The 72,089-nt window shown below is 36.6% G+C and overlaps 2 protein-coding genes and 2 long non-coding RNA genes across 10 annotated transcripts; 3 read left to right on the forward strand and 1 right to left on the reverse strand.

Moving 5' to 3' along the window:
• Window positions 1–17,327: 17,327 nt before the first annotated feature.
• LOC131606587 (uncharacterized) lies at window positions 17,328–18,024 on the reverse strand. Its single transcript, XR_009284897.1, has 3 exons — window positions 17,937–18,024; window positions 17,681–17,791; window positions 17,328–17,589 (listed from the first exon to the last, which is right to left on the reverse strand). It is a non-coding gene; the product is annotated as an uncharacterized LOC131606587 (long non-coding RNA).
• Window positions 18,025–18,566: 542 nt separating this feature from the next.
• Window positions 18,567–22,288, forward strand: LOC131606588 (uncharacterized). Of its 2 annotated transcripts, none has more exons than XM_058878784.1 (5): window positions 18,567–18,847; window positions 19,120–19,261; window positions 19,371–19,441; window positions 19,545–19,753; window positions 21,971–22,288. In XM_058878784.1, the coding sequence occupies exons 2-5, from the start codon at window positions 19,151–19,153 to the stop codon at window positions 22,141–22,143; spliced, it is 564 nt and encodes a 187-aa protein (XP_058734767.1). In that variant the 5' UTR covers window positions 18,567–18,847; window positions 19,120–19,150; the 3' UTR covers window positions 22,144–22,288. The 2 variants fall into 2 exon arrangements, with proteins under 2 accessions (XP_058734767.1, XP_058734766.1); XM_058878783.1 differs by having other exon boundaries at window positions 19,371–19,439; window positions 19,522–19,753.
• Window positions 22,289–22,993: 705 nt separating this feature from the next.
• On the forward strand, window positions 22,994–23,662 carry LOC131606590 (protein MALE DISCOVERER 2-like). The gene is made up of 3 exons (XM_058878785.1): window positions 22,994–23,084; window positions 23,132–23,211; window positions 23,324–23,662. Exons 1-3 carry the CDS (start codon window positions 23,030–23,032, stop codon window positions 23,507–23,509), a joined length of 321 nt encoding a protein of 106 aa, XP_058734768.1. The 5' UTR covers window positions 22,994–23,029; the 3' UTR covers window positions 23,510–23,662.
• Window positions 23,663–42,521: 18,859 nt separating this feature from the next.
• Window positions 42,522–44,686, forward strand: LOC131606591 (uncharacterized). 6 transcript variants are annotated; one of them, XR_009284903.1, is made up of 5 exons: window positions 42,522–43,109; window positions 43,210–43,311; window positions 43,399–43,597; window positions 43,771–43,826; window positions 44,044–44,684. It is a non-coding gene; the product is annotated as an uncharacterized LOC131606591 (long non-coding RNA). The 6 variants fall into 6 exon arrangements; XR_009284902.1 differs by having other exon boundaries at window positions 43,771–44,686; XR_009284900.1 differs by having other exon boundaries at window positions 43,399–43,946; window positions 44,044–44,682.
• The last annotated feature ends 27,403 nt before the right edge of the window (window positions 44,687–72,089 follow it).

Here is a 72,089-nt window from a genome sequence, read left to right on the forward strand (position 1 = left end):
TCTGTTACACAATGTGCTGTCAATAGGATCTTCTGGACGAAATGTGCAGCACTCAATAAAAAGTTTCCTAAACTGATAAGAAGGATAAATAAGGAAACATAATTAACAAATAATAACAGCTCCTGCTGTCACACATGGATGTCATGACATCGATCATGACATTCCTTACAAAACCTGTATTAGCTCCACACAATATATGCAACCTGCATAAACACAATCAACCAGGTATGTTTTACCAATAATGCAGCCAACCTGCAAAACATCTTCATAGACGATTATTCCAAGATCTAAATTGGTTACCCCACAAGGTACTGAGACGATCAACATTCTGAGATCTAAATTAGTTATTATACATGGTACTAAGACGATCGACGATCCAAGATCTAATTCTATCATCACGAACGGTGTAGACACGATCATCCTTCCAAGGTCTAATTCAGTTACTACGAACGGTGCTGACACAACCAACATTCAAAGGTCTAATTCTATCACCACGAACGGTATAGACACGACCATCTTTCCAAGATCTAATTCAGTTACTACGAACGGTGTTGACACGATCAATCTCCAACAGACACTTCTCAACATACTAACCTCAGATGCAGTCTAACGTATGGCTCATTCTGGTACTTCTCAAAACAAAGGATCCAGTCTAACGTACGACTCATAGTAGGATACAACCTGACGTACGGTGTATTCTGACAACTATCAACACAGGGGACCTGGTCTAACGTACGATCTATCATACAGCCTAACGTATGGCTTTTCCAAACATTTATCAATGCAATCGGACCCAGTCTAACGTATGACTCGTCCTAAAGTTCAGCCTAACGTATAGCTTTCCAGACATTTAACAATGCAAATTGGATCCGGTCTAACGTACGACCCATCCTTCAGCCTAATGTATGGCTCTTCCAGACATTTAACAATGCAAACTGGACCCAGTCTAGCGTATGACTCGTCCTAAAAGTATAGCCTAACGTACGGCTTACCTTGGCACTTATCGATACAGTGGATTCAGTCTAACGTACGACTTGTCCTAAGTATACCCTTCAGATACAGTCTAACGTATGACGTATTCTGACTCTCAAGTCTATCAAGTCAGGTGGCATATTTAAGCCCACTTCATACTCCTAACATCCAAATGGCATCTTTTAAGCCCATCTCAATCAATTCACTTATATGATCCCCCAATTTAATCCTGACACCACAGATACAATCTAACGTACGACTCATTCTAACACACGTCAATACATCAACTGATGGCATCTTTAAGCCCATCTCCAGAAAAGGTCCCTATATCAGCAAGGGCAAATTTCTTGGTATTCTAGTGTTCAATCCTCTTCCACCATCAAATTCCGACAGGCACACAGGCCAATCTACATCTTCAGGCTTAAGAAGATTGAACAGGGGCAGCTGTCATACCCCAAAATTTTCCCATCATATTTCAAAATATTTTGGCTCAAGCACTGAGAAATAAGCCTGACTATCTCTCTCCTAAGCAATCAACCCACAATTAGGGTTTAGCTTCTCTCAAAGATCAAATCAAGTTCTAAAACCTCAAATGGATCCCATGGCCTCTCATATGCTTCAAAGGGTCCTCATGCCAAGTTTCAAGCTCTGATTCATAAGATTGCTCAGTCAACAGTTCAAATGGTCAATAGTCGACCAGTTTGACCTAAAAAGTCAACTATGGTCAAATCACAGTCAAAACTCCTGATTTCTGGTCAACATCAATATCTTGAAGTCATATTCATCATTTGATCAAGGGTTGATCATGATTCATCAAGGAAAGCTCAAAAATCAAAAAAAGTCCAAGTTACTAAATTAGGGTCTTATAGGAGAAAGTCAACTGAACTTTGACCAGCCATAGCTTTCACATGGTTCATCAAAAATTTCCCAACCAAAGCCTATTTTGAAGGAAATTGAATTCTCTACTACTTTGTCTCTCTAAAGCCAAGGCCAAAAATGTTTCATTTGAGAGATATAGATCAAGACATTATAGGTCCTTTTGGAAGTCTACTAAAGGACACTTTTTGTCAAAGCATCTTACACAAAAATAGGAGCTTCAAATGAGAAAACTCAAAACTACAAAGTTAAAGAGGACATTCCAAACTTTCTAATTTGATGAAGAATGCACTCATCTGATCAAGAATGAGCAAGTTATATGGTGTGCAAGCTAGGCGAAATTGACAAAAAAATCCCAAAATAGCCGGTCAATGAATTTTGTCTCTTGGAACAATCTGACCTAATTTATTAGGTTCTAATATGTTCACCACACTCCCAAAGGACCTATAGTTTCCCTTAATACATAGCCATGCAATTTATTTATTTTTGTCTTGATTTTATTTATTTAAAAGCAAAACAAATTATATAGAATGCTATAGATAATGAAACAAGGCGCATGGGTCTGATCCAGCCTCCAAAAATACTTCTAGAATTACCAAATGCATGATTGAAACATGATTGGAGGAGATTGAAACGGGATTGGATCAAAGTGGGAAGATTTGATAAATTTTCAAAACAAATATCCAAGCCCACCAATCAGATGGTATTCAAGCATTCCTTAACCTAATTTCACTCTACATAAATAGAGGAACATAGTCAGACTGGAGAGAGGACGGAGGAGGCAACAAAAGACTAGGGTTTGCATCTAAAAAATTTCAAACAAACTTGCACAATCGAAGTTCAAATTCCAGCCCTTCACAATCAATTCTGAGCGTTCAAACAGCTTCCTGAAGTGTATAGGAATCGATCCATACTCTTACGCGACTCCAAAGCAGCCAAGAGTCATCCTCCCTCGATTGCACCGGCGGGGTAAGTTCTTGAATCTCAAATCTTCCATTCATGGTATATAAATGATTCTAATGCATTTATTTATGTTCATGAGAGAATTTAGAACCGTTTTGAATCGTCGTTCACGAGTTTACGCTCAAGAATGAACATCCACCATGGTTAGGGCATCGAAATGATGTTCTTCGAATGCCAGGTTACAGACATTTTAATGAAAAAATAATGTCACCATCAGATTTGCAGGGTCCTATTTAGTGGAGAGGGGTCTTTTGTTTTGCTCGTTTACGTGAGTTTTGCCGGTTTCTAAAAGCGTCTCGCCGGAGAAGAAGAAGTTCCGACCAGAGAAGGTGGTGGCTCCGGCATGCACAGGCCTGCGTGGCATATCCTGAGTCCCTCATTGGATGGTCAAAACTCTAATCTTCCTCTCCCGCAGCGTATTGGCCAGTCAACTATGGCAGCGCTCTCTCTCCCCTCCTGATTGGTTGATCGTGCACTCGTGGGCCCTGGTTTGACCTTGTTTTTCAATTCCCCAATTAAAACGCTTTTATTCATATAATATATATTCCATGCATTTAATTTATGACTAATGAGTAACAGCACAAGTGGAAAAGGATCCATGTTGGTGACCAAGAGGACCTGGGCTCGATCCCAGCGTCCTGCAAGTTTTTTAACATTTATTTGGTTGTGCATGTCCTCAGATCCAATGCGCAACGTCTACGAGGACTCACGATACACCCTCCATCCATGGCCATCAGATCACTAGCACTCTGGATCCAGCGCACCATGTTGTAGGATCATCTCATGGAACACCAGCCTTGCCATATTCAATCAAAACCCTGGTTCTTCTTCTATTTTATTTTTATTTATATAATTATTTGTTTTTTTTAAAACCCTAAAAAACCTTTTAATAACTTTTAATTTAGTTTTAATTTAAGTTTTGTTTTTGATTAATAATTTTTTAGATTAATCTTTTAATTTAGATTAAATTAGTTATTATTTAATTATTAATTTTAGGATAATTAATTAGGATTAGGTTAATTAATTTTAGATTAATTAATTAGATTAAATTAATTATATTTTAGGTTAAATAATTTTAGGCTAATTAATTTTAGAGTAATTTTAGTTAAACAACTTAGGATTAATTTTAGGTTTTTTTCTTTAGCCTTTAATCAATACCATGTGACTATCAATAATGTAAAGGTTGTCTATTCACTGTAGGTCAAGGTTCTTTTTAGCCATAAGGATTTTCCCTTAGTTTTTTCCCTTAGGCTTTTTAAACCCTGTTTCTATTTTAAATTATTTTTATCAATACCTTTCGTTTGCCTTTTCCCTTGTTATTTTATAATTCCTGATTTATAATGTATCTGCCCCAAAGCCATGTACAAAAAGTTTTCTACCTTTCTTTCTGCCTTTATTTCTGTTACCCTTCAGGGTTTTATCATAATAGTAATTAGGTTTATTTTTTTGCCTTTATTTTCCCGCATTAACAGGTGTTTATTGTAATAGCGTAGGATTTTTAACTGTTTATTATAACTACTGTGGTTAGTAATCCTAGGGAGTGCAACCTTGAATTGAACATAGAATCACTAATTTTACAAGATAAAATATCTGAACTGAATCACTTGATTGTGGCACACACGCACCTTTAGGGTAACCCTTCTTGTTGCCTTGTTGCCTATTGCCTTTATGTGAATTTCCAAATAGTCAAGTCCCTCGATTCTGAGGATAACTAAAGCAAAGGTTGCCTTAATCATTGAAATCATTATGAGATCTAGTCCCTCGATGTTGCCTCGATAAAACATGATGATTGTCCCAATTGCTAAGGTATCCTCGCATGATGCCTAAAAAGATTAAATGACTATTATATCCTTCCCTTAGACTACCTGCCCTCTTTATGGCAGGGACAGTCTTATGGCGAACGATAACTCCGATGACCCTTTAAATCCAATGAAAGGACTTCCTACCCTCTTATGGTATGGATAGCCCTGAAAAGCTAAAAGAACATTTTCTTCTCTAAACTTAAGGGTAATTGCTTTTTAATTGCTTGCTCTTTTTCAAATTCAAAAATTCAAAATCTTTTCCCACTTCTTTTCAAAGAACCTTTCCAAAAAGACTACGCTTATTTACAAGCTAAAGTTTTTATTCAAATATTTTCTATTCACACACTACACTTCAAACATTTTGAAAACAAAAAGTGAGCTAAGATCAAAGTTGTATTGGCTCATATCTCTTATGCGGAAGGGTTTCTTGACCTTGAGCCCAACATCAAAGTTGTAGAGAATGAAATTTCCTTGAGAATAGGCTTTGGTTGAGGAATTTCTGATAAAGTATGAAAGAGATATGATCAGTCAAATTTGGGTTGACTTTCTCCTATGAACCCTAATTAAGTAACTTGGACATTTGTGGATTTTTGAACTTTTCTTGATGAATGATCAGTTGTTTTCACACATATATTTACCGTTGTTTTTAAGTATGTTTAAGTTATGTTATTGAGTGTTTTATTTCTTTATTCGTCATTTTATGCTTTGGTTGTGTGTTTTAATGTTTTCAGGTTCATATGGATAAATCAGACTAAATCAGTGCAAAACTCGGAGTTTTGAGGAAGTTCAGAAAACATATTTCAGGAGGCCTGACACGTGTGGCCGTGTTGCTCAACACGGGCCGTGTCAGGAAGAGAGCTGGGAGCGAAGTTTGAGAGAAAGGAAAAACAGGGGTGCAACACGGGTGCCCGTGTTGCTCAACACGGCCCGTGTTGCTAAGTCTGGGACCAACCAATAAAAATAAATATGACAGGAAGCCAACACGGGTACCCGTGTTGCTCAACACGGCCCGTGTTGGGTTTGACGCTGATTTTAGTGATTTTTGTAATTTTGTTCAGTGGTTTGCCTGCAAGGGTGTTTTTGGGATTTCCAACCAACTTAAGTGAGTCTGCACTATTTAGGAGAGTTTTCAAGATGAATTAGGGATCTTTTTTGCCACACGAAGAATTGGAGGATTGAGAAAAGAAGCCTATGCAATTGGAGAAGAACAGAGAACTCTCATGAGCGGAAGCCATTGAAGATCAAAGTTCATCATCTCTATTGTAATGTCTTTATTTGATATCTTTGTAATTTCTTTGGATGATATGAGTAGCTAAACCCCCCAATGCTAGGGGGTGTCCCTGATTAACATTTGTGATGATTTTGAATTCCGAATTTCAATAACATATTTCTCTTTCATGTTCAATTTAATGGTATAAGGTTTTTAATGCTTTCCTCGTCGGACCAACTGGATTGATTTAAGACTGACAATTAGGATTGACCTCCATTGTTAGGGTTTTTATACCATTATACTATAGTAGATATCACCTAGGACTAGGGATACCCTATAGTAACCAGATTGTTCTTGATTATAATAAAACTTGATTTGATCACTAATTTCGAAGGACTTTGGGATTAGGATTTCAATGTTCAAAGGTTTGCCCACTAAGGACTTAGGAGCAAATACCCTTAAGAACCGGTAATTGATAAGTTGAATTTTGTTAATGAAACAAGGGTTCAGAATTGCTACATGTTAATGCACACACCTACCCTGGCATGTCACTCATATTTGGCCAAATCAACGTTTTTAAGTTTATTTGCAATTTAATTCGTAATCATAAAAACCAAAACCCCCAAGGCTTTTTGTTTAATTGAATTCCTACTAACTCTATAATATCACGCAGTCCTTGAGATCGATATTCGGGGAATTTTCCCTTTATTACTACAGAGGCAAAATAGTACACTTGCTATTTTACCGATCAAGTTTTTGGCGCCGTTGCCGGGGACTGCCGAAAATTATAGAGTTTTTAGATTTATTTCAATTAGAATTTTGTTGCTCTGCGACTAAAATTTTACTTTCTGAAAAAAATAATATTTTTATTTTATTTTTGTTCCTCATTCTAATAATTGTCTAATCTGTTTATGCGAGGTAAGGCCTCAGCATAATTTCTTTTTGACGCAGAAATTGAAAGGACTTTGCACGCAAGGCGCAGACAGGCTCGTCAAACTAAACTGGAATCTGAGGAAGAAGTGATTACAGTTCATTCTGGTTCAGACACTGAAAGTGAAGAAGAGATCATGGGCGAGGTACCACCACCAGAGAGACTTCTCGGAGACTATGGCGCTAGGTCTTCATATTTATGTTCCCGATCAACAAGCCGGGTTGCATATTCATTTTCCGTGTAAGTTCCCATAGGTTGAATGCTTAAGCATGTTTTGACCGGTTGGGTAACACTTAACTCGTACACTTGGCTTTTGTAAGCGTAGTACTTGGAGAATTTTGACTTCTCGGGGAGAAGTATTTAGGTAATGTCCTTAGCTTTTAAGTACTCGAAATTTGTTATCTCCGGGTTCGTAAGTGTGTTGGGACTGTTGCTTCTGCTAGAGCCCTTTAAGGTTACTTTAGCTTTGTTAGAGGCTTCTAATGTACTTGGATTTGGTTAGGCAAGGGGTTGAAGTTTTACCTAGCCTGTCCGATTCGGATTTATGCCAGACGCTTAAAAGTGTGCTTGGGCTTTTGACTTTGGGTGCAGAGCCCCTTGTAAGGTCTTTTTTAAGAGCCTTAACGAGTTTGACCGCATCATGTTTATAGTTCAGAGCCCCTTGCAAGGATTCACCGAGAACGGTTTGTGAGTCTTGGGGAGGTTGAACCGTCTTAGGTGCAGACATAGGCTTGGAGGCGTAACCATCTTAGGTGCGGCCATAGGTCCGACGACTTAACCGTCTTAAGGTACGGCCATATGTCCCACTCACAATATGGACAAGACTGAACAGATGCAAGTATTCGTCAATAGGCTCAGAATGAAAACAAAGCAGTTAATTGATACAGCAGCTGGAGGCTCGACAAATTTCACAACAGCCTCAGGCATCATCAAAATCATTGAAGCAATAGCTGCAAATGAGCATTTGGAATTATATGATAGGTGTGCTAGCAAACCAGAAGGAATCATTGATCTTAAGCTGGAAACTTCGAAAATTCGGGTTGAAGATGGGATAGCCGCAAAAGTTAAAAAGAAATTGAAGGCTATGAATATAGGTAAACAACAGGTGGTTCAAGTTCAACAAGCTCAACCTGTCAGCTGTGAAATCTGTAATGGCCCACACCAAATGGTGTACTGTTTTGCTACTCCCAAGCATATTGAAGAAATCAAATTCCTAAGGCAAAGCCACCCGTACTCGAACACCTATAATCCAGGGTGGAAGAATCATCCAAATTTTTCTTGGAAAGATCAATAACAACAAGGTACCCAGAAGGTAGAGTGGGAAGTGGCAATTGAAAGATTAGCTGGGCAGTGTTCTCAGTTCCAAGAAGAAACAAGAAACAACCACAGAAACACGTCGGCCTCAATTAAAAATCTGGAAGTTCAAGTGGGGCAGATAGCACAACATCTCACTCTACAGGCACAAGGTACCCTTCCGAGCTCAACTGTGAAAAATCCGAAAGACCAAGAGAAGATTAATGCTGTTACTACAAGAAGTAGGAGAGTAGCAGAATTTGAAAAAGAAAAAAAGGAAATAGATGACCCCATGGTAATAGAGGTGGATCTGGAAATAAGAGAGAATCCAAAAGAGCCAGAAGTTGTGGTACCACCGGTTAAACCAATTGAAGAAAAAAATAAGAAAGACGCTGAACCGGTGATAAAACTACCTTTCCCCTCCAGAGTGACAAAGAAGGTTTCAAGAGAGAAAGACTTTGAGAAGTTTACTAAATTGTTCAAAACGTTAGAGGTAAATCTACCATTCTTTCATGCACTTGAGCACATGCCTTTGTATAAGAAATTTATGAAGGAGGTGTTGGCGAAAAATAGATCACTAGGAGGAGAGACAAAAATTGCAACCGAGAAGTGTGGTATAGTCTCGACAGCAAGAAAGATCCCAATAAAGAGGAAAGACCCTGGGGCGGTGGCGATACCATGCACTATCAAGAATATAGCATTTAAAAAGGTACTCCTCGATTCTGGGTCTAGTGTGAGTTTAATGCCTTTGTCCATTTTCAAAAAGCTTGAATTAGAAAAGATTAGTGAAAGTAAGACACAGTTAAGGTTCGCCGATCACACCGTTAAGAAATCCTATGGGGTAGCTGAAGATGTGCTAGTGGAAGTTGATAAGTTTGTATTCCCTGTTGACTTCCACATCATGGATATTCCGGAAGACGAAGAAACTCCTATCCTTCTTGGGAGACCATTTTTGTCGACAGGCCGCTGCAACTTCGACATTGAAAAAGGGACACTAACGCTGAAATCATTTGATGAAGAAGTAACCTTGAAGATGTTAGGAGTCAAGAAAAATAGGGCAGGTGTGAATGAGAAAACTTCAGCTGGTATGACAGAAGGTGAAAAAGAAGACAAAAATCCTAAAAATCTCCAAGAAAAAGTTTCAAGCATAGCCTCTCGGGTGGAACCAACTCATATAGCCATCAAAAATCCTAAGAATGCTAAGGAAGTCAAGAAGAAGGTGGAAAAGAAAGAGCAAGGTGAGAAGAAGAATGTGGGAAGTGAGTTGAAGATAAAAGTAGTCCATTCTTTTCATCTTCATGAGTCCGTGGTTGCGGACGTGACAAGCAACAAGGTGTGGAAAAGGAAATACCCTCCATAATAAAGGGTAATGGACCGTCGAGCCACGCGACGTTAAACGAAGCGCTTCGTGGGAGGCAACCCACGGTTTTAATAATTAATTTCTATTTTTGTTTATTTTATTTTCAGGAAATAAAAGAGGACGTCTCTAGTGAAAGCTCGGAAGTGATCATTGGAGTGCAATACCCTCTGTGAGTCACCTCTCTCGAACTCGTTCTGAAACATTGAGGCCAATGTTTAGTTCAAGTTTGGGGGAGGCTCTTCTCTTTGCATTTTATTTTTTTATGTTATTTTTATGTTACTAGTATGATGTGAAACCATAAAGTGAATTCTGCCCAAATTTTGACCGAAATTTTAATTTCTGTTGAAGAGTTTTGATCTTAAAGAGCGATCGGGAATAGTATATAGAGATGAAGCGAGGATTGTTTGAGGACAGAAAGTTCGGAATAATGTGACAAGAAGAGGTTTGTTTAAACACCCTTGGTTCCCTAAAAGAGATACGAGTCTAACGTGTAGATTTGCACCATAGTACTTGTCTCCTGAGAAGTACTTCTCGAGTAGTTTATTGATACAGTCTGGCATAATTCAGATTCACTTGCATGAGGACTGGTTGAAAAAAAAGAGATATAAAGTTGGCACCAAATGATGAAAAGGCGGTAAAAGGCAATCGGCTCGCTAAGTTGGGTAACCCTCACCCGGTTATTCAGCCCAAAGGAGATTGATCCCCAAACGTCGTCCAAAAGGACAATATATAACTGCAAAGTTTGAAAATTTCATCGGTAATTAAAAGTAGCAAATGCTGCTAGTTTGGTGCCAGAAAAAGAAAATAAAAAGCCTTGATTCGTCTCATGCATGTGATGATTATTAGAAGAAATGTGGTGCCTTCATATGATTGTCCGAATGAAAGAGGAGGAAAATCGGAAAGAGACTTAAGTGCAAAGCATAGTTGGAGAGGTATCCGAAACGGGAGCTTGAGGTTTAATGTGGTAACAGAAACTCGTCGCGTCATGTGAATGCCGAACCAACTGTTTCTTGATCAACATAGACGGATATCTCACGTATGAACACCGTGTGCTTTGAAGGTCATTAACTTTTGTAATTGTCGCTTGAGGTCAAGCAACGGTTTAAGTTTGGGGGAGTTTGATCAGTGGTTTTCACACATATATTTACCGTTGTTTTTAAGAATGTTTAAGTTATGTTATTGAGAGTTTTATTTCTTTATTCGTCATTTTATGCTTTGGTTGTATGTTTTAATGTTTTCAGGTTCATATGGATAAATCGGACTAAATCAGTGCAAAACTCGGAGTTTTGAGGAAGTTCAGAAAACATGTTTCAGGAAGCCTGACACGGGTGGCCGTGTTGCTCAACACGGGCCGTGTCAGGAAGAGAGCTGGGAGCGAAGTTTGAGAGAAAGGAAAAACAGGGGTGCAACACGGGTGCCCGTGTTGCTCAACACGGCCCGTGTTGCTAAGTCTGGGACCAACCAATAAAAATAAATATGACAGGGAGCCAACACGGGTACCCGTGTTGCTCAACACGGCCCGTGTTGGGTTTGACGCTGATTTCAGTGATTTTTGTAATTTTGTTCAGTGGTTTGCCTGCAAGGGTGTTTTTGGGATTTCCAACCAACTTAAGTGAGTCTGCACTATTTAGGAGAGTTTTCAAGATGAATTAGGGATCTTTTTTGCCACACGAAGAATTGGAGGATTGAGAAAAGAAGCCTATGCAATTGGAGAAGAACAGAGAACTCTCATGAGCGGAAGCCATTGAAGATCAAAGTTCATCATCTCTATTGTAATGTCTTTATTTGATATCTTTGTAATTTCTTTGGATGATATGAGTAGCTAAACCCCCCAATGCTAGGGGGTGTCCCTGATTAACATTTGTGATGATTTTGAATTCCGAATTTCAATAACATATTTCTCTTTCATGTTCAATTTAATGGTATAAGGTTTTTAATGCTTTCCTCGTCGGACCAACTGGATTGATTTAAGACTGACAATTAGGATTGACCTCCATTGTTAGGGTTTTTATACCATTATACTATAGTAGATATCACCTAGGACTAGGGATACCCTATAGTAACCAGATTGTTCTTGATTATAATAAAACTTGATTTGATCACTAATTTCGAAGGACTTTGGGATTAGGATTTCAATGTTCAAAGGTTTGCCCACTAAGGACTTAGGAGCAAATACCCTTAAGAACCGGTAATTGATAAGTTGAATTTTGTTAATGAAACAAGGGTTCAGAATTGCTACATGTTAATGCACACACCTACCCTGGCATGTCACTCATATTTGGCCAAATCAACCTTTTTAAGTTTATTTGCAATTTAATTCGTAATCATAAAAACCAAAACCCCCCAGGCTTTTTGTTTAATTGAATTCCTACTAACTCTATAATATCACGCAGTCCTTGAGATCGATATTCGGGGAATTTTCCCTTTATTACTACAGAGGCAAAATAGTACACTTGCTATTTTACCGATCAAGTTTTTGGCGTCGTTGCCGGGGACTGCCGAAAATTATAGAGTTTTTAGATTTATTTCAATTAGAATTTTGTTGCTCTGCGACTAAAATTTTACTTTCTGAAAAAAATAATATTTTTATTTTATTTTTGTTCCTCATTCTAATAATTGTCTAATCTGTTTATGCGAGGTAAGGCCTCAGCATAATTTCTTTTTGACGCAGAAATTGAAAGGACTTTGCACGCAAGGCGCAGACAGGCTCGTCAAACTAAACTGGAATCTGAGGAAGAAGTGATTACAGTTCATTCTGGTTCAGACACTGAAAGTGAAGAAGAGATCATGGGCGAGGTACCACCACCAGAGAGACTTCTCGGAGACTATGGCGCTAGGTCTTCATATTTATGTTCCCGATCAACAAGCCGGGTTGCATATTCATTTTCCGTGTAAGTTCCCATAGGTTGAATGCTTAAGCATGTTTTGACCGGTTGGGTAACACTTAACTCGTACACTTGGCTTTTGTAAGCGTAGTACTTGGAGAATTTTGACTTCTCGGGGAGAAGTATTTAGGTAATGTCCTTAGCTTTTAAGTACTCGAAATTTGTTATCTCCGGGTTCGTAAGTGTGTTGGGACTGTTGCTTCTGCTAGAGCCCTTTAAGGTTACTTTAGCTTTGTTAGAGGCTTCTAATGTACTTGGATTTGGTTAGGCAAGGGGTTGAAGTTTTACCTAGCCTGTCCGATTCGGATTTATGCCAGACGCTTAAAAGTGTGCTTGGGCTTTTGACTTTGGGTGCAGAGCCCCTTGTAAGGTCTTTTTTAAGAGCCTTAACGAGTTTGACCGCATCATGTTTATAGTTCAGAGCCCCTTGCAAGGGCTCACCGAGAACGGTTTGTGAGCCTTGGGGAGGTTGAACCGTCTTAGGTGCGGACATAGGCTTGGAGGCGTAACCATCTTAGGTGCGGCCATAGGTCCGACGACTTAACCATCTTAAGGTGCGGACAGAGCCCCTTGCAAGGATTCACCGGGAGTCGGTTTGAGAGCCTTGGCGAGGTTGAACCGACTTTAGTTGGCGGACAGAGCCTCGCAAGGGTTCACCGAGTACCGGTTTGAGAGTCTTGGCGAGGTTGAACCGGCTTTATTTGGCGGACAGAGCCTCTTGCAAGGGCTCACCGAGTACCGGTTTGAGATCCTTGGCGAGGTTGAACCGACTTTAGTTAGCGGACAGAGACTCTTGCAAGGGTTCACCGAGTACCGGTTTGAGAGCCTTGGCGAGGTTGAACTGGCTTTAGTTGACGGACAAAGCCTTTTGCAAGGATACAACGAGAATCGGTTTGAGAGCCTTGGTGAGGTTGAACCGGCTTAGATGCGGACATAGGCCCGCCGTAACCGTCTTTGGTGGGGACAGAGACCCGGAGGCGTAACCGTCTTCGTGTATCTTGCTTCCTACTATTTATAGTGGTGTTACATAAGTCTTTAGGCCGAGTGTTTATAGTTACACTACCCGGCCACAACCAATTTATAGATTTTTTTTTTCATTCTGTTTGAATCTCACCTATCTTTTAGACTAATATAGTTGGGTGCCTCGTGTCCACGTAGGGGAGAAGGGTGACACCTTTTACTTCCTTTAGAAAATCTAAATGAGATTTTTTACAAATGTAAAGAGACATAATTCGCTTTATACAACAATAGTGATTGATTAAAGCATAAACTTGCGTCTTGGCGCTTTGTGTCAGATTCCTTCTTTGATGAGGTGAGTCGTCTCGTCAACTTGTATTTTTTTCAATTTCTGAGTTGAATTTGACATCTTTAGGATTTTTCACTTTCCTAATTTGGAATACCTGTACCACCCCCGAGCGTGAGGCTTGTGGAACATGCTGAAACGCTTTGGACAAAAGTTATCCGAATTAGATCATGATGTGCGCGTTGTCCTTTCGCATCTCTTATCAAATTCATATTATTGCCGAAGCTATTTTTGATAATATTCAACTCATGTTAAGTTGGATGCCTAAATAACCTGCGACATAATTGGTTAGCAAGATATATAAGGATGTAATCGGCAATTTAAACATTCAATGATAGAATGTAGTGCACAGGTTTATTGTCTGAACTAGTAAAATCACCAGTAACATGTCGTTAATGAGTTTGACATTTGGAAACACCCAAACGAATATTTGATTCTATACATGACACTACACGTGATGACATTTTATCACTGCTCAAAAATCCATGCACCGAGATAACCACAAAATATTCGGATCGTTCATGTGTGATTTTTCAATGCATATATAAATGATGCAGGCTATTAAGTAGTAAACTTTATCACATAAGTGATATTGTAGTACAGTGCATCAGTGATATTTAAGTAATCAATTTTATCACATAAGTGATATTTTAGTAGTAACTTTATCACAATGCATCAGTGATATTTAAATAGTAAACTTGTATAGCTCACTGTAACATAATAATATCTAAACCGAGAAAGGAATCGTTACGCATGTATACCAGAATTTAATTAAGGTGGATTCTTATCTATTCATTGAAAAATGTTGGGTAAAGTTACCCTTCTAAATTGTTAAAAGTTCATTGGTCCATTTGTATCCTATTTGTTAATGTCATTAAAAATTTTAGTTTTTAATATTAGTGATTTATTTTATGTATTTGCAATCCAGTCCCTTTGCATTAATGGTTACATTTAGTACCTTATTTAATTGTAAGTTATTATTTTTTAAATGTCCCATAATACATTCTCTTTCACGTTAGTTCCAATGTACATTGTTTCTCTGCATTTCACCTTGCTTTCTAGTACTTTACATAATACTAGTACTTAGACTCGTGCGAGGCACGGGTAAAATATTTTTTAAGTAAGAAATCTCATTTTAAAAACACTTATAATTTACTTATAGTACTATTGTATATATAAAATGTCATTGTTATTAATAATATAAATAAAAAAATTATTTAACTAAATTTATTTGTAAAATTTTTATTTGTAAAATTCTGAAATATGCGTTTCATATTAATAAATGTCATTGTATTAATTCAAAAAACATGACCTTAAAAAATTAGATATATATGTCATGGGAAATATGAGAATGGGTAAGTTATATGAGAATGTGAGAATAAATCTGAACCATTAGATTTTAAAATAAATGGTGGAGATTATGTGTCGTTATTTAAATAATGGAGGAGAAAGAAAAAAATATTGACACATAATCTCTACCATTTATTTTAAAATCTAATGGTTTAGATTCATTCGCATGTTCTTATATAAAAATGTCATTATCATATGATACATCCTCATATATATCGCATATCATATGAGAATTACATCTCTATATGAGAATGTGAGAATTATTTTAAAATCCAATTGTTCAGATAAAAATGAGCATTATTATAAACGGTAATAAAAAGTTGAATAAATAGCTATAAACGGGGTGACTAAAAATTTAAAATAAATAATTAAAACTATTAATAATGATCAGTTTTTATTTATACATTTCAACTAAATAATTTTTGTGATGAATATACCCAAGCAATTTTTTATTAATATTAAATTCTTAAAAATATTATAATTTAAATATGTCATATATTTGTACCAAGTCTAATTAATTATTTATTTGTTTAAAATAAATAATGAGTAACTTATTACATTATAGTTATAAAAATTTGGTGAAAAAGAATCATTTATTTTATATATAGACCCATACGTTATGAGTAATTTTAAATAAATTTGTATAGTTATAGTATTTTTTAAATAACTAAATTAATAATATCTCGATTATTTTAAGATAATTAATATTAAAAATTAAATAAATATTTATTTTCATTTATTATATTGGAGTTAAATTTTCTTTTTGTTCTTGTATCACTTTATAACGTACGTTTTTGTTTTTAAAATAATTAAATACTTAATTTAAAAATATTTTGATTTTTCCATGAAAAACAAAATTATTCCATATTACTTATTACTCAGTGTCATATTAAAAATTTGTTTCTTCCAAAAATTAATTTTTAGTGAAATTTTATTTTATTATTTAATTTATTCCTCTAAATTTCCAAATATACTTGTCTACATGGATATGTATTAATTAATCATTGTTATTTAATTAATGCATATTAAAAATTTGAAATCTTATTATTCATTATTTGTATATGTATTAATTAATCGTTGTTATTTAATTAATGCATATTAAAAATTTGAAATCTTATTATTCATTATTTGGTATGCCGATTTGTTCGTAGATATAAAGTGATTGATTATACCATTTGCAATTTAAGGGTAAGCAAATTTTGAATAATATTTTTAGTTACCAGAATAGAAGGAAAGGAATAAATTGGTTCTACCATTCAAATTGAAGTCTTAATAGTTTGAAATGAATAAAAAAACATCACATGGTTAAGTGCTAAGTTTGATTATATAAAAACTTTCATGAATTTTTCAGCAAGAGATACAATTTCTCTAAAAAACTAATACAATTGTGATTTTGAATATTTAATATGACTAAATACAAATTTTTGATGGTTTGTAGAAACAGAAAGATTCTTAAATGAAAAGTTGTAGTAGCTATATATTTCTAGAAGTTGAATAATTTTCATAAAATATAATTTAATGTAATTTCGAAAGTATGAAAAAAAATGTAATCATAGAAAATGGCAGAAGATGTGTTATTTATTTGTTAGAAATTACAGTCTGCCAACTAAACTGGTAGAAGACGTGCTATCTGCTACAAATAACATAAAATCAACTAAACAATTTGATATTGATTACTAAATTACCACCTCTAGCTCTAACCGAAATAAATTGCCACAAACATCCACCAATCCCCTAAACACACCAGTAACTTTAGACAGAGCCCCTTCGCCTTACCGTTCCAATGAGAATACCATCCAACGCAACCAAACCTAAGCAATCGATAGGAAGCGCCTCAAGCAGCAAATTTAAGATAACAAAAGCATAAATACATTTAAATGCCAACTGAAAACTCCCCCAAACCCCTAACCAAGAACCGAAACTGGTCAGACCACGCAGCTCCTTAAAACTACCATAGCCGAATGTTGTAGGAAGCACAAGCTGACATGACAGATGAAATTTTGAACTCCACGGCTGGATGAGACGAAAGAAAGATGCCTGCTTCAGGCGCTCTGAAACCGCATATGCACAAAAATTCTACAGCAACAGACAACACAAAAACTAACATATGAAAAACCAATGCGACTTGAATCACCAAGCGTGAATGAACTCGATTTCATGAGGATCCTTTTTAGTGTAGCTTGAAGAATTGATCCCGCTGTTGTTGATAATATGGCTTCAATTATGGAATTTGTCAGGAAATACCCAAAAGAATGCAAGCATTTTTTTATCAATAAAGTGAATAATGCACATTTAAGCATCAAGAAATTCAATCAAGAAAAAAAGAAATAAGCCTTGAAATAAGCCATTGAAGTTTTTGATTAAAGTGATTTTGTAGCTAACTCAAAAATCTGAAAAACGTAATACATTCCATTAACGTTTTTAATGAAACTAAAAACATAATTAGCCCATTTCAGTTCATATAAAAGCATGCAGAGATGGCCAACCTCTGGAAATTCAACTTGAACAGGTGTTTCGTGGTCCTATATCCTCCAGTATTAGCGGCAACCCCAAAATATTGTAAATTATAAACAATACCCTCACGAATCTGATTCTCAAATTGAGACAGCAGAGCCTTACGAATAGAAGCTTGAATCTTGAAACCCTACATACAATAACGAATCAAGATCAGAACAAAACCACATATAATAATATTCATAGAAAAAAATTACAAATCAAACAACAGCAACAACAACCTTCTCATCCATTAGAACCATCTCCCATAGCATAAAACTTATGTTTCGAATTCATGTCCGGCACAAACCAAAATCGAATAACTCGAACAACAACATTCCATGACTCTTTCGCTGGTGTGATTTCAGAAACGAAATTGCGTGTTGCAGCAGCCATAGGAAAATAAAGCAAAATTGTAAGGGTTCAAAGGGGATGATGAATGGAAGATGAAATATGACATATTTATAGGAAGAAATAGAAAAAGTTGAAAGAACTAACCTTCAAACTATCATTGATGATGCAGTGATTGGATATTGGGAGATGAGAAACCAACATTCAATAATTTGCATCGTGAATGGAATACATCACACTACTAGAAATTTGGCCTACGGCCACGCTAAAATTTTCCACAGCTCAAAAACTGTGGCCACATATATGATTTGGCCATGGTTATCAAAGCGTAGACGTATGTTATAGAATATTGATTCTGGAGTGTAAAACTGTGGCCTGTACTTCAATTGCCACGGTTATATAACGGTAGATATTTTAAACCGCAACTAAAAAACCGAGGCCTATAATTTTCAGTTCAAACTGTGGCCAAAACCCCAAAAAAAAACCCTCCAAAAGTTCCCTCTTTTTTTTTTAGTTTCCCTCTATCTTTTAATATTTTCTTTTCCATTATAATTTTCACTTCAAAATGTGACTCAAGCCCAAAAACACATACCCCTCCAAAATTTCCCTCTTTTTTTTGTTTCCCTCTCATTAATTATTTTCTTTTCTAATTTATTTAGCTTCTCTAATTAATTATTTTCTTTTTTAATTTTTTTTTAATTAAAAAAAAGGAGAAAATTTTAAAAACGTAAATACAATATGCTTACATTCTCTTAACTCAAAGTTTGGATTCTGAAAACCTAGAAGGAAAAGAAAAGAGGAGGAGCCTCTCTCTCCCGTCCTCACGCTCTCCGCTCTCTCTTCCGCGACGAACAACAACATCAGCGGCGCTTAATAAAGCTCAACCATGGTAGCTTTTTGTTCTCATCATCATCTCTCTTGCGAGCGACAACAACAACGATGGTCTTCGGTTCTCTCTCTCTTGCGAAAACGACGACTATAACAGAAAAATCTCTCTCTCGGTTTCTCACGGCGGCCATGGAATAAGCTCGAAGAATCTCACATACTCACGAATCCAGGTATGCTTCTTCCGAAAATTTTCATTTTCCTCTCTTGGAGGGAGGTTTTGATCTAATTGTGTGTTATGAGATCTGGTTTTGGTTTGTGTTTGTATTTTTCATTTTCTTTACTTCACATGCTCTTCTTTATTTCTTCGTTGTTTCTCTTGATTCCGTTTCTCAATTCTTTCTATTCATCAATTTTCATTTCATGACTATTTCAGTTCAAGATTTTAGTGTGTTCTTTAGTTTCGCTGATTGCGATTTTGTTGATTTGATTTTAACTTGTGTAGATCTATCTGGAGCATGTGTGGTGAATGCTGAATGGCGAAAGTAGCTACACCAAGTGCCATGCCTCCGAGTTCTCGTGGAATTTCATCGGTACCTCTAAAAGGTGCTTCTATTGCTAAAAGAAAGACGCCTTCAGAACTTAGGGTTAGTTTTCGGGCTCCCAACCCTAGTTTATTTATTCTAGTATTTATAACTGACATTTAATTCTGGTAGAGGAGTTTTTTATTGATGTTTATGCATAAATTCTTGGCAGGGAGAGCAGTTGAAGCGGGATATTTTTGTGGACTATACTGATGAATCTCCGACCTCGGCTGGTTCCTCGAAGTTAGTTTCAATAGCTTCTTACTCAATTCATTATTTTATAGTTTGTTGAGGATTTACTTGATTTGTCACTTTATGTTTGCAAAGCTGCTGAGGTGGGTAATAGATTTAAAAAACCAGGATTGTTTAAGGCCCCGAGATACAATGACACACAGCTTGATGATGTATTTTCTGCCAAGAAGCCGAGGTTTATAGGTGCGTCTGGGAAGGAAAATGTAAAGGTTAACCTTTATTTTCTACCAATTGAAGATGTTGTGATCTGTTCTAGTCAAATGGACTGGCTCAGGCTTACTCAAACTCATCCCGACCTTGCAGGTGCAGTCATTCTGTTGATCCTATTTTTTAATAAAAATATCTCATTACTTAGGAGTTTTGGAAGACAATAGTACATGAATGAATGAATAGCTACTGGTTGATTATTATAGTCGAAACTTGAGTATAAACTGCATGCTGTCAGTTTCTGGACACACTTACTGTCCTAATTTCCAATCTTTATCCTTCCTTTCAACAATAGTACCCCCTCTTTATAGCTGAACCCTTTGCGAGTTTCCTGATATTCTTTCATAGCCTGAATGATGCAAATTAACTTGACATCTCAGTGAACCTCGTCGATAATTTTTTGACTTCCCTCCCAAACTGGTTTGGAATTACTGCAAGTATTTATGCTCTTTATACCTATTTGAATTTAAACGACCACAGTGGTTAGTACACATCTTAATTGATAATTTCATAATATATGAAATGATATTTCAGATTCTGACTCTTAATCTTCCTTTAACACGTTTATCTTTCCTTTGGCCAGTGTGAACCAGTTGGCAGAGTTGCAGATATCATTCAAATTTCAGCATTCTTGTGCTGCCATGTAAATATTTGTCACATTTAATTTCAATACCATAATAGTTGTACCATCACTATCAAATTTAGTAAATGGGCCAACATCATCTGTTTCGTTTATTTGCTTCTAATGACAAACACATTCATTGATTATTCCGATTAAAGTAGCACTCCTAAAATGCCTCGATGTCTTTTCGCCATGGTTGTCGGGATCTAGCTCTAACTCCCAAAATCTTACGATCTTACGCACCAGCAACCGGCCACCGATTTAAGTGGCACAAAGATCTTTAATTTGGCTGGAGCTTTGAACTCCTAGAGAAAGATCTTTAAATCGTGGGATCTTGAGATCCCAACGATCCATTATTTGTTTTTACCCGCTTTAGACCTGTTTCGACCAGGTCATTAAACAATTGGGATCGGCCCATAAACTGACCCATAATTAACCCCGACTATTGTGCACACATAATTTAGGGTTTTGGGACTTGCAATGTTTTAAATGACCTTCTATTATGTTTTTTTTGCATAAAATATTTGCTATTTATGATTAAATGAATGAGAATTTTATTTTAAAGTAATTTTTTCTAGTTATTTCTATAACTTTGTCTATTTGTTGGGATCTTACGATCCGTGTTACGATCCTATGATTTACGCTTTTTCTATACCCTAACGATATTTATCGAGATCCCGATTTTAACAACCATGCTTTTCGCTGCCTCTGTGTGTGGATAATTAACTTTTGGCCTATTGATAAGCTCAAAGTGTATACATTTTCCTTATACAATGCTTGTCTTGCACTAAATTTTCAGTTTTCCTTTGCAGGTTCAAGCAAGGGCATGAAGAGAAATATTTCGACCATCAGCGCCGTAAGTTGAATTCCATCGCTAAATTATGACTTATTGATAAGTTAAAATATTTTCTTCTAATTTCTTGCATAATGTAGGTGCTAATGAACCACTCAAGTCTACCAAAAATGGACATACATGAAAGTGTGTGGAAGTATATACTTATTGTCATAGGAATTGTAGTGATTGTCGTTTTGGTCGTAGTTCTTCTTTGCCTTTGGAAAAAACCAGCAGCTAAAATAATTAAACCTTGGAACACAGACATAAGTGGACAGTTGCAAAAGGCTTTTATTACAAGTACTAGTTCATATGAGTGAATAACACAAACTATAGACCTTAGTGAATGAAATATTGTGTTGATAACAATGTCTTTTTTCATGTTATGAATTAATGTAGGTGTTCCTAAGTTGAATAGAGTAGAATTAGAGACAGCATGTGAAGATTTCAACAATATTGTTAATAGTTTTGAAGCATGCATTATATTCAAAGGAACATTGTCTAGTGGAGTTGAAATTGTTGTTGTTTCGACTTTGGTTGATTCGCGAAAAGAATGGACTAAGAACATGGAATTGAACTATAGAAAAAAGGTTCATGTCCTCTTAAATTCAATATAAAGAAGATGGTTTTAATTGCATTGAACAATCCAAAATTTCTACAGAGTTAATACTACTAGATACACAAATAATTGAGTTATATTGAAAACTCATTGCTTTTATTTTATGTAGAACATTCTGATTATTATAGGATGACATTGAAATGTTTATGAGTTAATGCATCATGTATTATTATAGATTTATCTGATGATTTCATTCTATTGTATGTCTGGAAAAAAACTTAACCCCTGGTTTTGATGTAGGACTAGCTTTGAGTAGATTCATAGAAGAAGAAAGTGATTACGAGGAAGAAGAAAATGCAGGAAAACCTAACGGTATTGTTGTTGATGAAGTTATAGAGAACAAAGATAACAATGAACCGCCAATGATTCAGGTTCCACAGCAGCCACTTCCCGTTGATTTAACAGGAACTTAAGTGAAGGTAGATGGGAGGAAGTTAAGTAAAAAGGAAAAGCCAGAGTTAACATGGCAAAAGAGGGAAAAGCAGCTAGAGAAATTTGTTCATATGATAATGTTACAAGCAAAACACTTTAACCGTAGGACAAAAGATCATGAGAGTGAAATGTTGAGTGAAACTGTTGAGGCCTACAGATAAGGTTCATACAGATAAATCCTTATTCCTATTACTTTTGCAAAAGTTGTAATTGTAGAGTTCTTCATCACAGGTAAAGGGTCTAGCAGCATTCATTGTAGTGTGAGAGTTAACACGTCATTCTACATTTCGAAAATGCTTATTTCTCTTTAATTGTTAATTTTGAGTTTGTTTTCCTGGTGCCTTTGTTTACAGGTATGAAATATGTTCAGACTGCTCCCATGGTTCTGCGGATCATTTCAATTGGTGGAATAAAGTAAGTTCTGCAGCTTCTTTGCCCTTTTGTCAAGGAGAAATAACTCATATTTTCAATTTTAAGTTACAAAAATAACCAGGAGAAGTAGTTTCAGCTGACATATTCTTTATTATTTTTTCAATGTTTCTTAGTACATTGCGAAACCAATTGAAAACTCTCGATCCAATGATGTTCATGGGAAATTGTGAAGGACCTAGTGTTGTTAGACAAGAAAAACATAAGAAAAATAAATCAAATGTTGTGCCAGCCCTACATGCTGTAAAATGGCAGCGGATCATACTGGATGAGGTCAATTTTGACTTGATGTCAGTTTCTTTGTTTTGAAAATGATAAGTTTTCTTTCTTTCATTTTACTGACCATTTTATCTTACATTTATCAAACATCAGGCACACTATATAAAAGATAAGCGTTAATATCACTCAAGCAGTGTTTGCTTTAGAATCTACCTACAAATGGGCATTAAGTGGCACTCCATTTCAGAATCGTCCTGGAGAGTTGTATCCTCTGGTAACTCTGTAATGTACCAGACTTATGCTTTAAAGATATTTTAATAGAAATTTCATGTACCGGACTTTGCAAAGATATTTTTGGGAAATTGCGTCATTCTGAAGAACTAGGAAATCTTGTCAACTGGGTGAGTTTCGCTACTATGGTTTATGATTTAGTCTTAAACGTTGTTTCTGTTAAACATCAAAACATGACAAATTGTAAATCGAAACTAACATAGATACTCGTTAACTTGCTAGGCTTCTGAGTACTTAAATGATAGAAGAAGCATAAGCTATATGATTGATTCAAGTTTACAATCATTCAAAGACAGCGAACTCGACGTGATCTGTGAGGTGATTCAAGGGTGTATTCAACCTGAACCGAAGTTAAGGCCAACAATGAAAGACATAACTTCGAAATTAAGAGAAGTGGTTAATGTGTAACACCAGAGCAAGCTTCTCCAAGGCTTTCTCCATTATGGTGGGCTGAAAAAATGTCATAAAGAGATGTTTGAAATTTGTTATGAACCTACTTGTGTTTGTTCAACATTACTAAAACTCGTTCAAAACAATTGTCAACAATAGATATTTGTATCATTTGATGCAGCTGGTAATAATTATTGGTTTTTGATTATTAATGCATGTACATTTATATATATATATATATATATATATATATATATATATATATATATATATATATATATTTTTGACATATTTATGTAACGATACAGAAATAAACCGTGACAACATTAATGGTTTAGAATGCATAACATATAACCACGATTTTAAATCTGTAGTCATAACCAAACTGTGGCTATATATTGAACCAAAATTGTATGTTAAACGTTATACTGAGACTGTGGCTTTATCATATGGCCACAGTTTTGTAATCATGGCAAATATAAACCGCGGCCTTAATGAAGCTACATAAACCGTGGTTTAAAAAATCCACGGTTGTCAAAAAGGCGTGGTCTATACCAAAAAACCGTGGACTTTACTTTAGGCCACGGCCGCATACTCCACAGTTGGATTTCTGTGGCCAAACCGTGGCCTCAGCGTTACGCCACGGTTATTTTGCATATAGCCTCGGTTTCTTGGGCGTGGCAGGAGACCTTTTTTTTTGTAGTGTCACCAGCCGCCGAAGTTGATTGAACATTCAGGGTTTGATTGCAAAAACCTAATTTGAGAGAAAAGAAGAATATGAAAGAGCGGTACATTGTACGTGTAGAAAAGTTAATTGGGAAAACAGAAATGTATGGAAGGGCGTGCATGTATATGAAAGGGTGTGAGAATTGAAAAAAACAGATATGGTATTAAAACGGCGGTGCATTTGGTATATGGAAAATATGGAAAAAGAATAAATTAAAAACATTGGTCCATGTTGTATATATGGAAAAGCATTAAATTAAAAACAAAAAAATAACAACAAATTTTAGGGAAGTGCAATAGGTACACGTATGTGGCAGAAAAAAATATAAAATAAGTAAAATAAAAACTAAAATCATTAATTAAAACAAAAATAAAATAATTTCTAAAAAAGGAAAGCTTAAAATTAGCATGGGACCTAGAATTGTGACATTTGGCAAAGTTGCCAAAGTTCTCATCTAGCTATTTTCTATTGTATGATTATTTAAATAAAGTAGTTATATTTTATGAGAATATGAAGAAATTGGTTGGAATTGAATTCATGGACTAAAAGCGATCAACAAATCATTTTTGCTTTTAGAATAACTGGTGATTAATCATTTTTGTATTTAAAATAAGTGATGATTTGATAATGTTCAGGAAAAAATAATTTTAAATTAACTTACACAAAAATTTTTTTATCAAGCTTCCTTACACAATTATTTTCATATATTAATTTTTGAAGAATTTTAGCAATTCTTGTTAAAACATTTGCAATATATATATATATATATATATATATATATATATATATATATATATATATATATATATATATATATATATATATATATAATTGTAATAGTATGTATAATAATTAATTATGTGATTAGATAAATTTTAATATAATATATTTATTTTTACAAGGTAAATTAAATTTATTTACAATTATATAAAATCTAATTTTATACATAGTTGGCAATTTTTTTTAAAAAATCTTACATTACACTTAATAATAATAATTATTATTATTATTATAAAATAATTTATACTTAAAAAATAAATATGAAAGAGGAAAATTTAACAATATTAGGAGTGATTGGATGAACAAAAGAATGTAAATAAAAAAATATGATTTAATATTAAATAGTAAGATTAGTAAAAAGTTCTATCGCATCAAATGTCCATTTTATTATCATAAATATTTTTTAAGAAATTTGTGAAAGTAAGAAACAATTTTAAAAATTGTTAGATTGTGTTTTATATAATATAGTGCTTCAAATAGAAATAAACTTATATAAATAAAATAAATATAATTAATAATATAATGTTAGATTAGTAATTAATGTTGGAATTAAACTCAAACTTTTGAGCAATTCCTTATCGCTACACAATGACAATGAAGGAAATAAGAAAGAAAATTTGGGAAGAAAATGATTAGGGTTTACGAAAATTTAAGAGAAAGAAGATGTTTTTGACCTAAATCGAAATCTGTGCGTAACAAACTGCTTCGACCAAGTGCTATCGGGTTCTTCGCCAAATTGATAGCTGACATGTTGTCGATCTTCATGGTAATTTCCCCATGATCTTCTGATGTAATCTCTTCGACCAGATTCACCACCCATGTTGCTTGACATGCACAAAGAGAAGCATCTATGTATTCTGCTTCACACGGCGATAGTGAAGGATAGAAAAACACTTAGAAAGGGGGGGTTTGAATAAGTGTAGCTTTAAAACTTGTAAGATAAAAATAATTTGCACAATGATTTTTATCCTGGTTCGTTGTTAACTAAACTACTCCAGTCCACCCCCTTGGAGTGATTTACCTCACCTGAGGATTTATTCCACTAATCACACAAGATTACAATGGTTTTCCACTTAGACAACTTCTAAGTCTTCTAGAGTATACTGATCACAACCTGATCACTCTAGGAACAAACTGCTTAGATACCCTCTAAGACTTTCTAGAGTATACTGATCAACAACCTGATCACTCTAGTTCTTACAACTTAATGTAAACAAATTCTAAGAGTTACAATGCTTCTTATAAAGCTATTATCACAACTATGATTTTCTCTTAAGTTTAAGCTTAATCTCACAAATATATTACAACAGCAATGTAGTGAGGTTGAAGATGAAGTTTGAGAGCTTTTGATTTGAACAGCGTTTCAGCGTTTTTGCATAAAGTCTTGTATTCAGCTTCTCATCAGAACTTCAATATATAGGCGTTTGAGAAGATGACCATTGGGAGCATTTAATGCTTTGCGTGATCCGTACAACATTGCATTTAATGTTTCATTCTTTTGTCAACTACCTCGAGCCTTGCTTTCGCTGTGTCTACTGACGTTGCCTTTAATAGCTTTCAACGTTCCTTTTGTCAGTCAGCGTAGCCTGCCAGCTAGTACTTGCTTCTGATCTGATGTTTGTGTAAACAACGTTTGAATATCATCAGAGTCAAACAGCTTGGTGCAGAGCATCTTCTTGTCTTCTGACCTTGAAGTGCTTCTGAGCGTGATACCATGAGAACTTCAGTGCTTCTGCTTCTGATCTCAAGTCCTTCTGATGCTTCCATAGACCATGTTCTGATTCTGCTTGACCATCTTCTGATGTTTTGCCAGACCATGTTCTGATGTTGCATGTTGAACCTTCTGAGTCAGTGCTTCTTGCGCTGATTTTGTGCATACTCTTTATATAATTCCTGAAATAGAAATTGCATAGTACTAGAGTACCACATTATCTCATACAAAATTCTTATACATTGTTATCATCAAAACTAAGAATATTGATCAGAACAAATCTTGTTCTAACAGATAGTGCCACTACAGGTTCTTTTATGAAACTCCAAGCAACTGGTGCCCCACCTAGCATAAACACATAACCAATCATGGATTTTAGATCCTCAGCATCACTACACCAACTTGAATCACTGTAACCCACTAGGTTGCATTCTTTTCCCTCATCAGTTGCAGGAAACAAAATGCCATTGTCGAGAGTTCCTTTTAGATACCTTAGTATCCTCTTCGTCGCTGCTAGATGTGATACCTTTGGCTTCTGAATGAATTTACTCAGCATACCCACATTGTATACTAAGTCAGGCCTTGTGTGACAAATGTATCTCAATAACCCAATAAGTCTTCTATATTGGGTTAGGTCGACATCATCTCCATCTGATTCTTTCGACAGTTACATTATTGGTTCTGCAGGTGTCAAAATTGACTAGAATGCGTCAGATATCAAAGTTGGTCGTTCTAGCGCGAATGAGCAGTGGAATCGTGGAATTGGGAGCACCACCAGGGAGCTCTTCTTTGTAGAACGTGATGGGTACAGAACTCCCTCTAGTAAGGTCGAGCGTGGCTGTCTTGCCCGAACTCGCCAATATGAGCTCTTCGAACTTTCGTTTGACAGAACCCATAGTTAGTTTGCTAAAGCCTCCTCCGGATATGACCATCGTGGATGGAAATGAATCCCACGGGCTGTGTGAGGAAAAGAACGTCGGGACACTGCCCAATCCGGGACGTAGAAATCTTCTGGGCGGGTAGCGCTCATAGCGACCTAGAGTGTGGACGTATCCTCGGTGGGCTTCTCTACGACCACTGTCTTCTGTAACATCCCAAAATTTCCTATTTAATTAAGTTTTAAATTAATTAATTTGAATTAGCATTTTATTGGAATTATGTGGGAATAAATAATAAAATATAGTGTTGGGCCATTGGTGGAGTTAGTAATGTGGGGGTGTTAGTGTAAAGAAGCCCATTACTAAATCGTGTTATGTTTTGATAAAACAAGAAAATAAGAGAAACTGGAAAAAGATAGGAGAAAGACCTAAGAGGGGGAGAAGAAGAACTCATATACAAAAGCCATTTTCGTATTCATGATGCAGCCTTCACAAAATGGGTCATAACTCTTTGCTCGTAACTCCAAATCAGGTAATTCTCGAAGATTCGGATTCTACACGAAATTTCCTTCGATTTGATATATTAATTCGTGTCAGGGAAGTTCTTGATGAGGGAGATAAGCGAGTTTGTAGATTGGAGATTCTTGCTGAATTTGGAGAAAAAGGGCTTACGGGTTTGATGGAGAAGAAGGGGAAAAGTCCAGATTCTTGGCTAAGGTAAGGGGGGACTCTTCCGATTAACATCTATTATCGGGTTATGGATAATAAGACTGATATAGATATATTATTTCCTATCGATTGAGTCATATGATAGAGTTAGGGATTTGAGTCAATTTGGATGATGATTGATCATTTGGCTAGAATCCATGATGTTTGTGTTGTTGTGGTTCAAATTGATAAAGTATGTGTAAATGCTTGTTTGTGATGTTTGATTGTGTTTGAATGTATTGTTGAGGCATGAAATGACATGGAATAATTGTGAATTGATTCTGTTTTTTTGTATGGTCGAAATGATTCGATTTGGGTTGTGTTGGATGGAAATAAGTTGCTGTCAAAAGTGCTTTTTTTGCTGTTACAGGTGATGTAACCGGTTACGGTCGGGCTTGTAACCGGTTACGGCTGTGAAAAATGGGGGTTTTTGGGCTGGTTACGAGTTTGTAACCGGTTACGGTGTTGTTCGTTACCGGTTACGGCTGAAAGTTGTTTTTGAAAATTTGTTCTTCGTAACCCGTTACGCTTTTTCTGTAACCCGTTACGGCTGAAGGTTTTTGAAAAAAAATGAATCATTTTAGAAAACTCATAACTTTTGAACCGTTGGTCCGTTTTGTGTGCCGTTTCAAGCAGGATGAAGCTTATGAGATATTCTTTATGTTAGGATGATGAAATGATTAGTAGCTTGATATTATTTCACGACTTTGCTTGTTTTGATGAATGTTGTGTTGTGGACATATATGATGAGAGGTAACGACACAAGCTATGTTTAAGACATTATTATGTGATGATTTGTTGAGAATTGTATGATAATGATTGCTTTGTTTGGAATGATGTGGATACATGTATGTTCTTTCTTATTAATGATGATGATTGATTTAGACACATATATGTTCTTTAATGATGATGATGATGATTGATTGTATTTGAATGATGCTAATGTATATAAACATACTTTGATGATGATGATGATGTTGATGATGATGATGATGATGATGAAATGAGTATTTGATGATGTTACTTATTAGACTTGACGAGGGTATAAGTATGTTCATGTATGTTTGCATTCATTCATGTTCATTGATGATACTGTATCCATAAGGGTGTGTTGGATCAGTGAAGGGCATGATTCCCATTGTGTGGAATCTGTGCTGGCAGGGCCGTATCTTGATGATGTTGGATCGGTCATGGTTTATTCCCATTTGATGATGTTGGTACCACATGCATAGTGTCAGTTGCATTCATATGCATGACTTTTATAACATGATTGGATGTATTTCAGTGTTATAAATATTGATGATGTGTTGGTTGATTGTTTTGTGATGATGAAACTTGTCTGAATGTCTGTTTATGAAACAATTGGGTGAACGATGTAACTATGATGTGTTATTATTTATGATTCAATAACATTTGTTAATTTGAATGAGACTCACCCTTACTGTTGACATTTTCAGATTGGCGAATAGCGGCTTGTGGCTTTGATGAGGATAGCTCATAGGCCAGTTTGTTTAAGTATAGCGTCGGTGTCATGCTCTGATATTGTAACACTGGGGAACGCTAGTCTAGAGTCTATGATGTTACTCTATTGTGTTGTTATTGTATTAATTTTGTGGGATATTGCATAGATGATATTATGCTTATCCCCGTATGATGAATATTTCGTTGTGTAAAAACATGATTTTGTTAAATTGATGATTCGTTCCTAAGTGAAGCATGACAATTGATTTATGATGATTTGTTTTAATTGGAATTGTGGCACCCTTGTTTTCATGTTTTACTCTGAATTATTTTAATAATTTCCGCGGGGTTTAGAAGGGTGTTACATCTTCGCTTCTTGCAGAGTCTCTTGCTTTTTCGCATATTATTTGAGGTGCCCTTCCCTGATAAGTATTTCGATTGCGTCTTTAGATGGATGCAGTCCTCGGTGTTGTGTATGTGACCTTTGTGGAAACGACAATACTTTGACTTGTCCACATTCGGTCGAGCGGGCATCGATTTTGGGAAGCGAACCTTGCTTGTCTGGAACTCGGCATTGGCGCACTCGGTCAAGATACGTTTCCGAGACGCGTTCAGAGGGGTATATTCCCAGAACTTCCCTACTAGGCCCTTGTAGTCTTTGGCCTGGAGAAGGTGAGTGTTGACGAGAGCGGTGATCTTCCTTACTCTTCTTGGCGGAGGAGAATGTTGACGTTTCTTGGCTGCCAAGGTATCATGCTTGGAACGTGGGTGTTTGCGAGGGGGAGTCTTGGCGCGGTGTTTTTGTTCTAGTGCTCTGATCCGATCATTCTGCTGTCGGATCAAGGCATTGGTCTGATTCAGGGCGGCGAAAACCAACTATTTTTTAATATAAATTGATTTTTAATTTTTAAAATAAAAAGTTTTTTTTTTTTAATTTTTTTCTTAAAAAACAAATTAGGCAGGATATATAACATTGTATTTACCGCAAGTACATATACATAATTAGATAAAGATAATAAGTTGATTAGGTAAAAAAATTTATAGTTTTTTTTTTCTCCCGAATACATATAGTAGATATTTACTTATAAAATTAATTTTGACCATAGTGTATTACTAAAATTTTCATATATTTACTTATTTTAAAATTTAAGATTAATTAATTAATTTAATTATTAATTATATAATTTATATATTGCACTTTATGATTATATAGTTATATATGTTCATATATTAAATATTTATTAAAAAAATAGTATTTACTATTAAATAGTAATGTTACTTTAGCTTTAATTTATTTTCTACTTCTATATATTAATATTAAATTATTTGTATCAGAATTTATAATTTAAACTCATTTATGTGAACTATTTTGACACAATTTAAAGTATTGTAGGTATTTTGTTTTTTTAATATCACAGTAGTGCGTACAACATATACTAGAATTTCACAATTTCAAAATTTAAAAAAAAAAAAGAGTACAAGCTAAATATTCTCTTTTAACAGCAAGTGGAGAGACAAAAATAAGTTCATCTCAATTTATTGCATTTTTTAGTGTCATTATTCATGAAGCTCTTCTAGATAAAAGCTGCAAACATTGGGACATGGTGCATTGGGAACTATTACCTAGTTAATGACATAGGGGTAAATTTATAATTATAAAAAATATGTTGCCATAATTAAAAAATGTTAATTGTCTTAATGACATGGCAAATTATATATTCTTAAGCCAATATAAATAAGACAACTCATATGGGTAAAGTTACCCAACTATTTATGGAGGGTAATGAAGTTGTCCCCTTTAATTAAACACCGCATCAGAGAAAGACTGCAAAATTGTTCAATTATCTACTCTCCGTGTTGAGGTAATTTATAGGATCAGAATGGTCAACCTTTTGAAATTAACCTTCAGGTCATGGTTTTAAATTGCGGTCCGTAACCGTAATTGCAGCCGCAATATTGCTGATGTGGTAGCCTCCGCATCCGCATAAGGGCGCAATTGCGGTGTGATTGGTATTCACATGTCCAACAACATTAGAAATCGCATTAAATACCTTCACCCATGTTTCTTCACATATTTTTATCATAACTCAACATTTGAGAATCCAAAAACTCAATTTACATGTAATTTGTAATGTAAAATATTAACTTTAAGAGTTTTTTAATGGTGTTTTTAAAATATTTTCCGATCAAAATTCACGCTGCAACGGCCGCAATGCGCATCGCAACACCCGCATTGACCGCAATCGTAACACCTGCAACCGCAACCGCCTCCGCGAGTGCAACCGCAATTTAAAACCATGCTTCAGGTGTTTTAGAACTGTTCATCGGAAAGCATGTTACTTTGATAAATAGAATATAAAGAGCCTGTTATAGGTATTGCGCATGAATACTTTAACAAGCCGAATACAAGAAGCATGTTACTTATCTTTTGATATTGGTGTGCGTGATGTGATTCTCCCATTCACCATGCTCTTTAAGCTTATCTTAGCCAAAACCTATTAATGGGAATGTTGGAATCTCGATTGGTCTTGCATCGATCTCGGGAAACTCGGGCCGTAGAGTAACTCTTCTCGAACACATCCGTATACGCCGAGGTCATGAGCATGAGGCCCTGCTTCTTGAAATCATTTCCCGTCACTGGAAATTCATTAAGGCTATGTTTGGGAGTTTTGAGGGGAAGGGAGGGGAAGACTTCCAAAAATGAAATTTTAAAAAAATATAGGAAAATATTTGACACTTTTTGAAAAAATGATTTTGTTTAGAATGATAAAAGAGTCATTATCATTACTAAATTTTTAATTTTCATAATACTATAACAACCTAAAAGATATTTGAAAAATTTATGTAAGCCCTTCAAAGCCCTCATTCAATACAATTTTTGAGTTCCTCCATTTTATGGGGTTTTTGGTGTTATGAATAAACTCAAACCCTCCAAAACCCTCTTACCCAAAATCTTTGTATTCTTTTCACTCAATTCTTCCTATTTTTCAAAATCCTCCCCTCCCTTCCCCTCCAAACTCCCAAACATAGCCTAAAGAGGTGCGGAGATCTACAATAACAAGGCCATTCTCGCCGACGACCTCCTGGAACGAGAGCGTCGTTTCTGCCCCTTTATAACTTTCTTTAGCCAGCAAACCGATTCGTAACTCCTGCTTAATGATGACCGTGATGACTCTTTTCACGACGACGCGGATGACACAGTCTGTTGGCATGCGGTGTAGGAATGCAATACCGCAGCGTAACCATGTCGGTTTATCCGGATTACTAGGAAGCTATTCCAATGGCATGCACCTGAAGCTTAAAATCTTACTATGCATTATCGCTTCACATGCCTGTAATATTTCTTTAACAGCCAGAGTATAAACAGGATGCCATATTGATTCTGCATTGCTTATAAACGTGTTAGTATAGTATTAAAGTACTTGTGAGAGATAGTTTTGACTTAAAGTACTTGTGAGAGATAGTTTTGACAAATATCTCCTCCTAGTGAGTGACTTGTTCACCAAATTATTTTGTATGATAAATAATTATCAAGTGATAACAATTGCCGCAATCCAATAATGAAGATATAAGTAATATACTTTGTAAAACATATCATGTATCACCACACAGGGAGTATGCACCATGGTCAACTTATAAAATATGCCACTTTTATGGCTTAATTTCAGGCTTCGTAATCGCATGGCCACTCTACCTTTTCCAACATTCACGTGAAACCTGCTCAGTGTATAGATATTAATATATTACTCCCTCCGTTCCTTTATAATTGTCACTTTTTAAGTTTTTCCACATACCAAGATAACCAATGATTATTGTTACTTTTTAAGTAATGATTATTATTTTTCCAATAATACCCTAAATTTTTTAATACTTTATTTAACCTTTTTTCTCTCTATCATAATGATTAGGGGTAATTTTGACAAAACAACAAAAATACTTTCTTCAACTTTGAAATGTGACACTTAAAAAGAAACAAATTTTTTTCACAAAAGTGACAATTATAAAGGAACGGAGGGAGTATATACTTAGTTGTATACAAAACCTTTTATCCAAACACTTGATATTCATGACCGAAAATAATAGGAAACTTATCTTCTTAATGACTGCATGAGCGATTAGTGACGCTCCGCTGACTTCTCCGTGACTCAGATATTCCATAACAAAGTTTACCAAGCGGTGTTGGCAGACTTGGTCGCATTGGCCACTTACACTTGTCGGCTAACATGAGAAAAAAGATTGTGATTCATGTAACTCGCAGATGATTGATCGAATGGTTAAGGCGTGATTTTAATGGCCTATGCATTCGGTGTTGTTTCTGAACACTGTACCAAGGCGAATCGTGAGAGGATCATGAACCCTAATGAAAAATGTTGTAAGGATTTGCTCGGGAAAGTTTTACCGGGTTCCCACAGACGGCGTCAATGTTCGTGCGTAAAAACTAGATTTAAGAAGCTTGTCCTTGGAGGTAAGGAAAGCTTTGGGACCGAATGGTTTTTCGACTAACTTTAGGGATTTGGAAGGGGTGGACTAGGCACCGTGTTCCAAGATAGTGTCTGGCTTATCCCTCGTACGGGAGCTCTTGTGTAAGTCGTTGTTGAGTGATGGATCAGGTTATTGATCTCTGAGGTTTTGAGGCTTATTTATAGCCTAAGTCCTAACCCCTATTGAATAGTCATGATTTAATGACTACGTAACCGCTCATAATGACTTGTAACGTTTGTAACCGCCTATTAATAGCTTATAACGTCTGTAACTACCTCACTCATGGTTCGAAACCACCGCCTAAGGAGTTATGCGTCTATGCCTTGTCGGTTAACACTACTAGGCCCGGAGACTTATGGGATGTATAACCGACTTCTGGTTAAGTACCCGTCATCTGCTTATATGCAGTTCTCGACTGTATTATATGTTTGCCGCGTAGAGCAATATGCTCGGTCGTACGCGTAGTGCACACTATAGGTCGCGTGTAACACCCCATATTTTCTAATTTTAATTTAATCGGAAATTAAATTATTATTTGGGATTTATTTGGTATTTTCGTTGAACTAATTGGAAGAATTATTGAGTATTGGTCTTTGGGCCAAGTGGAGTATTTAGTTATGAAGGGGTGTTAAGTGTTGAGCCCATTACTAAATTATGCCATGTTTTAATAAAATAAGTAAATAAGAGAAAATTGAGAAATAGAGAAGGAAAACCTAAGAGGGAGAGAAGGAGAATTCATGGAGAAAAGGGATTTTCGTATTCATGGTGCAGCCCTCACAAAATGGGTCATAACTCTCTGCTCGTAGCTCCAAATCAGGTAATTCTTGAAGATTCGGATTCTACACGAAATTTCCTTCGATTTGATATATTAATTCGTGTCAGGGAAGTTCTCGGTGAGGGAGATAATCGGGTTTGAAGATTGGAGATTCTTGCTGAAAGTGATGAAAAGAGTCTTACGGGTTTGATGGAGAAGAAGGAGAAATGTCCGGATTCTTGGCTAAGGTAAGGGGGGACTCTTCTGGTTAATTTCTATTATGTGATTATGGGTAATATGATGGATTAACGTATGATTCGATTCGATTGGGTATATTGGGATTTGATATTGTTAGGTATGTTATGATTTGGGATAATTGATGAATTTGTATAGATTGTTGGTTATTGATGTTTGTTTTGATGTATAATGATGTGTGATGAGAAATTTGATGTTTGTATGCTTGTATATGATGTCTGGAATTGTTTTTGGGTGAAAAGGGTATGAAATCGCAGGTCTGTCGCAGACCTGAGAATTGGTGAAATCGCAGGTCCGCTGAGCGGAGGGGGTCCGCTGAGCGGAGGGGGTCCGCTGAGCGGAGGTCCCAACGTACTTTGCTTCTGTTGGGCGTCGCTAGAGGTCCTCTGAGCGGAGGTCTGAAGGATTCGTTTCTGTCGGGCTTCGCTGACCGAACTTTGCTGTGTTGAATTTTTCTAAAACTTTAAAATAACGTATCTTTTGATCCGTGTATCCTTTCTTGGTGCCGTTTGAGGCATTGTGAAGCAAATTAAATATTTTTTTTGATGAATTAGTGAGATGGGCGGTGACCCAAATTATTTTTAAAAGATTATTTAATTGCTTCGGTAATATACATTGTGTGTATGTGGAATTGTGTAAACATGACAATGTTTTCGTGGGATGATGGAATGAACCGTTATTATTATTAATGTGATGATTATATGTTATATGTGGACATGTATGATTGAATGTAACATGGTGTGCATATACTTTTGAATGTGACAATGTGTTGATGCGGTGATAGATTTGTTGTGACTATTATCATGATTGTTGTGATAATATGACGGTGATGATTGAATGATATATTTGATGTAAATATATGTGAATAATTGAATGATTGTGCAGCGTGTACATACTTATTCGGTGATGAAAATGGTGAGTTATGATGAGACGATGCGGTGCATCAGATCGGTGATGTTTTTAAGTATGGTATATGTGTACATTCATTCATATGCATTTGATGATGGATCCCGGTGATGTTTGGATTGTTGGTGGACATATTTCCCATTGTGCGGAAATTGTGTCGGTGGGCCGTATCTCGATGAGGCGTAGATCGGTTAGGTGGATTGATTCCACGGTTTATTGGTACCACATGCATAGTGTCAGTTGGTCATATGCATCCTTGTCATAACATGATTGAATTGAATTTCAGTGTTATGTTTGGTGTCATATTTGTTGTAGTTGTTGTATTTGTTGTGATTGATGAATGATCATTGAATATCTGAATATATGACAAATTGGGTGAATGATATATTATGATGTTTTGTTGCTTATGAATGCATAACATTGATTAATTGAGAATGAGACTCACCCTTACTTGTTGACATTTTTCAGATTTGAGAAGTAGCGGCATTAGTGCTCGGTGAGGATGACTCGTAGAGTTTATCCGTTGTTTTGGGTCGTGTCGGTCATGCTCTGATCTTGTAACACTGGGGAACGATAGTTTTAGAGTTTTAAGAGATTACTCTATTTTATTTGGTGTTGGATTATATTTCCATTTGGTTGTATTGACGCTGTTTCCCATTCCGCTGTGATAAATATGATTATGTTTTGGTAAATTATTTCCTAATGAAGCATGACTTCGACCATAATTGGTTTATTTGTTTTTAATTAATTGTGGCACCCTTGTATCATGTTTTACTCTGATTTATTCTATTAATTTCCGTGGGGTTTAGAAGGGTGTTACAATAGTGGTATCAGAGCAGGTCGGTCCGTCCGGCCAATTGTCGAGTCAGTTGAGTTGCACGACTGTTGGATACTGTCGGCGTATTATCCCTTGGTACGCGACATGTGAGTGAATCACTATCGGTACTTGGTTGTTTGTTGTAGAAGTTGGTTTGAAACAAGTGGGGGAGAAGCTTCGCTTCTCGGTTATGTTTCACTTGTGAGACGATTGATTCAGTAGGCTGTTGTTGGCAACAGTGTGAGCGTTGTTGGAGTTGTTGTTTTCCGAATTGAAGGTGACTTGGAATTTAAGACTTGGCTGGTAATTAAGTTGAAGCATCTTGAAGGAGGATGATTATATGAAATTGATGATTATTTGTAGGAGAGGAAAAATTAGAAAGTTTCAATGTATCATCTCTGCTGGTGTGCTGCGAAGTTGTCAGTTGAGTAGACTTACGTCTCGGAAGAGGTTCAGCTGCAAGTTTACAAAGAGGATTGATGTCGTAATGTTTCAGAAATCGCACTTCGGCGATGGGATGAGTTGCTCAAGTTATAAGAATGTTTGGAAGTGAAGAGATATGATAAGGGGATGTTTGGAATGTGATCGAGTTGAAGAGAATGAGTTTTGGAGTGAGATTTTCGTAAGCAAAACGCAGGAAAATTGCTGAATAGCTGCAGAACTTCGAAAATTCATAACTAGAGTTCTGGACATCCGATTTGAGTTCCGTTAGAAGCGTCGGAAAGCTAACGAGATGAACTTTGTTATAAAAATAGTTGCAGGAGCTGTAAAATAATTAATTGTGACAGGGAGACGTTGGAATGAGGTGAAGTTACGGTTACTCTTGTTCTTAGAACTAGACTTATTGGTACCGCACGGGATGTCAGTGTCAGCGTTGGACGGATTGAAGGAATAATTAGAAGGTTGTTGAGAAGTAATTTTAAGAATTGAATATACCATTTGAAGAGTTTTGCAAATACCGTATAGAGCGTCGCTGCATGATGTCGATGTTGCATTTCGGATAATGATTGGAAAATTCATATCTTGAGTTCCGAGTGTCGGATTAATGTACCGTTTGAGCCTACGAAGGGGTAAAATTATGTTCTACCTTATGGGAGAGTTATAAATACAGTAAAGGTGATCCTATGAAGAGAGATTTTGAATTCGGTTAAGGAAGCGTGAATCTTGTTGAATAGGAATGCCTACTACCGCGATTGTGTGAAACGAAGTTGAGTAGTATATGTTGTTGATGAATAAGTTGATGAGATGTTCGGTAATAAAGATGATTTGAGTGCCGATGGATTTTAAGTGAGGGGTGGATTAGTAGTAAAGGTGAAATAAACTTTTGAACCGTTTGTGGTGTATTGTGATGCGTCACCGATGAGTTTGGGTGGTGTATTGATGCAAAATCAGCAAGTACTAGCTTATGCGTTGAGTAAGAAGTCTTTAAATATGTTGGTGCTGATGGTGAAAGAGTTGGATTTAATTGGACAATTTAGATATTTGAGATTGATATGTGAAGGTACTCCTAAGAATGTTAGATTGGGTATGTTAAAGCTGACTAGTGGTATTCTTGATGGGATTAGAGAAGGTTAGAAAGCTAATGTTGAGTTGACCGATAAGTTGACTTTGAATTACCAAGGTAAAGGCGGTGAATTCAGAATCGACGAGAACGATATGACGAGGTTTAGTGAGCAGGTTTGTGTTCTTGATGTTTTTGAGCTTTGAAAGAATATTCCAGAAGAAGGACACCGTAGTGAATTATTGGACTATGACGATGTTAATGAGTGAGTGCAAACTCAGAAGGGACACTATTATGTAGTAACGGCAGTTTATGCTTAAATGTGGTTGTCAACTATCTATTGACAAATTGAGGACTTGATCACCCTTAATCTCTTGTTGATAGTAGGCGGAATCATATAAATAGAATGAACTTGTTTTGTTACCTTAATGGTATAAGATGCGATGGATACTAAACCGTAAAGAATAAATCACTCACCATGTTGTGTGAACTTATGAAGAAGTGAATATGAAAGAGTGCAATATATTGGAGTATGACCTAAGATGGGTAATCAGAGTCGCGTAGCGAAAGTGTGATGTGGAGTTGTGTTGTGAGTACTACTCGTGGACAGTGAGGAATTAATATGTCGGGAGCCTACTTAGAGAACATGTATTAATCTATATGTTGGATTTAGAATCTAGTGGATGTAAAGATGTTGTGCCGGGGAATTAGAACTCTTTTGAATAATTTCCGAGATGATGAATATGTTATTATGGTTGTATGTGGTTGACGAGTATGCATTCGGCGAAGTTAAGACGATGAGTTGATACTATATGATGCTATAATAATTTTGTGTTGTTGAAAGGTGTTATTGTAGATTTTCATATATAATGAGGAAATATACTCTATGAAGGATGAAGTTGATTTAATTCTTGGAGAAGAGTGGGACTCAGTTGAGTTATTTTGTAAGCAATGGTATATTGAGGTTGATGAGTGTGGTTATAACTACTCATGTATACTCGTTCCGATGATTGGAATGTCTTAATAGATGTAGTAACTCAGGAATTTGTTGTTGAATGAGTATAAGTATTGCTAAGTGGTAAATTAATACCATGTATGGTAAAGGAGGATTTTAAACGAATGAGTAAAGAGAGTTGGAATTGGGCAAAACTAAGAAATCTAATTGGTGTAGATGATTGTAATGAGTAATCGGAGTAGTGTAGCGGAAGCAGAATGTAAAGTGTTGGATAGTTGATGATGTGACTTAAGAGGAGTTAGATAATTTGAATTCAATGGTATGAAAAATACTATTATTGAGTTTTCTTGAAGGAAGCAGTTGGTGAAAAGTGTAAGTATTACTTTATCACGCAAATGAGAAAATGTGTTTCAGGTTGGTACGTTCGAATATGGAATGCATTGCTGCAGTGTTGATCAGGTGTGATTATACCACGAGTTGTGTAATTATATTATTCAGTTATTGGGCGTATTGTATGGGTTGTACCTCAATGTTCTATTGTTGTTAACCTTTTGGAGGTATAACGAGTAGTACACCTTTGGGTGGTCAAATGCGACGTAAGATCTGAGATTGAATGCGTGAGATGTGCTTCCTATTGGTTATGTCAGATGGATTTTTGAGAATCGACTGATGAAAATGTTACATGGGAACTGAAGAGTCAGATGAAGGACTCCTATCCGAGACTTTTCACTTGAAGTATGTTTTCGAGGACGAAAACTCTTTTAGTGGGGGAGAGTTGTAACACCCCATATTTTCTAATTTTAATTTAATCGGAGATTAAATTATTATTTGGGATTTATTTGGTATGTCGTTGAACTAATTGCAAGAATTATTGAGTATTGGTCTTTGGGCCAAGTGGAGTATTTAGTAATGAGGGGGTGTTAAGTGTTGAGCCCATTACTAAAATATGCCATGTTTTAATAAAACAAGTAAATAAGAGAAAATTGAGAAATAGAGAAGGAAAACCTAAGAGGGAGAGAAGGAGAATTCATGGAGAAAAGGGATTTTCGTATTCATGGTGCAGCCCTCACAAAATGGGTCATAACTCTCTGCTCGTAGCTCCAAATTAGGTAATTCTTGAAGATTCGGATTCTACACGTAATTTCCTTCGATTTGATATATTAATTCGTGTCAGGGAAGTTCTCGGTGAGGGAGATAAGCGGGTTTGAAGATTGGAGATTCTTGCTGAAAGTGATGAAAAGAGTCTTACGGGTTTGATGGAGAAGAAGGAGAAATGTCCGGATTCTTGGCTAAGGTAAGGGGGGACTCTTCTGGTTAATTTCTATTATGTGATTATGGGTAATAGGATGGATTAACGTATGATTCGATTCGATTGGGTATATTGGGATTTGATATTGTTAGGTATGTTATGATTTGGGATAATTGATGAATTTTTATAGATTGTTGGTTATTGATGTTTGTTTTGATGTATAATGATGTGTGATGAGAAATTTGATGTTTGTATGCTTGTATATGATGTCTGGAATTGTTTTTGGGTGAAAAGGGTATGAAATCGTAGGTCTGTCGCAGACCTGAGAATTGGTGAAATCGCAGGTCCGCTGAGCTTAGGGGGTCCGCTGAGCGGAGGTCCCAACGTAGTTTGCTTCTGTTGGGCGTCGCTAGAGGTCCGCTGAACGGAGGTCTAAAGGATTTGTTTCTGTCGGGCTTCGCTGAGCGAACTTTGCTGTGTTGAATTTTTCTAAAACTTTAAAATAACGTATCTTTTGATCCGTGTATCCTTTCTTGGTGCCGTTTGGGGCATTGTGAAGCAAATTAAATATTTTTTTTTGATGAATTAGTGAGATGGGCGGTGACCCGAATTATTTTTAAAAGATTATTTAATTGCTTCGGTAATATACATTGTGTGTATGTGGAATTGTGTAAACATGACAATGTTTTCGTGGGATGATGGAATGAACCGTTATTATTATTAATGTGATGATTATATGTTATATGTGGACATGTATGATTGAATGTAACATGGTGTGCATATACTTTTGAATGTGACAATGTGTTGATGCGGTGATAGATTTGTTGTGACTATTATCATGATTGTTGTGATAATATGACGGTGATGATTGAATGATATATTTGATGTAAATATATGTGAATAATTGAATGATTGTGCAGCGTGTACATACTTATTTGGTGATGAAAATGGTGAGTTATGATGAGACGATGCGGTGCATCGGATCGGTAATGTTTTTAAGTATGGTATATGTGTACATTCATTCATATGCATTTGATGATGGATCCCGGTGATGTTTGGATCGTTGGTGGACATATTTCCCATTGTGCGGAAATTGTGTCGGTGGGTCGTATCTCGATGAGGCGTAGATCGGTTAGGTGGATTGATTCCACGGTTTATTGGTACCACATGCATAGTGTCAGTTGGTCATATGCATCCTTGTCATAACATGATTGAATTGAATTTCAGTGTTATGTTTGGTGTCGTATTTGTTGTAATTGTTGTATTTGTTGTGATTGATGAATGATCATTGAATATCTGAATATATGACAAATTGGGTGAATGATATATTATGATGTTTTGTTGCTTATGAATGCATAACATTGATTAATTGAGAATGAGACTCACCCTTACTTGTTGACATTTTTCATATTTGAGAAGTAGCGGCATTAGTGCTCGGTGAGGATGACTCGTAGAGTTTATCCGTTGTTTTGGGTCGTGTCGGTCATGCTCTGATCTTGTAACACTGGGGAACGATAGTTTTAGAGTTTTAAGAGATTACTCTATTTTATTTGGTGTTGGATTATATTTCCATTTGGTTGTATTGACGCTGTTTCCCATTCCATTGTGATAAATATGATTATGTTTTGGTAAATCGTTTCCTAATGAAGCATGACTTCGACCATAATTGGTTTATTTGTTTTTAATTAATTGTGGCACCCTTGTATCATGTTTTACTCTGATTTATTCTATTAATTTACGTGGGGTTTAGAAGGGTGTTACATCGCGTCCTTATAAATATCCGGAATCCGGAACAAGACTCTATATTAATTAATACTGTCATTAATTAATACTGTAATTAATAATGGAGAAAGGTATTAGGGTTACATAATTGTGACGCATCAAATTCCTTCAAACCGAACTCGACTCCCTCCTTCATCATAGAGGCAACAACGACGGCGGCCATCTTTTCTTCGACCGTCCCTCTATTTTTCGTTGTAGATCCACGGAGAGCCAACCTCATCTCCTCTCATATGAACTCTCTACCGCGATCACCTCATTCTCTTCTTCACTTCTTCATTTCTCCACGTGAATTGTTCGGAGTCGCTGTTGCGTATGAAACTGAGCGTTGTTATTCTCGAACACGAAGATGATATGAAGATTTTCTTGTTCGCAGTGTCGAAGTCGTGCGTGATGAAGATACTGACGCGATGAAGTTGTTACGAGCTTCAAGGTGATAACGATCATGGTTAACAGAAGTTTGATGACGTGGAAAATCGGTGATGAGAGTTTCAGTATTGACGAACAGATTATTGCAAGTCCATGATGAAGCTCCGAAGGATGAAGATTGTGACAAGTTGTTGGAGCTTGATGCTGAGAGAATATTGTTGAGGAATGATGTGCTGATTGAAGTAGTTGATCTCCTGTAGTTGGTGATGGAGGATCGATGATGTAGGTGAGAATTTTCTGTTACATGAATGATTGAAGGTATCACTATCAATTTCTCAGATCGTGAAGAATGATTTATAATCGTTCTGTAATGTGATCTTTTGCAGAATTGGTGAAGAGTTGAAGGTTGCTGAGTGGTGATTGATGATGATGAAGATGATGACTGAAGAGATTGGTGGAATTAGGTGTTCGTCTCGATTCGGTTATAGGTGAGTTTCCCTTCCCAATTTTTCTGTTACATTCTTTCTTCTCGTTTTTTCTGAAGATCGAAAGAATAATTATGGTCCTCATTGAAGGATGCAGAACTGAAATTCAAGAAGAAAGGATGAGAGAGATTCAGAAGGAGTTTCGAAGGTTGGGGATTGAAGAGAGGTTAAAGCTTGATGATTTAAGGATGAAGGTTGAATGAATCGTCCGAGAGAGTGATCAATGGAGACAGAGTTTTTCTGTTGAAGTTTGTTACCTATTCCCCGTTAATCTCAACCTTTGATTCAAGTAAGTTTGTTATTCCATTGAATGGTGAGATCGACTCTATTATCCGGTGATTACGAAATGGTTTTTCCTATTAACTCTCTTATGAAACTTCTGTTACCAATTCAGTTCCCAATTTTTTTTCTCCTTTTCTGTTATACTGTTAAATACAATATGTTGAACCGCTTTTGCAACAGGTCTGAACCGTTTTTCATCATGGTTGCGGTTCGGTCTATGCAGAGCTCTCTTTTCGGTTAGTTCTGTTGCAGCTTGGTTCAGTTATTTTTCGTATGCACGGGCGGTTTTATTGCAGGGGCGGTAGTTGATGCTTTCTCACAGCAGAATTTTTGTTTAGGTTTATTTTATTTTTCTGGTATGCTGAACCTGTGCGGTTTTTAAATGGTTCAGGATCGGTTCAATTGTATTTTTCATGGCAGAATTTTTGAATACTTGGTTATCTCTGAATGCAGGTTTGATTTTGTTAAGGGCCCTTAGAACTGTCACAGTATTGGGCTGGTGTAGAGCCAAGTTTCACACCCCGTAGTAGAATTTTAAGATCCACAACAGGTGGAGAGAGTGGAAATCCAAGAACATTCATGTATTTTTGTGTGTAATTTCAAATGTAGTTTGTAATGGATGTTGAATGGTATAATGTGTAATTTTTGTAAATCCTTTTAATGACAAATTCTCAAGTATTAAAAGTATCTTTAAATGGAATGGATATTAAAGCTTGCACCTGAATTTAAATCTTGAGCTTGAAATGGGCCATAGTGTACATGAATGATATTTAGGCTTAGTTAAATGCTCACTTCTCATGAACCTTGCATCTTGTTGAATCCCGTTTGAATCCCTTTCTTCTAACATTTGAATCAAAGTCACATTGCTCCACGTATTCAATCTTCATGTTGCTAAGCAATCATTCTCCGAACTTATTTAATTCACGCCAAAACTCTAGCACAAATATATGACCTGTCAGCAGATGATGTGTGAATACAAGATTACAATCACAAAGATGTTTTTGATTCATGGCAAACTCAATAAGCATACAAGCAACAGGGTGGAAGCAGAAAACTCAAAGAAAAGCAAGCATTGATCACTCATGTCAGAACAGGTCAACCCATTATGCTTATAGGTTGACTCAACACAAGCAAAACAAGAAGAATGCAGAAAAGCAGCAGTTAGGTCGACCTACCATCAACCCAGGTCGACCTAAAATGGAGAAAAATCCATATACTTCTGCTAGGTCGACTCACACATCATCTAGGTCGACCTAAATTGATGAAATTTACATACCAGCCTGCTAGGTCGACCTACACAACAACTAGGTCGACCTAATCTGAGAAAATGTCCCCAGAATGCATTTGAAGAGGATTCTGGTCGACCTACTCCTTAAACAGGTCGACCTAACTGGGAGCAAAATTCTGCAAGCTCTGCTAGGTCGACCTAAGCACTACAAGAGGTCGACCTAACTGATCAAGAATGCCAAAAATTCTGTTTCTCTCATCTCCAACTGTTAAGCTATCATATATATTGTCCAAGGTTCATTATTCAAAGTAACACCAACGACTGAAAGATACACAAAGGCTTCTCATCTTCGTTCTTCGTCATCTCCAACACAATTACACATAATCATTCTTGCGTTGAGGGTTAGTGATCGAGTTCGATAACGTCCATGGAACGGAATTGAAGATTCCTAGTGGGTGAAGATTTGTGGGGTTTTTGGTGAATAAAATCTGCGGGTTTTGTCCTCCAAGATGTTAGACGCTGGCCTATAGATCTAGAGGGGGGTGAATAGATCTCACTAAGTTTTTACAGATTTTTCTACAGACTCGAGCGAAAGCGGTTCTGAATCGACTTGCGTCTATTCTGGACCGCTATTGCAAAGGTCGTATGTGTTTCAAAAAACAAGGAGTAAGTGGAATTGATGGTGAAGTAATATGATAGCTAATCAATACGTTTAACAACTGAAATCCAATTAACTTCTAGATTGACAACTTTGATTTTCAATGCAGTAAGATTGGATTAAGCAAAAACACAAACACTTGGTGATAGGTTCAATTTGATAGTGATTCAAGTTGTGGTGAATTGTGATGTTTGTGCAGAACTTTAATTCACAATTTTAACACTTGAATCGTTGATCAATTTTGCACTTATAACCAATTATGAACAGAAAATAAAAAAGAAAGTAAAAGCGACAAGAACACGATATTTGTTTAGGCAGTTCGTCGATCGTCCTCGCTACGACTACGTCTGCCCCCAATTCCAAATTGAAATTGGGTAATCTTTCATTAATGTTGAAAGTAGTATATACAAAGAAGATAACAAAGCGATAAACGATAAACCAATTATGTCGATCCTTTGAATCTTCTTCCCCCTTAATCTTGAACAAGATCAAGGTTATCCAAGAGCTTCACTTTGATTCCCTTCTGCAGTGTCTTGATTCCTTGAACTCCCCGTTCCTCAATCGTTACACTCAGCCGAATCCTCAATGAACGCCTCTTGATAAAAACCCCCAAGAACCACCCGTCGTGGAGGACAAAACCCGCAGATTTTATTCACCAACAAACCCCACAAACCTTCACCCACTAGGAATCTTCAATTCCGTTCCATGGACGTTATCGAACTCATCACTAACCCACAACGCAAGAATGATTATGTGTAATTGTGTTGGAGATGATGAAGAACGAAGATGAGAAGCGTTTGTGTATCTTTCAGTCGTTGGTGTTGCTTGAATAATTACCCTTGCACAATATATATAATTGCATAACAGTTAGAACCAAGAAAAACTGATTTTTGAACTTTCTTGATCAGTTAGGTCGACCACTTGTAGTGCTTAGGTCGACCTAACAGAGCTTGCAGAATTTTGCTCCCAGTTAGGTCGACCTGTTGAAGGAGTAGGTCGACCAGAATCCTCTTCTGATGCATTCTGGGGACATTTTCACAGATTAGGTCGACCTAGTTGCCATGTAGGTCGACCTAGCAGGCTGATATGAAGATTTCTTCATTTTGAGTCGACCTAAATGGTCTGTGAGTCGACCTAACAGAGGTATATGGATTTTCCTTCATTTTAGGTCGACCTAGGTTGACAGTAGGTCGACCTAACTGCTGATTTTCTGCATTTTTCATGTCCAGCTTGTGTTGAGTCGACTTATATGCATAGTGGATCACCTTGTGCTTTCATGAGTGATCAAATGCTTTGCTTTTCTGATTCCTCCTTGTTGTTTGAATGCTTATTTGAGTTTGCCATGAATCAAAAACATCTTTGAGTGTAATTTTGTATTCACATACTCCCCCTTTTTGATGATGGCAAACCATTCGACTAAGCTCTGGTAGTAAATGATAAAGACTCAGCAGAGCTCCCCCGTACATCCAGCCGTACATCCAGCATCTATCTCTCAACAGGGCAATCTCTCACCAAGGCTCCCCCGTACACTCAGCATCTATTGTATCTATCTCCCCCTTTGACAACATCAAAAAGAGAAACAAAGAGAGCAGAGTAGGAGAGAAACAAGAAAAATAAAGAATACCAGTAGTCATAGAGATAGATAACATGTTTTAAAGCAAGCTAACAACATACATAGTAGTTCAAGAGAATTATAAAAGAGGACATAGAGTGCTGCATCATATAATGTTTTTAACAACAAAACAAAAAAAAAAAAACTTAATGGCATGAAATGCAATGAAATGATGATATGATAACGATATGTCCTAACGCCTGCCCCTTCTTCCTCTTCCTCTTTGAAATGTGTGAGGTCGATCTTCTTCAACCTGTTCCAACAAATCCAGCACAGACATGTTAAGAGTGTTGAAGCTCTGGCTGATGTTAGCATGACGATGCAATGCCGTTTCCTCAAACTGATTCTGCCTCAATATGGAGTTGGATGCAAACGTCTCAAAATCGTTCCTTTGTTCCTGAACCAAGCCGTATAGAGATTGGTATTGCCGTTGTTGTTCCTCATATCTATCTTGTTGAAGCTGCTGCATCGTTTGAAATTGAAGCTGTTGAGTTTCAAAGTTCTGCTGTTGTTGAAGTTGCATAGCTTCAAGCATAGATATTATGTTAGATTGATCAGGAGGAGGTGGAGCAGTGTATCCCCAAGGAACTTCTTCCTGTTGAGACGGAACATATTGCCAATTTGGATCTGTGTCATGAGCTATGTCTTCCATGGTTTGATCCTCCTCATTTGCTATTTCTTGATCGTTTCCCTCTTCCTCATTTCCTACATTGTTTCCAAACTCCGTAGGATCATCATAGTTGTAGATAACCTTCCCTGTTCCTTTTTGAATGAGATAATATGTCTTCCTCACAGGATTCCAATGATATCCCATAAGAGTCAAGGTGGTTTGTGAGAATTCCGGTTGAGATGATGAACTGGAAGCAATTTCCTTTCCTTTTCTTGATTTTGGAGGCATGATTGGAGATGCTTTGAGTGAGAGAGGGATGATTTTTGATAGTTTAGAGTTTGAGGAATTAGGGTTAGCCGTACCAAAAGAGATGAGAATGAGAGGGAATGCAAGAATGGAATGTTTTGAATGCATGATATTGGGTCGGGTCGACCTAACAGGCCCAAATATGGAAAAGTTTACGCAGTAGGTCGACCTAAAGTGAAGCTGGGTCGACCTAACAGAAGTAACAATACAAATGACCAAATTAGGTCGACCTAATTTGTGAGTAGGTCGACGCAACTGGACCTTTTTGGTTTTTCTAAAGAAGCTTCTTATGTAGGTCGACTCAAATACAGGGTAGGTCGACCTAAGTTGCTTTCAATGATGAAAATGCCTTAGAAATGTTTCTATATGATGTATTTTTGTTTTGTCATTTGCTTGAATGCACAACCATTGTATGTTATGAATGAAATGATGAACACATATACATAAGTATTTGAGAAGAGTAGATAAGAGCACATGAAGTCACTATAAGCATGTTAATTGATAGCATATTATAGCATCAATAAAATTTTTGGAAGTGAACAATAAACATGTTACCGCTTTCTCAATATGTAGGTGTTTTGTCATCATTGTGTGGAGTCTTCTTGTCAGTGTGCCATACTCCTAGATTTGATAATGAATTGCTTTGATGGAATGTTTCACAGGTTGATTCTTGCGAAAAACTTATCTAGTATCAATTACTCGATGTTCTCCCGGATGCGGGACATAGTCCCAAACAATATTCTGCTAAGAATAGGTTTAAAATCTCTTTGCAATGCAACTTGCCAATTTGCACATCAAGTACTGCGTCCTATGTGTTTCTCGGAATATCTGTATTTGTAATGTATCTCATACATTTGCTATGGCTAGGACACCTTCATTTCCTTTGCCAAGTATGATTCTTCAAACTGTCTTCATAGATGACATACCAAAATTTGTATGTCTTCCTATATGTGTCTTGAGCACCATCTATCAAGGAACTACCACCGTTCGGCGATGTCAAGACACTTTTCCTGCGAGATTAAATTAGAGTGGAAGGTCCCCAATCTTCATTGGGTCCTGGATGGTGAGTACACAATTTGTTGCACTTAGGCAACCATTGAAATACTCCTTTAGGAACTAAAGTTCTCCTAAATTTGCATTTTTCAATGGTATGTCCCTTTTTGCAACAATAATGACAGGTAATATGATGAGAATATGGAGTTTTGCTAGTTGATACTTTTGGTACAAAAGTGTATTTACTATATAAAGGAGTATACGATCTTTTGAACTTGTTTGGATCAACCGCAAAAGTCACTTTTGGTTGTAGAGCCTTGTCTAACTTGGCTTTTAGATCTCTCACTTCTTTTTGCCAAATGTGACATGTCTCACAACCAAACCATGATGTAGGATCTATTTCAACTTTGTCCTTTTGAATGTCTAGCATAGATTGTTTTAAAGCTTCCATATCCCTTTCGATTTTCTCAACTTTTGATTCAAGATATGAAAATATTTTCTTATTTGAGGCCAAAAGTTTGAAAGCTTTACTTGCATCTCTATGTAATTCTTCAAAAGCAAGTTTTAGTTGATAATGAGATACCTTATCTACGAGTTCAGGTTTAAGATGACTTACAGCTTTCTTTTTCTTGTTTTGATGAGCCATGAAACATAGGTTTGCTGATTCTTCTTCATCGCTTGACGAGCTTTCACTAGATGAATCACTTTCCCATGCTATGTAAGCTCTTTTAGATTTGTTATGACCTTTGCTTTGGTTCTTCTCCTTTTCTTTCTTAAGGTATGGACAATCCGGTTTGTAGTGACCGGCTTTCCCACAATTGAAGCAAAGACCTTTGATCTTTCCTTTGTTGTCGTCATCTTGTTTGAACATGTTTGATTGCTTTCTATAGTTGATCAATCCTTTGTCGGAATGTTTTGCTCCATTTTTCTTTAGATATTTGTTGTATCTTCGCACAAACAGTCCCATTTCCTCATCATCGGAGTCTTCGTCACTACTTGTGTCACTATCCTTTGGCTCTCGTTTTGAGGTCTTGGAGCTCGAAGCTTTTAGAGCTATTGACTTCTTCTCTACCTCTTTCTCCATGTTCTTTTCTTTCTTTGTCCTCTTCTCATGCATGTCAAGGCATTTAAGATGCTGTTCATGTTCCTCTAGTTTACCAAAAAGAGTGGTAATGTCTAAAGTGTTGAGATCATTTGCTTCCTTAATTGCTGTAACTTTGGGCTGCCATTCCCTGTTCAAACACCTTAAGATTTTGTTAGTAGCAACTGCATTGGAAACAGGTCTATCAAGAGAATTTAATCGATTTTTCAGGTGAACGAATCTTTTCTGCATGCTTTCGATGGTTTCACCATCTTCCATGTGGAAAAGTTCGAACTCTTGAGTTAACGTATTGATCCTAGCTAGTTTGACATCATCCGTTCCCTCGTGGGCAACTTGCAATGTGTCCCACATAGCTTTAGCTGATCTACAATGGGAAACGCGATAGTATTCATCAACTCCTAGAGCTGAGATTAGAATGTTTCTCGCTTTCCAATCGTATGCATATTTCTTTTCATCTTCAGCATTCCAAGTATCTTCTGGTTTTGGAACAACTGCACCAGCTGCATTTGTCATAGTGATCTGAAATGGACCATTGACAATAGCTGTCCAGATGTTCCTATCAATTGCATTGATATGGACACACATACAATCCTTCCAATAGCCGTAGTTTTCTCCGTTGAAAACTGGAGCTCTATTATGAGCCCCTTTAGGTCCAGAAGCCATCTTTCCAATAAGTGTTTCACGTAGCACGGAATAAACCAGAGCTCTTGATGCCACTTGTTAGACGCTGGCCTATAGATCTAGAGGGGGGGTGAATAGATCTCACTAAGTTTTTACAGATTTTTCTACAGACTCGAGCGAAAGCGGTTCTGAATCGACTTGCGTCTATTCTGGACCGCTATTGCAAAGGTCGTATGTGTTTCAAAAAACAAGGAGTAAGTGGAATTGATGGTGAAGTAATATGATAGCTAATCAATACGTTTAACAACTGAAATCCAATTAACTTCTAGATTGACAACTTTGATTTTCAATGCAGTAAGATTGGATTAAGCAAAAACACAAACACTTGGTGATAGGTTCAATTTGATAGTGATTCAAGTTGTGGTGAATTGTGATGTTTGTGCAGAACTTTAATTCACAATTTTAACACTTGAATCGTTGATCAATTTTGCACTTATAACCAATTATGAACAGAAAATAAAAAAGAAAGTAAAAGCGACAAGAACACGATATTTGTTTAGGCAGTTCGTCGATCGTCCTCGCTACGACTACGTCTGCCCCCAATTCCAAATTGAAATTGGGTAATCTTTCATTAATGTTGAAAGTAGTATATACAAAGAAGATAACAAAGCGATAAACGATAAACCAATTATGTCGATCCTTTGAATCTTCTTCCCCCTTAATCTTGAACAAGATCAAGGTTATCCAAGAGCTTCACTTTGATTCCCTTCTGCAGTGTCTTGATTCCTTGAACTCCCCGTTCCTCAATCGTTACACTCAGCCGAATCCTCAATGAACGCCTCTTGATAAAAACCCCCAAGAACCACCCGTCGTGGAGGACAAAACCCGCAGATTTTATTCACCAACAGACCCCACAAACCTTCACCCACTAGGAATCTTCAATTCCGTTCCATGGACGTTATCGAACTCATCACTAACCCACAACGCAAGAATGATTATGTGTAATTGTGTTGGAGATGATGAAGAACGAAGATGAGAAGCGTTTGTGTATCTTTCAGTCGTTGGTGTTGCTTGAATAATTACCCTTGCACAATATATATAATTGCATAACAGTTAGAACCAAGAAAAACTGATTTTTGAACTTTCTTGATCAGTTAGGTCGACCACTTGTAGTGCTTAGGTCGACCTAACAGAGCTTGCAGAATTTTGCTCCCAGTTAGGTCGACCTGTTGAAGGAGTAGGTCGACCAGAATCCTCTTCTGATGCATTCTGGGGACATTTTCACAGATTAGGTCGACCTAGTTGCCATGTAGGTCGACCTAGCAGGCTGATATGAAGATTTCTTCATTTTGAGTCGACCTAAATGGTCTGTGAGTCGACCTAACAGAGGTATATGGATTTTCCTTCATTTTAGGTCGACCTAGGTTGACAGTAGGTCGACCTAACTGCTGATTTTCTGCATTTTTCATGTCCAGCTTGTGTTGAGTCGACTTATATGTATAGTGGATCACCTTGTGCTTTCATGAGTGATCAAATGCTTTGCTTTTCTGATTCCTCCTTGTTGTTTGAATGCTTATTTGAGTTTGCCATGAATCAAAAACATCTTTGAGTGTAATTTTGTATTCACACAAGATAGGTGTTTCTTGGGGGTTTTTATCAAGAGGCTTCATCGAGGATCCGGCTGAGTGTGAAGATTGAAGAACAAGGGTTCGAGGGAATTGAAGACACTGCAGAAAGGGATCAAAGTGAAGCTCTTGGATAACCTGGATCTGACTCAAGATTAAGGGGGAAGAAGATTCAAAGGATCGACATAATTGGTTTATGGTTTATCGCTTTGTTATCTTCTTTGTATATACTACTTTCAACATTAATGAAAGATTACCCAATTTCAGTTTGGAATTGGGGGCAGACGTAGTCGTAGCGAGGACGATCGACGAACTGCCTAAACAAATATCGTGTTCTTGTCGCTTTTACTTTTTCATTTACATTCTGTTCATATTTGGTTATAATAGCAAATTGATCAACGATTCGAGTGTTAAGATTGTGAATTAAGAACTTACATAAACATCACAATTCACCACACATTGAATCACCTTCAATTTGATCATTATCACCAAGTGTTTGTATATTTGTTTCTATCACTCTTACTGCATTGCAAACATTGTCCATCATACAAGAAGTTAATCTGATTTTCAATAAGAGCAACGCTTTGATTCTGCATCGTATACTCTTATCACTTATCTCAAGTCTTTGACTGGTTTTAAACACATATATAATTGTTTCGATAGTGGTTCGGAATAGACGCGAGTCGATTCAGAATCACTTCCGCTGAAAAGTCGTTTAACTCCGTAAAACTGTGAACGATCTATTCACCCCCCCTCTAGATCCCAAGGCCAGCGTCTAACAAGTTGCATCAAGAGCTCTAGTTTATTCCGTGCTACGTGAAACACTTATTGGAAAGATGGCTTCCGGACCTAAAGGGGCTCACAATAGAGCTCCAGTTTTCAACGGTGAAAACTATGGCTATTGGAAGGATTGTATGTGTGTCCACATCAATGCAATTGATAGGAACATCTGGACAGCTATTGTCAATGGTCCCTTTCAGATCACCATGACAAATGCAGCTGGTGCAGTTGTTCCAAAACCAGAAAATACTTGGGATGCTGAAGATGAAAAGAGATATGCATACGATTGGAAAGCGAGAAACATTCTAATCTCAGCTCTAGGAGTTGATGAATACTATCGCGTTTCCCATTGTAGATCAGCTAAAGCTATGTGGGACACATTGCAAGTTGCCCACGAGGGAACGGATGATGTCAAACTAGCTAGGATCAATACGTTAACTCAAGAGTTCGAACTCTTCCACATGGAAGATGGTGAATCCATCGAAAACATGCAGAAGAGATTCGTTCACCTGAAAAATCGGTTAAATTCTCTTGATAGACCTGTTTCCAATGCAGTATCTACTAACAAAATCTTAAGATGCTTGAACAGGGAATGGCAACCCAAGGTTACAGCAATAAAGGAAGCAAATGATCTAAACACCTTAGACATTACCACTCTCTTTGGTAAACTAGAGGAACATGAACAACACCTTAAATGCCTTGACATGCATGAGAAAATGGCAAAGAAAGAAAAGAACATGGAGAAAGAGGTAGAGAAGAAGTCAATAGCTCTAAAAGCTTCAAGCTCCAAGACCTCAAGACAAGAGCCAAAGGATAGTGATACAAGTGATGACGAAGACTCCGATGATGAGGAAATGGGACTGTTTGTGCGAAGATACAACAAATATCTAAAGAAAAATGGAGCAAAACATTCTGACAAAGGCTTGATCAACTATAGAAAGCAGTCAAACAAGTTCAAACAAGATGACGACAACAAAGGAAATATCAAAGGTCTTTGCTTCAATTGTGGGAAAGCCGTTCACTACAAACCAGATTGTCCATACCTTAAGAAAGAAAAGGAGAAGAACCAAAGCAAAGGTCATAACAAATCTAAAAGAGCCTACATATCATGGGAAAGTGATTCATCTAGTGAAAGCTCATCTAGCGATGAAGAAGAATCAGCAAACCTATGTTTCATGGATCATCAACACAAGAAAAAGAAAGCTGTAAGTCATCTTAAACCTGAACTCGTAGATAAGGTATCTCATTCTCAACTAAAACTTGCTTTTGAAGAATTACATAGAGATGCAATTAAAGCTTTCAAACTTTTGGCCTCAAATAAGAAAATATTTTCATATCTTGAATCAAAAGTTGAGAAAACCGAAAAGGATATGGAAGCTTTAAAACAATCTATGCTAGACATTCAAAAGGATAAAGTCGAAATAGATCCTACATCATGGTTTGGTTGTGAGACATGTCACATTTGGCAAAAAGAAGTAAGCAATCTAAAAGCCAAGTTAGACAAGGCTCTACAACCAAAAGTGACTTTTGCGGTTGATCCAAATAAGTTCAAAAGATCGTATACTCCTTTATATAGTAAATACACTTTTGTACCAAAAATATCAACTAGCAAAACTCCATATTCTCATCATATTACCTGTCATTATTGTTGCAAAAAGGGACATACCATTGAAAAATGCAAATTTAGGAGAATTTTAGTTCCTAAAGGAGTATTTCAATGGTTGCCTAAGTGCAACAATGTCTGTACTCACCATCCAGGACCCAATGAAGATTGGGGACCTTCCACTCTAAATTAATTTTGCAGAAAAAGTGTCTTGACATCGCCGAAAGGTGGTGGTTCCTTGACAGCTGGTGCTCAAGACACATAAAGGAAGAAATACCACTCTTGGCATGTCATCTATAAAGACAGATTGAAGAACCATACTTGGCAGAGGAAATGTAGGTGACCTGGCCATCACAAATGTATAAGATACATCACAAATACAGTTAACCCGAAAAACACAAAGGACGCATTACTTGATGTGCAATTGGCAAGTTGCATTGCAAAGAGATTTTAAACCTATTCTTAGCAGAATATTGTTTGGGACCATGTCCCGCATCCGGGAGAACATCAAGTAATCGATACTAGATGAGTTTTTCGCAAAATCAAGCAAATCAAGCTGTGAAACATTCCATCAAAACAATTCATCATCAAATCTAGGAGTATGGCACACTAACAAGAGGACTCCACACAATGATGAAAAAACATCTACATATTGAGAAAGCGGTAACATGTTTATTGTTCACTTCCAAAAATTTTATTGATGCTATAATATGCTATCAATTAACATGCTTATAGTGACTTCATATATGTTTATCTATATATCTCAATTACATATGTGTTTATCATCTCCACTCATAACATATCATAATTAGGGCATACAAGCAACTAAGCGTAAATCCATCATATAGCAACATCTCTAAGTCATTTCAAACATTCTGAAGCAATTTAGGTCGACCTACCTTGTATCTGAGTCGACCTACAGAGGAAAAATTTCAGCAGAAACTAAAATTGTCCAGTTACGTCGACCTACTCACTCTTTAGGTCGACCTAAACTGGTTATTTTTCTCACTACCTCTGTTAGGTCGACCAGGCCTTCATTTAGGTCGACCTACTGGTTCAAAAATTCCAAAATTGGGTCTGTTAGGTCGACCCGACCCATCCCCATACATAACCATTCTTCATTCTTTCCATCTTCATTCATTCTCACTTCATTGTGTACGGCCAACCCTAATTCCTCAAAGTTCAAAAAGTGTCAAAATCATCTCTCTCTCTCACAAATCTTCAACAACCATGCCTCCAAAATCAAGAAAGGGAAAGGAAGTTGCGTCTGGATCATCCTCACAACCGGTAAGTGCTGTACCCCTTGTTCACCCTGATTGCAGAGATAATTTTGAAAAATGGCAAATGAAAAGGAAGGTAGTGAAGCAATATATCTTTAACCAACATGTTGCTAAGAATATGCATATTCCTGATGTTGTTAGTCTTATTAAGCATCAGAACGTTCACCCCCTTTTGGAATGTGCCACACCGTACTGTGAGAACACTGTTAGGGCCTTCTATGCAGGGTTCACAAGAGAGGAAGGCTGTAATTTTAGGTTTAAGATGGGGTCAAGATCTCATATTGTTGACAAACGAGCATGGATTAGTATCTTTGGTCTTACACTCTTGGGAGACGAAGTTCGTATAGAAGACGGTGACCTTCCGGCCAATTATGATCATGTCGCTTACATGACATCCATTCTCAAAGATCCTGCTGTTCTTGACAAGCAAAATGAATCCATCACAGCCGGTCACCTAAAAAGGGATCCCAGGCTCCTTAACTGGATTATCTCAAGAGTCATTCGACCACGAGCAGGCGGATTTTCCAGAATTGAAAGGAATGAGATTGTGTTAATGTACCTGATTCAAAACAGGACGCGTGTGCACTGGCCACACTTTCTGACTGCCAAATTTCAAGAGATACAACAAAAGACTACTGCTTTATGCTATGGCTCGATCATTCAAACCATAGTAAACCACTTTGGCATGAAACTGGATGGGTTGTCTTATGTGCACATGAAACAGAACCAGGATTTCTCTCAAACAACTTTAACTCTCATGGGATATCATTGGGATCCGAATAAGAAAACCTACCATCTTATACAAAAGGGAACCGGAAGAATTATCTACAACTATGATGATCCTACTGAATTTGGTCATACTGTAGGAAATGAAGAAGAGGGAAATGATCAAGAAATAGCAAATGATGAGGATCAAACCATGGAAGATATAGCTCATGACACGGATCCAAATTGGCAATATGTTCCGTCTCAAGAGGAAGAAATCCCTTGGGGATACACGGCTCCACCTCCACAAGATCAGTCCAACATTATCTCCATGCTTGAAAATATGCGACTTCAACAACAACAACATTTTGAATCACAACAGCTCTAGTTACAGACCATGCAACAACTTCAACAAGAGAGATATAATGAACAGCAACTTCAATATCAATCACAACAGCTCCAGTTCCAAACCATGCAACAGCTACAACAAGATCGATATGATGAACAACAACTTCAATATCAATCGCTATACGGCTTGATTCAAGACCACAAGAATGATTTTGAAACATTTGCATCCAACTCTGTCCTAAGACAAAATCAGTTTGAAGAAACTGCTCTGAATCGTCATGCAAACATAAGCCAAAGCTTCAACACTCTCAACTTATCTGTGCTGGATCTGTTGGAACAGGTTGAAGAAGATCGCCCGCACACGTTTCAGAGAGGAAGAGGAAGAAGGGGCAGGCGCTAGGATGCATTCTTCATCATATCATCATATCACTGCATCTTATCTCATCATAATTATGTTATATTTCTATGTGTTGTCACACTCTTTTTTAGTTTGCTTATATCTCGGATCATTGTTATGTTAAAATGTACTGCTAAACATGTTTGGATCTTATGTATCTTATGGTTTATCTATGCTATTTTATTGTCAACTTCACTGTTTCATCATTTTCATGTCATTTTATCTATGTTTCTCTCGTTGCTCTTCTACTCTCCTGTTTTCTCTTTGTTTTCTCTTTTTGATGTTGTCAAAGGGGGAGATAGATGCTGAGTGCTGAGTGTACGGGGGAGCTTTGTTGAGAGATTGACTTGTTGAGAGATAGATGCTGAATGTACGGGGGAGCCTTGTTGAGTCTTTATCACTTACTACCAAAGCTTCGACTACTGGTTTGCCATCATCAAAAAGGGGGAGTATGTGAATACAAGATTACAATCACAAAGATGTTTTTGATTCATGGCAAACTCAATAAGCATACAAGCAACAGGGTGGAAGCAGAAAACTCAAAGAAAAGCAAGCATTGATCACTCATGTTAGAACAGGTCAACCCATTATGCTTATAGGTTGACTCAACACAAGCAAAACAAGAAGAATGCAGAAAAGCAGCAGTTAGGTCGACCTACCATCAACCCAGGTCGACCTAAAATGGAGAAAAATCCATATACTTCTGCTAGGTCGACTCACACATCATCTAGGTCGACCTAAATTGATGAAATTTACATACCAGCCTGCTAGGTCGACCTACACAACAACTAGGTCGACCTAATCTGAGAAAATGTCCCCAGAATGCATTTGAAGAGGATTCTGGTCGACCTACTCCTTAAACAGGTCGACCTAACTGGGAGCAAAATTCTGCAAGCTCTGCTAGGTCGACCTAAGCACTACAAGAGGTCGACCTAACTGATCAAGAATGCCAAAAATTCTGTTTCTCTCATCTCCAACTGTTAAGCTATCATATATATTGTCCAAGGTTCATTATTCAAAGTAACACCAACGACTGAAAGATACACAAAGGCTTCTCATCTTCGTTCTTCGTCATCTCCAACACAATTACACATAATCATTCTTGCGTTGAGGGTTAGTGATCGAGTTCGATAACGTCCATGGAACGGAATTGAAGATTCCTAGTGGGTGAAGATTTGTGGGGTTTTTGGTGAATAAAATCTGCGGGTTTTGTCCTCCAAGATAGGTGTTTCTTGGGGGTTTTTATCAAGAGGCTTCATCGAGGATCCGACTGAGTGTGAAGATTGAAGAACAAGGGTTCGAGGGAATTGAAGACACTGCAGAAAGGGATCAAAGTGAAGCTCTTGGATAACCTTGATCTGACTCAAGATTAAGGGGGAAGAAGATTCAAAGGATCGACATAATTGGTTTATGGTTTATCGCTTTGTTATCTTCTTTGTATATACTACTTTCAACATTAATGAAAGATTACCCAATTTCAGTTTGGAATTGGGGGCAGACGTAGTCGTAGCGAGGACGATCGACGAACTGCCTAAACAAATATCGTGTTCTTGTCGCTTTTACTTTTTCATTTACATTCTGTTCATATTTGGTTATAATAGCAAATTGATCAACGATTCGAGTGTTAAGATTGTGAATTAAGAACTTACATAAACATCACAATTCACCACACATTGAATCACCTTCAATTTGATCATTATCACCAAGTGTTTGTATATTTGTTTCTATCACTCTTACTGCATTGCAAACATTGTCCATCATACAAGAAGTTAATCTGATTTTCAATAAGAGCAACGCTTTGATTCTGCATCATATACTCTTATCACTTATCTCAAGTCTTTGACTGGTTTTAAACACATATATAATCGTTTCGATAGTGGTTCGGAATAGACGCGAGTCGATTCAGAATCACTTCCGCTGAAAAGTCGTTTAACTCCGTAAAACTGTGAACGATCTATTCACCCCCCCTCTAGATCCCAAGGCCAGCGTCTAACATGATGTATAGACATTTGTCCTGACATTGTTGTTTATGTTGAGATATCAATCTCAAGTTGTAAAGTTATGCTAGTTGTCACTTTATGATTTATCTGTGTGCAAAAGTTATAGATAAATGCTATTATTATGTATCAGGATCAGATTCCATATCATTTACCTTGATGTCATGTTCTGATGTTAGAACATCTGTCTCAATATGTTGAATCTGCCACTATACCGGAGAATTTCAATTGGTATCACAGTAGGCACCCTATTTGCTTATTGGGTGAGCCTTAGGGAGATAATTTTCTGATGGACAATTGCAAGTTTTGCTTAATTTTGTACATTTTATCTTTTTTATTTCCGCTTTAAATTTCCATTTAAGTTTTTTAATATTGTAGTAAGTGTTTCATCCCCATTTGATAAAAGTGTATCCCACTCCCCATGGTGATGTAATAAATTTACCGATTTCCTTTATTATTTTCTTTTATTTTATTGCCAAGCATCTCATGCATTTAACCCTTTTTGAAAATAACTAATACTCAGTTCCGAGCCATTTTCTACCATAAGACTGTCACTTCTCACGCATCACAATCAACTGTACTTACACATGCACACATTCATAAGATGCAATGTCTTGCTGAGCACACAAAAAAATAAGAAAAACATTTCATTTCTAATCTCTTCATTCTTTTGCAAACAAACCGCTTTAGCTTTAGACACAGATTTTCAAAAGGTTCATATGGAGTACCATAGATGTGAGGGGTGCTAATACCTTCCCTTTGCATAACAAATCCCCTTATCCAGATTTCTCTTTGTAGGTTTTATTTATTTTTCCCTTTTCCTCATTTGAAAACAATAAAGTTCGATGGCGACTCTTATTTTGTGAGTTAAGTTAATCAATAACTTAGTCCTTGAATTTTTATGCCGTTACACTTTGGGGTTGTCGCTCTCGGTTTTTTTACTGTACCTCTCTTGTGAGAGATACACGAACTGACACTCTTCTCTTTTTTGCTTTTGTGTTTTTGAAAATCAGAGAGTCGCCACCGACTTTTATTTTATCCAATTAAGGAAAGGTTTATAAAAGAAATAGAAAAAGACCTTTAAGAAATTCTGGGTAAGGGGGTAGGTTATACAAAGGGAAGGTATTAGCACCCTTTGTATCCATGGTTATCCATGGGCTCTTTAATTTGCTTAGCTCACTTGCTTTGAATCACTTTTCTCTTGCCTTGACATGCTTGTATGTGGTTTCAAATACTTTTTGCAAATTGACTTTGTAATGATCCTTGTGCGGATGTATACAAAGTGTTTTATCTTTCGAAAGATGTTTTGAAAAAATGAACGTTAACTTCGTAATGATCCTTGTTTGGATATATACCAAGTATTGTCTTTTTTTTTGAAAGTTTTATTTTGAAAAACAACGGTATATGAGACATTTGTTTGTTTTGATTTGAGCAAGCAAATTAGGAGGTCTACCCTAATTTATAAGGTCTTTTCCTATTTCCTTTAGAAAATTTTCCTTTCACCAGATGTAAACGAAAGTTCGATTTTGCATTTGAAACTGTAGAATTTGATTTTGATTTTGAAAAGAGTAAAAGAGGGATTACCCTAAGAGGTGCAAGTGTGATTGTGTTTTGATTCAGATATTTTATCTTTGAAGTTAGTGACCTAACGCTTCAATTTTTATCTTTGACATACACGCAGTTTTATATGTATTGGAATTAAAATGCGGGAATGTAAAATGCGGAAAGTAAATCTACGCTATTACATCGATTTTGCGGGAAATGTAAACTATGCTATTTACATGAATTTGACAACCTATACACTAGATCTAGGAATTTAAATTGCAAGAAAATAAAAGAAATATTTTTGGATTTTTTCATGATTGATTTTAATTAGAATTAATGCATGATTAATTTAATTAAAATGAGAAAGAGGTGGAAATAAAATTTAAACCTAAAAATTAAATTTGAAATATGTTCAAAATGCTTGTCAATTAATTTTAAAATAAAACTATTTTTTTTTTGGATTTTTTGAAATTGATTTTGAAATTATTAAGTTAAATAATCATATAATTATACAAATAATTACACAAATAATTAAAACTTAAAGAGAAAATATTCTAAATATGTACAAAATTAGTCTATACTATATAAACTATATTTAATATAAAGAACAATTTTTTTTATGATTTTTTGATTGGTTGAAATAATTAAAAGATAAATATATACATATTATCTAATTAATTATACAGAATATTTAAATTATGAAGAAAAATAAAATATTTTTATATCAGAAAATAATATATTATTTTATCAACTTAAAAATATTTTTTGTGTATTTTTTGGATTTTTAAAACTATTTTAAAATAATTTTGCAAAGAAAATTAAAGAAAATGAAAATATATTAAATTATGATCTGGTGTGGTTGGTTGGAAAGTCCATGGTAAGGACTAGCATGTTTAGTGCGTTGGATTGATGGATGGATGGATCTGATGGTCACTGAAGCGAAGGCGTATGGCACTCAACACACCTGCAAAGCACTGGATTAGAAAGTTTTAAATTTAAAACGCGCGCGCTCTATCCAATGAGGTGAGGACTCCTCATCATCTTCAACCTCTCGCCAACACATTTAACAGCGTTTTTATAAGAAAAGCGCTGTAATAGATGAGTTCTAAACCTGCAAAATAGCGAATAGGGGTAAACATGAATAGAAATTTGGCGCGACATGTCCATTCGATTTGGCTTGATTCACTGAGTTCAAATATGCCATTAATTTTGCTTCTAACGAAAAACCCTAAAATAGAGTTCACAAACCCTAGAATGGTATCTTCGTGTATATGCAACCAAACTGCAATTAACTATCCAGAAATGATCAGAACACCAAACTAAACTTAAATATGAGTCTACATCTTGTTAAACATGCAAGTATGATGAGATTTTTGTAAGTTTTAGTTCGAGCAAACCGTGAGGTATAGGTACGTGTTCTTGATGATTCAAGGCTTGCAATTGATCTGGTTATGTTTAGTGAGGGTCAGGGAACTTGTTTGAGTATTTAGTTTGTATTGAAACAAGCTAGAAATTAAAATTCGAATTTTAAATTTCTTTGAAAAATTCAAGTTGATACAAGTATGTTACAAGCATATGTCTGGCTCTCAATTCGTGTCTCCCTTATTACTGAAGTGTCCTAGCCCTTATATAAGCATTGAAGTGCTTAAAAACTAAGCTAAAAGCATTAAGTGCTTTTGTTGAATTTTGGAATTTTTTAATATATGTAGCTTTGAATTCAAGCAACCACGGCTTGAATTTTCCACACCTCTTGCTCTTAGGCCTGCTGTACTTCCATTGCTGCAGAGCTTTGATTGATTCTTTGATGACTCATGCTTAGAAAATAAGCTACATATTATCCTTCCATTTTCCTTTTTTAATTTAATCTTAAATGTGATAAAATTAAATCAAAAAAAGAACAAAAATGCTTTGGGCTTTGTCTTGGTCGTGGGAGGCCCTTCACATTATGGGAAACATGTTTGGATCATGTAAATTAGGTCTCATTTGGAAGAAAAACATTTTTGATCAATGTTGATTTCATGCATTTTCCCAAAATTTAGCCAACTTCAACAAGGCATAAATCCCTCAATTTTTATCATATGAAGGAGTTCTTGTACTTTTTGGAAACCTCAAAGAGTCCTCTAACCAATGTTTTTAGTCTCATATCAAAATGATTTTCCATGCTCCTTGTGTGTCCTTTTGAAAAAAGTGACTTTTTGTTGACTTTGAAAATGACCTGTAATGTCTTGATTCATATTTTTCAAATGGTGAATCTAATGACCATGGGACCAATTGCATTTGAAAGATAATTGAATTTCCTTCAAGATGAGCTTTGGTTTGAATTTTTTGGATGAAGGATGAGAGAGTTATGACCAGTCAAAGTTCAGTTGACTTTTTAGGAGAAAACCCTAATTTTGAAACTTAGGGTTTTGTTGATTTTTGATCTTTCCTTGATGAATTATGATAAACCAATGATCAAATGATGAATCTTTTGACAAAGTATGGATGTTGACAAAAAATTTCATTTTTGACTGTCTGTTGACTTTTTGGTCAAACGGGTCGTCTGTTGACTGTTTGAGCTGCTCACTGTGCGTCTGAGTGAGTTGAAGTTTGAAAATTTGTATGGTGGTACTTTGAGATATATGGAGGTCCATGAAATCCATTTGAGGTCTCAAAAACTTGTTCTCCTGAAAAAACAAGAAAACCCTAGTTAGGGACTGTTTGTGTAGGAGACTGTTAAGCGTACCTGAATTTTGTGCAGTGCTGAGTCTCTGCTGTAGACGCTGGCCTATAGATCTAGAGGGGGGGTGAATAGATCTCACTAAGTTTTTACAGATTTTTCTACAGACTCGAGCGAAAGCGGTTCTGAATCGACTTGCGTCTATTCTGGACCGCTATTGCAAAGGTCGTATGTGTTTCAAAAACAAGGAGTAAGTGGAATTGATGGTGAAGTAATATGATAGCTAATCAATACGTTTAACAACTGAAATCCAATTAACTTCTAGATTGACAACTTTGATTTTCAATGCAGTAAGATTGGATTAAGCAAAAACACAAACACTTGGTGATAGGTTCAATTTGATAGTGATTCAAGTTGTGGTGAATTGTGATGTTTGTGCAGAACTTTAATTCACAATTTTAACACTTGAATCGTTGATCAATTTTGCACTTATAACCAATTATGAACAGAAAATAAAAAAGAAAGTAAAAGCGACAAGAACACGATATTTGTTTAGGCAGTTCGTCGATCGTCCTCGCTACGACTACGTCTGCCCCCAATTCCAAATTGAAATTGGGTAATCTTTCATTAATGTTGAAAGTAGTATATACAAAGAAGATAACAAAGCGATAAACGATAAACCAATTATGTCGATCCTTTGAATCTTCTTCCCCCTTAATCTTGAGTCAGATCAAGGTTATCCAAGAGCTTCACTTTGATTCCCTTCTGCAGTGTCTTGATTCCTTGAACTCCCCGTTCCTCAATCGTTACACTCAGCCGAATCCTCAATGAACGCCTCTTGATAAAAACCCCCAAGAACCACCCGTCGTGGAGGACAAAACCCGCAGATTTTATTCACCAACAAACCCCACAAACCTTCACCCACTAGGAATCTTCAATTCCGTTCCATGGACGTTATCGAACTCATCACTAACCCGCAACGCAAGAATGATTATGTGTAATTGTGTTGGAGATGATGAAGAACGAAGATGAGAAGCGTTTGTGTATCTTTCAGTCGTTGGTGTTGCTTGAATAATTACCCTTGCACAATATATATAATTGCATAACAGTTAGAACCAAGAAAAACTGATTTTTGAACTTTCTTGATCAGTTAGGTCGACCACTTGTAGTGCTTAGGTCGACCTAACAGAGCTTGCAGAATTTTGCTCCCAGTTAGGTCGACCTGTTGAAGGAGTAGGTCGACCAGAATCCTCTTCTGATGCATTCTGGGGACATTTTCACAGATTAGGTCGACCTAGTTGCCATGTAGGTCGACCTAGCAGGCTGATATGAAGATTTCTTCATTTTGAGTCGACCTAAATGGTCTGTGAGTCGACCTAGCAGAGGTATATGGATTTTCCTTCATTTTAGGTCGACCTAGGTTGACAGTAGGTCGACCTAACTGCTGATTTTCTGCATTTTTTCATGTCCAGCTTGTGTTGAGTCGACTTATATGCATAGTGGATCACCTTGTGCTTTCATGAGTGATCAAATGCTTTGTTTTTCTGATTCCTCCTTGTTGTTTGAATGCTTATTTGAGTTTGCCATGAATCAAAAACATCTTTGAGTGTAATCTTGTATTCACATACTCCCCCTTTTTGATGATGGCAAACCATTCGACTAAGCTCTGGTAGTAAATGATAAAGACTCAGCAGAGCTCCCCCGTACATCCAGCATCTATCTCTCAACAGGGCAATCTCTCAACAAAGCTCCCCCGTACCTCCAGCATCTATCTCCCCCTTTGTCAACATCAAAAAGAGAAAACAGGAGAATAGAAGAGTAACAAGAGAACCATAGATAATAATGCTAGTATGTATAGTGTAGTAGGTAAAAGATAGTTAATGGTAGAATGAGACACATATGTGAGCAGGAGCAGTTTTTATGCATGAGGTCACTATAAGCATGTTAATTGATAGCATATTATAGTATCAATAATATTTTTGGAAGTGAACAACAATTACGTTACCGCTTTTTCAATATGACGCCTGGCTTGATGATGAACTACCTTTATGCTAAAAGAATGTTAGCAAGACAAATAGATATATACATAAAGTAAAGAAATAATGTTAAGAGAAAACAAACGTAATTAGCCCAAATTAGAGATATCGAGTATCCCTAATTCCCTACGAATGTTGAAATATTGCTCCGTTGCTAGCGGTTTGGTGAAGATGTCAGCTAGTTGCTTCTTGCTTTCTACATGTTCAAAAGTAACGTCTCCTTTCTCTACATGATCTCGTAGAAAGTGATGCCTTATTTCAATGTGTTTGGTACGTGAGTGTAAGACAGGATTTTTACTCAAGTTTATGGCGCTTGTGTTGTCGCACATGATAGGTATGTGATCAAGCTTAATACCAAAGTCAAGAAGTTGTTGCTTGAGCCATAATATTTGTGCACAGCAGCTTCCAGCAGCTACATATTCTGCCTCAGCAGTGGATAATGCAACCGATACTTGTTTCTTACTATGCCAACTTATTAATGAGTTTGAGAATAGATGACACGTTCCACTAGTGCTTTTTCTATCGGATTTGCAGCCAGCAAAATCTGAATCGGAGAATCCTACCAAATGACACTCATTTCCTTTTGGATACCATAGGCCATATGTAGTAGTTCCACGTAAGTATCGCAGAATTCTTTTGACAGCTTTCAAGTGAGATTCTTTTGGACAAGATTGATATCTTGCACACATACACACACTAAACATGATGTCTGGTCTTGAGGCAGTAAGATACAATAGTGAACCTATCATACCTCGGTATAATTTCACGTCAACCTCTTTACCTTTCTCATCTTTGTCTAGATTTGTATTTGTTGCCATAGGTGTGTCAATTTCCTTTGCTTCACTCATTCCAAATCTTTTGAGCAGCTCCGTACAATATTTAGTTTGATTCACAAACGTTCCATGACTGAGTTGCTTGATTTGTAGGCCAAGGAAGAAATTTAGCTCACCCATGAGACTCATCTCAAATTCACTCTGCATAAGCTTAGAAAAGTCTTTGACAAGTTTTGCATTAGTGGACCCAAATATAATATCATCTACATAAATTTGGACTAAGAGAATATCCTTATCTTTTCTTTTAATAAAGAGAGTAGTATCAACTTTACCTCTAGAGTACCCTTGACTAAGGAGAAATTTGCTCAAACGTTCGTACCAAGCCCGAGGGGCTTGTTTAAGACCGTATAGAGCACGTTTCAGCTTATAAACATGAGTTGGATACATGTAATTCTCAAAGCCGGGTGGCTGAGCAACATAGACTTCTTCATTTATATAGCCATTTAGAAAGGCACTCTTAACATCCATTTGGAATAGTTTGAAGTCTTTAGAACAAGCATAAGCAAGTAAGAGGCGAATAGCTTCGAGACGTGCTACAGGAGCGTATGTCTCTTCATAATCAATACCTTCCTCTTGATTGTAACCTTGGGCAACTAATCTAGCTTTGTTTCTAGTAATAACACCGTTTTCATCAAGTTTGTTACGAAAAACCCATCTAGTGCCTATTACTTGATGATCTCCCGGATGAGGGACTAAGTCCCAAACATCATTCCGTTTAAATTGGTTTAATTCTTCTTGCATGGCCATTAGCCAATGCTCATCAAGTAATGCATCCTTAGCGTTTTTCGGCTCAACTTGTGAAACAAAAGCAAAATGATGGCAGAAGTTACTTATCTTTGAGCGTGTTATATTATCAATTGGATGGTCTTTCACGTTTGTCCAGGCCTTTGGAAGTTCTTCATTGTTTGAGATGCTTTCTTTTTCATTTTCATTGTGAGACTCATCTTTCTCTCTCTCAGCATCTTTCTTTACAATACTTTCATCCTCATCTTCCTTAGTGGATGGGCCTGCATCATTAAATGAAAGACCTTTCTCGACATATTTTGCATAAGATTCATCAAAAGAAACGTGTACTGACTCTTCTACTATAAGTAATCTCTTATTATATATTCGATATGCTTTGCTAGATTGTGAGTAACCAAGAAATATGCCCTCATCAGCTTTAGCATCGAATTTGCCAAGATTATCCTTACCATTGTTCAAAACAAAACACTTGCAACCGAATACATGGAGATGAGATACATTTGGTTTTCTACCCTTTAGTAATTCATAGGGAGTTTTGTTCAGTATAGGACGTATTGTTATCCTATTCAAAACATAACATGCTGTACTAATCGCGTCAGCCCAGAAATACTTTGGTAGATTACCCTCATTCAGCATTGTTCTTGCCAGCTCCTCTAGAACTCGATTTTTACGTTCAACTACTCCGTTTTGTTGAGGTGTTCTAGGAGCTGAAAAGTTATGCTCAATTCCATGTTTATCACAGTATTTTTCAAAAAGAATGTTTTCAAATTCTCCACCGTGATCACTTCGAATTGCAACTATTTTGTTGTTCATTTTGTTTTGACATAATCTTGCAAATTGAGTAAAGGCTGAAAAAGTTTGATCCTTACTAGGTAAAAAGATTGTCCAACAAAATCTTGAGTAATCATCGACAATGACAAAACCATAGGTGTTTCCACCTATGCTTTTAGTCCTTGAAGGGCCAAAGAGATCCATGTGAAGTAGTTCAAGAGGGCGTGATGTTGAAACCACGTTCTTTGATTTAAAAGAGATTTTTGTTTGCTTTCCCTTTTGACAAGCATCACATAGATGATCTTTTGAAAACTTCATTTTGGGTAAGCCGATTACTAAATCTTTTGAGACAACTTTATTTAGTAAGTCAAAATTTATGTGGGCGAGACGTCTATGCCAAAGCCATGAGTCATCGCCTAGAGCAACTAGACATTTGGTACTAGACTTAGATACCTCATCCAAGTTTAGCATGTAGATGTTGTTTACTCTTAAGCCCTTAAACATAATGTCTCTTTTCTTAGTATGTTCTATTGTGCATTCAGAATTTGTAAACATTACTTTAAAATCTTTGTCGCACAATTGACTTATACTTAAAAGATTATGTTTAAGACCTTCTACTAGCAGCACATCAGTTATAGTAGTGGTAGAAGGGTTACCTACACTTCCTTTACCAAGTATGGCTCCCCGATTGTTATCTCCATAGGTGACATACCCCTTTTTCTTTGCTTGAAACTCAACGAAAAGAGATAGGTCTCCAGTCATGTGTCTTGAACATCCGCTATCAAGGAACCACAACCTTTCGGCAATGTCAAGACACTTTTCCTGCAAGATTAATTTAAAGAGGGAGGTCCCCAATTTTCATTGGGTCCTTGGTAGTGAGTACACAATTTGTTGCACTTAGGCAACCATTGAAATACTCCTTTAGGAACTAAAATTCTCCTAAATTTGCATTTTTCAATGGTATGTCCCTTTTTGCAACAATAATGACAGGTAATATGATGAGAATATGGAGTTTTGCTAGTTGATACTTTTGGTACAAAAGTGTATTTACTATATAAAGGAGTATACGATCTTTTGAACTTGTTTGGATCAACCGCAAAAGTCACTTTTGGTTGTAGAGCCTTGTCTAACTTGGCTTTTAGATCTCTCACTTCTTTTTGCCAAATGTGACATGTCTCACAACCAAACCATGATGTAGGATCTATTTCAACTTTGTCCTTTTGAATGTCTAGCATAGATTGTTTTAAAGCTTCCATATCCCTTTCGGTTTTCTCAACTTTTGATTCAAGATATGAAAATATTTTCTTATTTGAGGCCAAAAGTTTGAAAGCTTTAATTGCATCTCTATGTAATTCTTCAAAAGCAAGTTTTAGTTGAGAATGAGATACCTTATCTACGAGTTCAGGTTTAAGATGACTTACAGCTTTCTTTTTCTTGTTTTGATGAGCCATGAAACATAGGTTTGCTGATTCTTCTTCATCGCTTGACGAGCTTTCACTAGATGAATCACTTTCCCATGCTATGTAAGCTCTTTTAGATTTGTTATGACCTTTGCTTTGGTTCTTCTCCTTTTCTTTCTTAAGGTATGGACAATCCGGTTTGTAGTGACCGGCTTTCCCACAATTGAAGCAAAGACCTTTGATCTTTCCTTTGTTGTCGTCATCTTGTTTGAACATGTTTGATTGCTTTCTATAGTTGATCAATCCTTTGTCGGAATGTTTTGCTCCATTTTTCTTTAGATATTTGTTGTATCTTCGCACAAACAGTCCCATTTCCTCATCATCGGAGTCTTCGTCACTACTTGTGTCACTATCCTTTGGCTCTCGTTTTGAGGTCTTGGAGCTCGAAGCTTTTAGAGCTATTGACTTCTTCTCTACCTCTTTCTCCATGTTCTTTTCTTTCTTTGTCCTGTTCTCATGCATGTCAAGGCATTTAAGATGCTGTTCATGTTCCTCTAGCTTACCAAAAAGAGTGGTAATGTCTAAAGTGTTGAGATCATTTGCTTCCTTAATTGCTGTAACTTTGGGCTGCCATTCCCTGTTCAAACACCTTAAGATTTTGTTAGTAGCAACTGCATTGGAAACAGGTCTATCAAGAGAATTTAATCGATTTTTCAGGTGAACGAATCTTTTCTGCATGCTTTCGATGGTTTCACCATCTTCCATGTGGAAAAGTTCGAACTCTTGAGTTAACGTATTGATCCTAGCTAGTTTGACATCATCCGTTCCCTCGTGGGCAACTTGCAATGTGTCCCACATAGCTTTAGCTGATCTACAATGGGAAATGCGATAGTATTCATCAACTCCTAGAGCTGAGATTAGAATGTTTCTCGCTTTCCAATCGTATGCATATTTCTTTTCATCTTCAGCATTCCAAGTATCTTCTGGTTTTGGAACAACTGCACCAGCTGCATTTGTCATAGTGATCTGAAATGGACCATTGACAATAGCTGTCCAGATGTTCCTATCAATTGCATTGATATGGACACACATACAATCCTTCCAATAGCCGTAGTTTTCTCCGTTGAAAACTGGAGCTCTATTATGAGCCCCTTTAGGTCCAGAAGCCATCTTTCCAATAAGTGTTTCACGTAGCACGGAATAAACCAGAGCTCTTGATGCCACTTGTAGACGCTGGCCTATAGATCTAGAGGGGGGGTGAATAGATCTCACTAAGTTTTTACAGATTTTTCTACAGACTCGAGCGAAAGCGGTTCTGAATCGACTTGCGTCTATTCTGGACCGCTATTGCAAAGGTCGTATGTGTTTCAAAAACAAGGAGTAAGTGGAATTGATGGTGAAGTAATATGATAGCTAATCAATACGTTTAACAACTGAAATCCAATTAACTTCTAGATTGACAACTTTGATTTTCAATGCAGTAAGATTGGATTAAGCAAAAACACAAACACTTGGTGATAGGTTCAATTTGATAGTGATTCAAGTTGTGGTGAATTGTGATGTTTGTGCAGAACTTTAATTCACAATTTTAACACTTGAATCGTTGATCAATTTTGCACTTATAACCAATTATGAACAGAAAATAAAAAAGAAAGTAAAAGCGACAAGAACACGATATTTGTTTAGGCAGTTCGTCGATCGTCCTCGCTACGACTACGTCTGCCCCCAATTCCAAATTGAAATTGGGTAATCTTTCATTAATGTTGAAAGTAGTATATACAAAGAAGATAACAAAGCGATAAACGATAAACCAATTATGTCGATCCTTTGAATCTTCTTCCCCCTTAATCTTGAGTCAGATCAAGGTTATCCAAGAGCTTCACTTTGATTCCCTTCTGCAGTGTCTTGATTCCTTGAACTCCCCGTTCCTCAATCGTTACACTCAGCCGAATCCTCAATGAACGCCTCTTGATAAAAACCCCCAAGAACCACCCGTCGTGGAGGACAAAACCCGCAGATTTTATTCACCAACAAACCCCACAAACCTTCACCCACTAGGAATCTTCAATTCCGTTCCATGGACGTTATCGAACTCATCACTAACCCGCAACGCAAGAATGATTATGTGTAATTGTGTTGGAGATGATGAAGAACGAAGATGAGAAGCGTTTGTGTATCTTTCAGTCGTTGGTGTTGCTTGAATAATTACCCTTGCACAATATATATAATTGCATAACAGTTAGAACCAAGAAAAACTGATTTTTGAACTTTCTTGATCAGTTAGGTCGACCACTTGTAGTGCTTAGGTCGACCTAACAGAGCTTGCAGAATTTTGCTCCCAGTTAGGTCGACCTGTTGAAGGAGTAGGTCGACCAGAATCCTCTTCTGATGCATTCTGGGGACATTTTCACAGATTAGGTCGACCTAGTTGCCATGTAGGTCGACCTAGCAGGCTGATATGAAGATTTCTTCATTTTGAGTCGACCTAAATGGTCTGTGAGTCGACCTAGCAGAGGTATATGGATTTTCCTTCATTTTAGGTCGACCTAGGTTGACAGTAGGTCGACCTAACTGCTGATTTTCTGCATTTTTCATGTCCAGCTTGTGTTGAGTCGACTTATATGCATAGTGGATCACCTTGTGCTT

The sequence above is a fragment of the Vicia villosa genome, linkage group LG5, assembly GCF_029867415.1.
Source record: "Vicia villosa cultivar HV-30 ecotype Madison, WI linkage group LG5, Vvil1.0, whole genome shotgun sequence".
Taxonomy (NCBI): Eukaryota; Viridiplantae; Streptophyta; class Magnoliopsida; order Fabales; family Fabaceae; genus Vicia; species Vicia villosa.

Excerpts from the sequence above, each read along its gene's own strand:
- LOC131606588 (XM_058878783.1), top strand. The coding sequence starts at position 19,151 with ATGGCGAAAGTAGCTACACCAAGTGCCATGCCTCCGAGTTCTCGTGGA. Across the intron at positions 19,440-19,521 it reads CGACCTCGGCTGGTTCCTCG|AAAGCTGCTGAGGTGGGTAA; the intron begins AAGTTAGTTTCA and ends CTTTATGTTTGC. Across the intron at positions 19,754-21,970 it reads AACTCATCCCGACCTTGCAG|GACTAGCTTTGAGTAGATTC; the intron begins GTGCAGTCATTC and ends GTTTTGATGTAG.
- LOC131606590 (XM_058878785.1), top strand. The coding sequence starts at position 23,030 with ATGGGCATTAAGTGGCACTCCATTTCAGAATCGTCCTGGAGAGTTGTA. Across the intron at positions 23,085-23,131 it reads CTGGAGAGTTGTATCCTCTG|AAATTTCATGTACCGGACTT; the intron begins GTAACTCTGTAA and ends ATATTTTAATAG. Across the intron at positions 23,212-23,323 it reads TAGGAAATCTTGTCAACTGG|GCTTCTGAGTACTTAAATGA; the intron begins GTGAGTTTCGCT and ends TTAACTTGCTAG.